The sequence below is a fragment of the Zingiber officinale genome, chromosome 11B, assembly GCF_018446385.1.
Source record: "Zingiber officinale cultivar Zhangliang chromosome 11B, Zo_v1.1, whole genome shotgun sequence".
In the NCBI taxonomy this organism is placed as follows: Eukaryota; Viridiplantae; Streptophyta; class Magnoliopsida; order Zingiberales; family Zingiberaceae; genus Zingiber; species Zingiber officinale.
The window spans coordinates 42827102-42899190 of NC_056007.1; the positions used below are offsets into that span (position 1 = coordinate 42827102).

Here is a 72089-nt window from a genome sequence, read left to right on the forward strand (position 1 = left end):
GTCACGAAGTGCATGGTGAATCGATCATTCACCCTAAACCCAATCTATCAAGTGAGTGATCAATTGGAAGCTGGTTTTTCACAAAGCACAATGCATTGCACTGTGCGTAATCGATTGGGAAGAATTCCAATCGATTGAGGATATCACAAGAGGCTTAATTGATTGGCTAATCGATTAAGCTTGGTCGCGAGCGAACAAAGATCTTCTGAATCGATCAGGTGATCGATTAAAACTGCTTGATTGATTGGGTAATCGATTGGGAAAGTTCGCAAGCGAACAGAAGGCTTCGTAATTGATTGGTAATCGATTAATCGATTAAGTGACGAAGAAAAGAGTCATTGTGAGGTTTGGACGGCTGGATGCGCTCGGATCTGACGTGGCAATAGGGTAAAGCTAATCGATTGGGAACCTTAATCCGCGGGATATAAAGGTATCGACGAAGATTTAAACGCAACACTTCTGCTCCGCTCTTCAACGCTAGTTCTAGGGAGTTCTTGGAGCTTAGCGTTGTTGCATTTTCATCTACCAAGAGGCATATTCAAGTAATAAGAAGAGAGCAAGCTAAGATTTCATTGTTGTAATCTCGTGCAAGATTTCATTGTAGCTTAGTGTTGTTGCATTTTCATCCATTAAGAGGCAGATTCAAATAACAACAAGAGAACAAGCTAAGATTTCATTGTTGTAATCTCATGTAAGATTTCGTTGTATTTATTCTTGCTCTTCTGGTTGTATTTCGTGTTGTGAGCTTGAAAGAGGCTTTTCCGCCTCCGGATTATTTCCGAGAAGGAACTCTTTCATAGTATATGTGTGAGAGAGGGTCGGATCCTTGGATTAGTCACCTCGTTGAGATGGATACCAAAAAACTCCTTGTGTTAGCATTGGAGAGTTCACTTCAAGTATTCTGTTGCAAATCATCTTATTAGAAGCGAGCGAGCTATTCAACCCTCCTAGCTCTCCTTGGTCCTCATAGAACAATGGTTGAGCACTCAACGAGGATACAATGATCTGATGGATAATGTGTCTGGTGTGCTCATCGACCCAGAAAAATGAAACTCGGAAGAGAAGAAGAAGGCACACATAGAGTTCAAAGTTGTAAACACTCTTCAATGCGAGTTGATGAAGGAAGAACTCAACCGAATCGGACCATTTGAGAACGCCAAATAACTCTAGGACAAGCTGATCGAGCTGCACTAACACGACCTACTTTTAAATAGTTTATTTAACATGAAAATGCAGGATGGAAAAATGGCAAGTTAACTTCACGCTAGGATAAAAGACATCCTCAACGGACTTCACCTGATCGGCCACCAGCTGAAAAACCGAGACGTCATAAGGTATACACTGAATTCTTTTCCTCGAAAAGCACTGTAGGCATCTGTAATAGATGCCTATAAAGTTTCAAAAAAATTAAATAAATTAAAATTAGATGAATTATTCTGTGAACTTGAATTAGATGAACAAACTAACTCCCAAAAGATCGAGAAAGGTGTAGCTTTCTTTGCAAGTTCTACAAGACTAAACCTGAGCCAGAATCTAAATCTGACTCAGACTCAAATAAGAGCAACTTGTGAAGAACGATGTTCACCAGAAAGAAAAAGGGTTTCAGCAAGAAGGATCTTTAGAATATGATCAAGTCAAACTCCAACAAATCATCACCTTCTCCGAGTGCAACAAAAATGGGCACTACAAGCATGAGTGCAACAAAAAGGGCACCTTCTTCGGGTGGCAAGAAGAAGAAGGCCCTCAAGATTGTTATGATCGACGGTCGCGGCTAGAGAGGGGGGGTGTGAATAGCCGACCCCAAATCTTCGTTTCTTTCTATAAGTTGACGTTAGCGCAGCGGAGAATAAAACAAAGAAACAAAGACAAGAAGATCAAACCTCAACACGCAGCGATGTAACGAGGTTCGGAGATAAACTCCTACTCCTCGGCGTGTCCGTAAGGTGGACGAAGCCTACCAATCCGTCGGTGGATGAGACCCCGGAGAACCGGCTAATGAACACTCCTTCTGGGTGGAGAAACCTCGCTACAAACTTTGCAACAACAAGCAGAAGTACAAGTACAGCAAGAAGCTAAGAACATAAATGTAACAACACTAGCTTGCCTTCTTCTCTTCGACTGGATGAAGCAGCAGCTTCACAAGACGCCTACAACAGCAGGAACCAGCCGATGAAGCTCACACGAAGCTTCAAGCAGAAGCGAGCTCAGCACAGCTCAAATCACAGCAGTGAAGAAGAAGAAGCAGAAGCTTCGGAGAAGAAGAGTATCTGTAGCGCCCTCGATCTCCTTTATATAGCCGAATCGAATGCACTGCAAGCGAGCGGTGAAGAAGGCGGAGATACCGTTGAATCTCAACGGATATACCTGAACCGATCGGGACATATCACGATCGGTCCAGAAGACCACGATCGATCACGGGACCGATCGAGCTTCCGATCGGTCCAGGACCGATTAGCATGCATGTCCCTTCCTTTCTCCCTTCGATCGTTGTTTCACGATCGGTGCGGACCGATCAAATAACACTCGATGAGCTCTTGTTTGGTTCTTGATCGGTCACGGATCGATCCGGATACCGATGTATCCGGATCGATCCACTGATCGATCCAGAGCTTGATTTTTGCCCAAACTAAGTCCCAAGCCTTCCAAACCAACATCCGGTCAACCTTGACCTGTTGGTACATCATGCTTAGCATCCGGTCACTCCCTTGACCTGCTAAGACTCCCCACCAAGTGTCCGGTCAATCCCTTTGACCCACTTGGTCTTTCCAACACCAGATGTCCGATCACCCTTGATCCATCTGGATTTTTCCCTTGCCCGGCTTCACTCACCAGGACTTTCACCTAGTTTCACTCACTAGGACTTTTACCTGGCTTCACTCACCAGGGTTTTCCATCTGCCCGGCTTCACTCACCAGGACTTCCAAACTGCCTAGCTTCACTCACTAGGACTTTTACCTGGCTTCACTCACCAGGGTTTCCCATCTGCCTAGCTTCACTCACCAGGACTTCCAAACTGCCTAGCTTCACTCACTAGGACTTTCCCTTGCCTGGCTTCACTCACTAGGACTTTCACCTGGCTTCACTCACCAGGATTTTCCGAATCAGGTCGACTCACCTCGGGTCAACCAGGTCAACCTTGACCAAAGATTGCACTCACAATCTCCCAAGTTTGTATTCTGTCAAACATCATAATACAACTTTTCTACTCTCGTCAAACATCAGAATAGAGCTTTTCTATTCTCGTCAAACATCATAATAGAACTTTTCTATTCTCGTCAAACATCAAAATACAACTCGAGTCAGGTCAACCAGGTCAACCTTGAACTAAGGTTGCACCAACAATCTCCCCCTTTTTGATGTTTGACAAAAACCATAATCAAGTTAGGTTAACCCGATAACCTAACTTAGGTTTTCCAATGTTCTTCCTTGAACATTCTCCCCAAACTCTAATATTCTTCCTTGAACATTCTTTGGACATTCTCTCATTCTCCCCCTTTTTGACACACATCAAAAAGAGTGAATCAAGGTCAAGAGTTTCCTCCTAATGAAAGTCTCATACCTTTCATTGAAACCCTTAATTTCCCCCTTGATACTAAAGACAACAATCAACTTAGTGATAATCCTATATCACTAGTAAAAACTCCCCCTAAAAGGCAACTCCCCCTAAAGTCAACTCCCCCTTGACCATTGCACCAACAATGTCTTGGAGAGTTTCAAACCTTTAGAAATCTAAACCACCAACTTTCATAGCTGAAATTTCAATCAACAGTCGAAAAATCAGCATTTGGCACGCTCTGATCGGTCACCAGACCGATCAGCCTTCACTGGATCGGTCACCAGACCGATCCACACTCTCCTGGATCGGTCCTAGTGACCGATCCACACTTTCTTGGACCGATCAGAATCCTCTCTGATCGGTCCACAAGTCTGATATCAGAATTTCTGATTTTCCTCCCGAAATTTAGAAACTCCTAGAAAATTCCAGAAAATTCCAAAAATTGTAAAACTTTGAGGATACATTCCTCATAACATATATTATCAAGAAAAAATAATTTTCTATGAAAATAACTTCCATTTTCAAATCTTGATACAAAGTTCAAAAGATTTTGAAATAACTCAAAGTTAATCAATCTTTATATCAACTTACTCAATGATGAATGCTACCACTAGAAAAGCTTCATCAAGATTTTTCAAATCAACTTTGAAATGATTTTAAACCATTTAATTTAGGACCACAATCTTAGGGCTAAATGTACATGACTTGTACACAAGCTTTCCCTATGATCCTCCATTTTGAATTAGGCTCATCTAGGTACAAGAACTATGCACCTTGATCCTAACTCATGATCCTAATATCTCACACACATCTAAGGTGTATCAAACACATCCAAGTCAATTTTGATGTGAGATATGGGTTTAGGTCATCTTAAGCTAAGTTCTCATGCATTTTCTAAACAACAATTTGATTTCCATATCAAATTGAGTTTTTTATCCTTAAATCAATTTAATTGATCATAAATGCAAGAGATGATGACATGACATAAAATAATATCATAAGTGAACATATGTGCCAATGTCATGATGTCATGGCATAAAGTATGAAACTTAAATAAGGCATGACATATAACTAACCTAAGCATTATCATGACATTTCAAATGATAGTAAATTAGATATGATGTCATGACATGGCATATGGCAAACAATACATGGCAAATAATATATAAAGGTATAGAAAATACCTAATTCTAGCCTTAGTTGTCATTTTTGATAATTTTGATCATTTTGTCATAGGTTCTATATTCCTAAGTGTAATAGACCTAAAATCATATACCAAATATTTTTGGTTAATTATGTGCCAATTAGATTGACTCTAGGAAGCTTCTCAAATGTGATTGACACATCCTAATCACCTTAGGAATAATTTTCTATTTCATTTTCAAGGCTTGATTACACCTTGAAAATTCCTAAAGTGCCACCTTTTGCCATGATTAGGTTAACTACCTATTCAAGTGAGGTTGGCATACCTTAAACCATCTAGCGTGATGGAATCACGCTCCTAGGAACCCAATACCTATTGGAACTCATTGGGTTCACTAAATATTCACTAGGGATGACTTCCCTAGCAACCCTCCTAATGACCCTCCTAGGCTTTAAAGCCTTGGTCATTTGGGACTCATCAAGATCAACTCTAGGGGTGACTCCCCTTGTGACCTTGGTGATGGTCTTCCTAGCCCTAGATTTTATTCCATAATCGAATGGAACATTGTGATAAGTGGGCTTGACCACTTGGGACTTAGGTTTGTGACCCAAACCTTTCATGTCCTTGGACTTGGGTTTTTGACCCTTAGACCCTAGAGTTGACTTCTCTAAATTTTTAAGGGTCTTTTCTAAAGTGTCAAGTCTTGACCTCAAGACTTGATTCTCCTTTTCTAATACCTCAAGTTTTAATTTGTCATTTTTCTTTGAGGTATTCCTAGGCATATGTCTAGATGATTTGAGATTTCTACCTAGATTTTCCTTAGCCTTAGATGGGTTAATTCTAGGGTTGACATTTCTAGTATTATCCTTATCTAGGTTAACATGTTTGGCTCCTAAGCTCATGTATTGGTTCCTAAAGTTAACATGCTTATCATTATTAACAATTGTAACAAAACTACTAGCATGTGTCTTATTGTAAGAATGAGACTTAAATGTTACCTTAGGGTTTGCCTTAGCTCCCCCTATTGACGTGCTCGGTCTCTTGTCCTTGTGAGGTTGCCTCCCCCTCGGACATTGACTTCTATAGTGTCCCTTTCGCTTGCATTGGAAGCACACCACGTGCTCCTTGCCTTTGCGTGTCGGGACTCCGGCTTCCTTGACCTTTGGCGCCGGTGGAGTCTTCCTAACCCTCTTTGGACACTTACTCTTGTAATGCCCAAATTCCCTACACTCAAAGCACATTATGTGTAATTTATTTGAAATTAAATGACTTGAGTTACCTAGGGTTGAGGATGGATGTGAGCTCTCTTCTTCATCCCTTCCGGAGATAGAAGCTTCTTCTTCTTGCTCCGATCTTGAAGAGGAACTCTCCTCCTCTTCTTCCTTAGATGTTGAGTAGCCCTCAACCTCTAAATCCATGCCTCCATGATGTGAGCTACTTGGCTCACTTGACTCCTCTTCATGACTTGAAGTGGAGTTCTCCTCATGGAACTTTGTCAAGTTATTCCACAACTCCTTGGCATCGTTATATCCACCTATCCTACACAAAACATCATTAGGTAAAGAAAATTCAATGATTTTCGTTACCTCATCATTGATGGTTGATTGGTGGATTTGCTCCTTCGTCCACTTCTTCTTCTCCAAAAGTTCTCCTTTATCCAATGGAGGAGTAAAACCTAATTGCACACACCTCCAATTTTCTAGGTTAGTCATAAGAAAGTACTTCATTCTTACCTTCCAAAACGCGAAGTCGTCGCGATCGTAGAAAGGTGGAATTGTGACGTCTTCTCCAAATAACTCCATACTCTAGCTTGTGCTCCCTTGGGTGTTAATCCGACGAAGAGCAACCTTGTTCTGATACCACTTGTTAGGAACGACGGTCGCGGCTAGAGAGGGGGGGTGTGAATAGCCGACCCCAAATCTTCGTTTCTTTCTACAAGTTGATGTTAGCGCAGCGGAAATTAAAACAAAGAAACAAAGACAAGAAGATCAAACCTCAACACGCAGCGATGTAACGAGGTTCGGAGATAAACTCCTACTCCTCGGCGTGTCCGTAAGGTGGACGAAGCCTACCAATCCATCGGTGGATGAGACCCCGGAGAACCGGCTAATGAACACTCCTTCTGGGTGGAGAAACCTCGCTACAAACTTTGCAACAGCAAGCAGAAGTACAAGTACAGTAAGAAGCTAAGAACATAAATGTAACAACACTAGCTTGCCTTCTTCTCTTCGACTGGATGAAGCAGCAGCTTCACAAGACGCCTACAACAGCAGGAACCAGCCGATGAAGCTCACACGAAGCTTGCGCAAGCTCAAGACTCAAATCACGGTGAAGAAGAAGAAGCGAAGCTTGGACCAAAAGAAGAGTATCCTGTAGCGACCTCGATCTCCTTTATATACCGAAGCTGCAGCGCACTGCAGCGGCAATGAAGAAGACGGAGATACGTTGAATCTCAGATATACAGGACCGATCGGACATATCACGATCGGTCCAGAAGACCGATCGGTCACGGGACCGATCGAGCTCCTCGATCGGTCCGGGACCGATCGGCATCATCCTTCCTTTCTCCCTTCCGATCGTTGTTTCCGATCGGTGCGGTGATTAAATAATACTCGATGAGCTCTGTTTGGTTCTTGATCGATCATCGGTCGATCCGGATACCGGTGTATCCTGGATCGATCATCGATCGATCCAGCTTGATTTTGCCCAAACCAAGTCCCAAGCCTTCCAAACCAACATCCGGTCAACCTTGACCTGTTGGTACATCATGCTTAGCATCCGGTCACTCCCTTGACCTGCTAAGACTCCCCACCAAGTGTCCGGTCAATCCCTTTGACCCACTTGGTCTTTCCAACACCAGATGTCCGATCACCCTTGATCCATCTGGATTTTTCCCTTGCCCGGCTTCACTCACCAGGACTTTCACCTAGCTTCACTCACTAGGACTTTTACCTGGCTTCACTCACCAGGGTTTTCCATCTGCCCGACTTCACTCACCAGGACTTCCAAACTGGCTAGCTTCACTCACTAGGACTTTTACCTGGCTTCACTCACTAGGGTTTCCCATCTGCCTGGCTTCACTCACCAGGACTTCCAAACTGCCTAACTTCACTCACCAGGATTTTCCGAATCAGGTCGACTCACCTCGGGTCAACCAGGTCAACCTTGACCAAAGATTGCACTCACAATCTCCCAAGTTTGTATTCTGTCAAACATCATAATACAACTTTTCTACTCTCGTCAAACATCAGAATAGAGCTTTTCTATTCTCGTCAAACATCATAATAGAACTTTTCTATTCTCGTCAAACATCAAAATACAACTCGAGTCAGGTCAACTCGAGTCAGGTCAACCAGGTCAACCTTGACCTAAGGTTACACCAACAAAGATGACTTAGGACAAGTCGTCTTCGGAAGAATCGGACTATATAACGAACTAATGCAGAACATATTTAAGATATGCATAGAGTCAATTTAAATTTATAAACTACAATTCACAATAATATTAGATGAAGGACCAACATATTTAAGATATAAAATTATAAAATATGATTTTCTTCATTAAGGTCCTTTAAATAGAGAATTGGAATTAATCCTGATTAGTACTAAATAAACCTAGCAACATATTCAAGATATATGACCATGGAGTATGATATTCTTGATCATTTATTTTTTTAACAAGAGTAAGTTGAAATTAATCCTGAAGTTGCATTATGAAGGAAAACTTTAAATATAACTTAAGAAAAGTAAACTAAATAGATGAAACCCATGGGAGTAGTTGCGATAATGGACAAAACTTCCTCGTTAGGAAAATTTTAATAGTTTTTTATTATAATTACCCAATAAGATGAAGTTGAAAAGGTACAATTGTTGATCGAATAAAATATGTAAACTGATGAAGGGGTTACAGACAGCTTTTATGTGATCATCATGCACGCCATATAGGTCAGATTTTTACAATATAGTTATTGGGCAACTATAGTTTATCAATAAAAATGTTGGTCGGAAATAATAATATATGAAATTTAACACAAGGAGATGAATTATGTGGTGATGGACATGGTAAGCAATAATAGTTTTTGTTCATAAATAATTAAGTACAACTAAACATGAGAGAAACTAGGCTGAAACAATATATGCAAGTTCCCAAGGAATCATTAATGTTGTGATTACACAAAAGGAAAGAATGTTTAACTTAATTCCAACTTGGTCAAAATAATCAATCATTAAATCTAACCATGTATAAAGAATGCGTTCCAACAATTTCTGAATTTGAGCATGTTGGAAGAAAGTAACATCTTGGGCAGTCAAGATCTATTAATAAAGAATATGCAAATTTAGAATATGATTGCAAACAGCATGATAACCATATCCTAAAACATCAAATCAAATTGAATTGGCGAAGCATGTTGATCTCATCATCCAACTGTTCAGAGCTAGGAATGTCATGATATTGTACGACACATTCTGTTGGTCCCGGTGCTGTCGATAAGAGAGGGGTGAATTACATGCAAGTTAAAATTTGACACTTTAATTGTTTTTCAGCTTAGCAATGAACACACATTAGCTAATTCAAAAATAATAACATAAAAAAAGAGAAACAGAATTTTACTTGATCTGCAACCAAGAAAGTTGCTAATCCTAAAGCAATGGAAGCTCACTAAGATTCTCCTTACAAGCGTTGAAAGTCCAGAAATTAAAGACAGTTCGTAATTAAACTACAAAGTGTGTTTTGTTGAAACTAGATGACATGGCAGACTTCAGGGCGCCTGGATGGTGATTCGGGCACCTCCAGCGAGGCAAACTTCATCTTCACACAACGGCTGGAAGATGAAATTTTTCCATGTCCGAGCGCCCGGATCGTTATTGACATGGACCCAAAAGTGATCCACAGCAACGACCCTACGACGAGGCGCCTGTCAGGCACCTTGGTGGTCTGGGCACCCGGATCAGTCAGCCACGTGCTGACCGTATGACGCCTTCTCCAGTCTTTGGCTTCTTCTCCGGTCGCTTGGGTGATCCTCTAGCTTTCCAGAGTTGAGCTCACTCGAACCTAACTCCGACATTCTCCTCGAGCAATCTTCCGCTCCGGTTTTTCGTCCCTCGGAAGCATGTGCACGTCCTTCTCGCTCCATCGGTGTACTCATCTGTAGCTTCTCGTCCCTCGAATGCACGGAGCTCATCGACTCGATTCCCGCGTCATCCTTCTCGTCCATCGCGTCTTCCGCTCGACTTCTTGCATTCCTAAGTCTCTGCACACTCAAACTCAAGATATCAAATACACAGTCATTTAATTGACCACATCAAAACCAACACAGGATACTTACACATTCAATATACTCAAAGGATTAACAGGAAGTGCACCATAAGGAATGTTGATTTTAACAATAGAGTTTAGTCACTTTCTATCACAAGAGCAACGTACGAGTCATGATACATAACACACGGAATAGAACAATCTTTTTAAATGTTCCAAAAATTCTAATATGTTGAAATAGAAACTAAAAAAAAAATGTATTCCCTCAATAAATAAAGATTCTATTAATAAGCAAAGCTATGATAAAACTTGAAAAAGTTGAAGAGTTACAGGAAGAAGTCTCCATATATTAGTTCGCATATATGGTGGTACACTGCTCCAAGATAACTCAAGTAGCTTTTTTGCATATATGCAATAACTTTATAATTTCATACACTCAAGAGTAATGCTTACTGCTAAATGACTTCGGAGTTGCACTAATGTAATCAATTTATCTGACACCTAATACAATTCCATCTTTCTTCTTCATTTTAAGTTCATATATTAATACTTCAAATTAAAGCAAATGGATGTATCTTAAATACATCTAAGCAAAACCTCAAGCATACAAGTTCTGCCACACTAAATGTAGCTACGAGTGAAATTTATTTATAAGAACTAACCACAAAATTAAAAGTAAAAATGTTCTGCCTACGACAAGGAAAACACTACCTTAATGAACAATTGGCTAACCATACCCTCAACAAAGTTAATCACATAGCAAGCTCAAAAGCTGTCAGTTTCATGACAGCGTGAGTCATAAACCAGTAGAAATATGTCTTACCAAGATCAAAGTACTGCAATGGAGAAAGTATGCAGGTAGCCAACATAGTGTATGGTGTCTATGTAACATGGGTTAAAAAAAACACCATTACCTAGTAAATAAATAAATAATCAAGGTAAATAAAGAATGCATATATTAAAGCCAAAATAGCAAATGATCTATAAGGCCCAGCCCATCCAAACCAACAAACACACAATGGCCAGGAATTTTAAAAAAAAAAATGAAATATTTTTCATGTTAGAGAAGAGAAGGGAAGGAGAAGGAGAAATTTATAACTGAAACAAATCCTAGAAAACAAATGCTAGATAGAGAAAGACTATTAAGAAACACTTTCAAGTGTACAAATATGTATTCTATTGCTAGAGAAAGGAACTTAGATTATTTCTATAGCTACAATGCTAGCGATTCTGGCCTCTTATGAGGAAAACTACTGGCCACATGGTAATTTTATTATAATACTCCCAAACCACATAACATAGAGAATTAGGACTTAGGAACCGTCGTCAAATGTTGTTTTGTTGTACAAGACTCAAAAACACTAAAGTTTCAGCATTCTTACCATGGAATAGTGCTCATAACAAATTTACCAACATAGATAACTTGCTACTAGTACAAGACCAACCATCTTGCACATACACGCTTGCCAATAAGAGAGTGGAGCACACACTGGTCAATACCAGTCAGACCAATTATATTTTGCAATTCTGATTTTGTTGTGCATTACAACCACAATTCTCTTACTTAACCCATACAAACACAGACACAACACTCAATACAGCCAGCTGCAAACCAGTACCAATCATAAACAAGCAAGGTCTAAAATTTTGATTTACAGTATTGATTTCTATAAAAACTGAAACAGGCACCATTTTCATGTCAAACCATTCTGAAACTGTGTATGGATTAGATGCTGCCAACCTTGTTTTAGATTAATAAACCACATTTAGGGTAAAATTTAGACCAGCCTGACTTTAATTAAAACATAATTAGAACAGCAGTGGATATTATGATTATGTGGAGAGTTGGTTTGATTCAAACCAAAACCAAACTAAAGTTGAAGAGTTATTTTGCAAGTACAAATTAGCTGAATCAGATTATATATATTATAGGTATATGATTTTCCTATTAATTAATGTTTGTTCAATCATGCTGGAGTTCCTTAAGTGTGTTCGTTTGCATGATCATTGCTTCCTAATTGTTGTTGCAAATTTCCTCCACTATCAATCTCAAAAGACCAAGTGAACCCAATCACTCGCCTCATACAGAAATGCATTGTTGGTAACCAAATGATAAAATCTAAACAAGTAATTTTCTTCATCCTGACCTCATCTCAAATTTGATGCCCAAGCAGAATAATGTTTCATTCATGACAACCGACACAAATAAGAGATGAAACCATGCAAATATATATTTGATTCCTTGAATAGTTGTAACAAGAATAGGTTGCAAAATGCTTTGTTGGGCATTAAAATACACCAACTCATAGGCACACTTGATATCCTTATGAGATGATGAGAATATCTTCCAGCTTGCAGCATCACATGTTTGTTTTCCAAATTCTTGAAAGAAAATGAGTGCAAGGATCCACGACCTAGATCCTCAAGGAAACTAGAATCCTAGATTGTATCTCTTACTATAGTTCAGAACTCAGAATATGAATGCATGGGAAAGGGGGTAACAGAAGTGACAGGCCTTATGCATCAAAGGAAATGTAAAAGAAAGCTACAAAAACAATCAGCCACAAAATGATACCAGCAAGTTGAGTACTCATGTAATTTAATAGGAAAAGTTGTAGATATAGCCATATATAGGAAACTGATGTAACAAAAAGGTACAAGGTAGCACTTGAATTTAGTTATATGATATCAGATACATAAGGTTTATAAAAACATAACCTTATGCTACTACTGGGTTGACACTAGGCAGCTTGCGGCCATGACAAACAAAATATGGATTCGACCATGGATGAGCACCGGAAACTCTCTAGCAAGAGATAATATTTCGTGAGCCATTATTGGTTTCTTCAATAAAAGAAAACTAAATAATAAATTGAACATATAAGCAGAAATACCTGGATTTCAATCACGAAATTTCGTGAGCCATCAAGGATAACTGCTACTGCAAGGCCAGCTAATACTTCAGAGTCAGAAATGTTCGCTCAGGAATATTTCACTTGGATTTGAGACAGCTTGCAAACCAAACTGTCATTTCAAACACCCCAAGCTGACAAAAACTAAGTTATTTGCATTGAATTTTTAACAATTACAACCACTCAAAAACATATTAAGATTCATCAAGTGCTAGGATTTGTCTACTGTATACAAAAAGTTAATACTGCTTTGGATAAAATGGCAGCTATACCAACTAGTAACAACATAACTTTTAGATAACATATAATGCACTGAAAAATAAAAGATGCATGAAATCTGTAATTTTAGTGTCATTTCAGAGCTTGATATTGCATGAATATACCACAAGATCAGTTATCTAACTGTATGTCTCTTGATAGCCTTTTGAGCTACAAAATTTGCATGTCAAAAAATTAATATAAAACAACACAATCAGATCAATAATTCTTCCTATTTGGTCAAAACAAGGAAAATATTATATAACTTGGTACAGTCAAGATATACCACATTTAGAAAGAATTAAACAGCAAAAATGTACATCTATTTAGCTCTCTTCTATCTCATTATTGAGTACTTAATATGTATGCATGCTTTTATATTTACAATGCCTGCCAATAGCACTTGAACTGTTGGCTCCAGAGAATAGTAAATGTGACTCGGATTCAAGTTTCAACAAGTACTGATGACTATGATTCCTGATAAAAGTTGACAGATAGAAGATGGCAACTCCTCTCTTATACAACAGATAAGAGGGAGAGAAATAGAAGAAGCTTAAAAGTTCACTCCAACACAACTACCCAAAATACCCTTGTGATGTTTAGTGAAATTTCTTGCAGAACAGTCACACACAAAGTGTAAAATACGGCACTCGAATAATAATTAATAATAAGGTTATTTGACAGATAATCTTATTGGATTTTTCAAGAATTTTTAGAAATTTTCTAAGAATTTTTCGGAACCTATTTGGTATATTTTAAGGGGATTAATTATTAAATTGTAGGAGAGTCAGTTTGGATATTCCAATTAAGTGAGAGTTGATTGAAGAGTTAACTTAGGTTTTAATGAATTTAAACCTAAGTACAAATTCCCGATTCTTTTCTTTTCTTCTCCCTCACTACCGCACGCCTTCTCACCCGATCCCCTTTCTCATCTTCTTCACCCGTGCGCTAACCTCCATCTCTTCTCACCGGCGTCGACTGCCTAAGCCTCAATCCGGCCGTTGTTCTTTCATCCCTGGCCGTGAACACTCGCCAGAAACCAAGCACACGAGCTACCTCTTCACCGTGCCCTAGCCGTCACTCTTCCTCTCCTCTCCCGATCTTTTTCTTTTCCTCTTCGCATCGATGCCCTTCTCACGCGATCTCACCCGATCGCCGATTGGTGTTTCCGTTGCCTCGTCGAGGGCTAGCATCGATCGATCGTCGGCTCGTAGCGTCTTCGATCCACCGCCGGTTGAGCTATTTTCTCCTCCTTTGATCACCAATTTCGTCCGACCGTTGCCCCTTCGAGTCGCTGCCGTGTGGGTGGATTTCCGGCCAAGAAGGGAGGTCCTAGCCATAGCCTCGACCTCCCTGTTGCCGCGCGTCTGCACAGGATGAAGATTTTGATCAGAATCTCCTAAATCGCAACCATTAGAGGAGTTTCTTGGTTCACAAAGGGTACAGTGAGTTTCTTTATCCCTACCCTTCCTTTTGTTTAATTGTTGGTCGCTGATGTGTTATCTGACCATCAAATTTTGGTTGCAGAATTTATAGCTATGTAGATTTGGGTGTTCTACCAGATTTCCGGCCAAATTTGTTCAATGGGTGGCCGTTGGAATTGTGGGGGATTGTTGGAGAAGCTTGGCTATAGGGTAAGTAGGTGATTTCAAGCTTTCGGTTTGGATCTATAGCTTGTTTAAAAATTCAGATTTGGGTCAATTGATTAGTAAGAATTGGTTAGCTGGATTTGGAGTAGAATATGTGATGGTAATGGAATGCATTGATTTATGGGTTGAAGATGAAATAGATTAGTTAGGTTGATTTACTCCATGGATTTAATAATGGGTTAATTGAAGTTACACTAGCTTAACTCTAGGTTAAGTGGTGAATTGTGTTGTAAGACCTAAACATTAATTTAGGATTAATCAAAGATCGTGTTTGATTAGAGTTACCCTAGTTCGTTTAGGGATTTTATTTAACTATTTAATTCATATGAATTTAGTTGAATAAAATATATATATTAATTGATGCAGGACTATAGTACGGGACGAGCATCACAGCGTGGGATGTATTTTAGCACGATCGACAAATTAAGGCGGGTACTTCTTGCTTTATCTCTTTAGTATTTTGACCCTAATGCATGAGCTTTATATTCAGATAGATACTGTGTTTATCTTGACTTCACTCTTATTTTTCCTGTGTTTGATACTTCCACTCAATCTTTGAGCTACTCGTTTCTATGTTGATACAATCTCTCGTTACTATCTATATGATATTTAGCAGATATCAGACATCAGATACTAGATATTAGATATTGGATATATAGATACCAGATACTGAATATTAGATATTGGATATGGACACCTGATACCATGTTTACTTGCTTTGACGGCTATTGATACATGTTTCTTATTGAGCATGCAGCATACCTAATTTCTGTTTATATATATATATGACGACTGCTGCATTTTACGCATCATGTCATTGCATGCATGTCGACGACAATCGGATAATTTTGTGTCAAAGATTTGGTGCTTGACTAGAATCAAGAATCAAATTTAATTTCATGTCAATCTACACAAGCAAAAACTTTGATTTGACCCACCAATCAGCAAGCGAAAAGGCATGAGATACATACCACGAGAACCATGAGTCGCCTACGTCCTCCATGAACAACAAAACAAAGAAGCAACAAAGTAGAACAAGGTTCCACTATGATACTCAAGAAAGTCATATTCCTCCCCCTCTTCATCTACCGCATTATCCGCCCCTTTATCCTCTACCTCATCCACTTCCTCCTACTGTTCTTTATCAACCTCCTCTTATCTCCTCCTTGGAATGACCAACACCCAATCGAAAAGAAACAATACCATTCCAAAATAGTATTGTTTCAGCATCTAAGCAAAACTCTGAATCAGGACAACTTTAAAACTTGGCTAGAACGACACAACTTTTCACTATCCAGTGTCAACAATTGGCATGCTTCAACATAGGTTGAAGCATGTTGAAATGATTTAATAGTAATTCAATTTCTTTAATCTCTTTCAGTATAGCTTGTTTTGTATTCCAAAAATAAGCAGTGAACTTATATAGCTAATTTAAATGACAAAGAATATAATTCATATAACTAACTATAAATTCTAAATTCAACTTAATATTAAAATTAAAGATAGTTAATATATAATGATATCTAAATAAGTTTAACTATACATTAACTAAGTAGTATTATAAACTAAATAATTATTAAGTTGATGGCATTGTCCTAGCTTATAAACCCTATCAAAATTAATATTAAATTTAAGGTAAAAAAAAAGGGCAGCCCGGTACACGAAGCTCCCGCCATGCGAGTCTTGGGGAAGGATTCATTGTACGCAGTATTACCATGCTTTTTTGCAAGAGGCTGTTTTCAGGATTCGAACCCGTAACCTTTTGGTCACATGGCAACAACTTTACCGTTGTGCCAAGGCTCCCCTTCTAAAAACATAATTAAATATTTAATAATTATTAATATATAATTAATCTAAAGTCGTAACTTAACTATTTTGTGAACACAGACACACAATTCCAAAGTTAAGCATCGAATCCCGTCAAAATTTCGAAGTTAAGCGTGTTTAAATGAGAGCAGTACTAGGATGGATGACCCCTAGGAAGTACTCGTGTTGCACTTTTTGGAAGGAGAGCCTTAGTGCAATGGTAAAATTGTTGCTTTGTAACTAAAGGTCACGAATTCGAATCCCGAAAATAACATCTTGCAAAAAAATAGAATAAAGCTGCGTACAATGGATCATTCCCCGAGACCCCGCATGACAGGAATTTCGTGCACCAAACTACCCTATATATATATATATATATAAAGCCAAACATTATAAACCTTAATTAATTATAACATTTAATTAACATTAAATTAAAGCCAACATTATATTATTAATCTATATAAGTTGCACCTAGGAGCGAGAATAAAGGGCATCTTGACAAGTGCAGTGCGCATGGAACTTGATTCTGATATCATGAAGTTAATGGAAAAAATTTATTAAAGTTGTTCTTGGCTTAGGTAGTCCCCTCATTGATGAACATAAGGGCTCAAACTCTATGATGACTACTTATAGCTATTTTGCACTTGCTATAATAATAAATAATAACAATAATAATCAAGTCTTTTTCCATTAGGTGGGGTCGGCTGCATGAATCCTTTTACGCTATTGAGCTCTATCTCCTATTATATCATCATCTATATTTAAATAAATTTTATCTTATTTTATTATTACTAATCAAGTCTTTTTTTTATTTTCCTCTTCCTCGTTTGATATACATATTTATCATAGTTTCACATCGCCTAACTGGAGTATTTATTAATCGTCTATTTTACATTTGCTAGTGTTATCTAATTCTTTATCAAACTCTATGATGACTATTATCTAGAAAGATAACTCGATGGCATTTCTTTGTATAATGTTTCCTATTAGCAACAAAAATATGCAATTTTCTAATACATATTAAAAATTGGCTAAGTGAGTAATTTCCATGATTCATGTGTGCTCTGTCAGACTGGATTTGTTATACTGATTGGTGCAACACCTTGCACGTGCTATTATGGATTATATTAAACGAAAATCATTTTATTGAAATCAGTTCAATATGCAAATGGAAACAGCTCGTATTTACTAAAGGAATCACCTCTCCTTTTGTGCTTTGATTTGAATGTAACATGAGAACGAATTTTGAATGAATGTACCATGACAACAAAGTAGGTTTGCAATGTGAATTGGCACAAACACAACTCTATGAATGCACTGTGGCAACAAGGTTTGTTCTAATGTAAATCGATTCTTTGGATCACCAAATGAGATCAAAGAATTCGAGTCATACGTGCATGTGAAATCTGAAATGTCCATAATGTCCTTTTGACCTGTTTCTCAGCATAATTACATTTAGAGTAAAATTGACATTGAGGGAGAATTCCAAAGTCTTAGCTCAGTTTGAGCATCAAAAGCAATACGTACGTTTTATCTTGCTAAATTAAAAAAAATAATTCTGTTTTAAGGTATTCTTGTCCTCTACAACCAAGGAGACCATGTACTAATAGTTATTATTAGAGTGTAACGGAGCTCTTTTTTTTTGTTAATACCTACGGAGCTATGCCTGCATCCTCTTTGATCAATGAGGAGCTACAAGTAAACACCCCTATCACATGATGTTAAGCATAAAGTTATGTTTATAAATATATGAGCTACATGATGTTAAAGCATGTCTATATGCTTGAGAATTATTTTAATCACAAATGAAGGACGATAGATCAACTACAACTGATCCTCTAAGATAAAATACAAGGTACATACCTTCTTCTAAAAGGTCTCCAAATCTTTCCTAAGATACAAAACATTATAAACATCACCCATAGCTAAAACTTGAAGAATAAATTTGACAATTGATAACACAACCAAAAATAAATTTGAAACATAAATCAGCAAAAAGAAGAATACACAAATAAAACACTTAAAAGCAGAAAAATACTAATACTAGGATATTTTTTAAGCTACAGAAATTTCTAAGAGTCACAAGTACATCCAAGTCCTACCACAAAATTATATAACCAACAAAGCATATTGTTTTATGCCGCCAAGAAGAAACTAATATCTAGTCTACATGACATGATTTGGCTACACTACGATTTACCACATTATATTCGATCCTAAAAGATCAATTGAAAGTAGTCATGGAAGAAACATTAATCTCGAATCTTACAACCATGAAAAAATAAAAAACAATTGAAAAATGTACCTAAGAAAATACAAAATGAAGAAACACAATTTAAACATCCCTTGCACCTCACAACATGCTAGGAAAATATAAAATAAAGAAACACAAACCGTAGCACCTCCTCGTGAAATATAACTAATGAAGTACAGTGTAGACCTGTAGTTGCCAATTCCAACCATTGTTCATTCACAATGAAATATTTCTTTTTGAAAAGGAAGATCAAAGATTTAGTGCTTGATAAGACATACTACACAAACAGTGCATAATGTGAACAAAAGCCTGTATAAAAAGATACCAAGTAGTCTAATATGAATCCACTGTAGTAGTGTTCTTGAGGCAACATTGTTATAATTGTGACAAAAAATTCAATTGATGTCGATTGTATTATACAAAATTAAAAGCAAAACTCCTTAAGTAACGTGATAAAGATAAGCATTAAAGCAACAATATTATGACAATAATAGATTTGAAGATGCAAAACCCTAACGATAAGAAGAGTTAACATAAGGCCTCAACGAAGATAGCATTAATCTCATTTTGATGCAAAGCTCTAATTTTTATAATTTATAATTCCAGTTAAAAAATTTACACCGCTCACGTATTTTAAAACTTTTCAAATTTTTTACCACATTTGTTTTCTTTATTTCACCCTTATATATTTTTCATAGAAAACTACACTTTGCAATTCCTTGATAATTTAATTCCATATGTTTTATTTATAAATTATTTAATAATAAAGGCATTTTTATTTATAAGGATATTTATCCACTTAATATAATTTATTATATCATAAATCTATTAATTGCTTGGATATAATTTTAACGTGTAATTTATTGATATATGCATAATAATAAATAGGACAAGATTTTCAATTACTAAAATTATTTTTATTAAGAAAATGCTTCGAATCAAACATATTTGAATTTTTTTCCCTTAAAAAAATATAAAAATTGGGAGTTTATTTTCCAAACAAGATTTATAATTTTCATCTCTTTCAGAACATTCTGATTAAGATATGCCCAGAATAGATTTAATTTTAAAAAGAAATTTTTTCATCTCAAAGTTTTTAATTACTTGAAGTAGAATTTCCTCTGGAATAGAAAACATAAAGATTATGATTAGTTGATGACTTAAACAACGCAAATCAGAAGTTAATATAAATCAACATAAAAATTAACCAAATTTACTCAAACGACTATTTCAAATTAAAGAATTTCGAAAACTTTTAGTATACAAGCTACTGCAAATGTTTCATGATTTGGGGAAACTACCAAATGCAAATATACATGATGTGTCTATGCACTACATCTATACAAGTTCCAAATTGAAAAAATTGGGCAATCTGTGCAAATATCTCTTCATATAAAAAGTAGAAAAATATAGGTCATACCAACAAGAAAGACATTTAGTAAATTTACAAGGATGTACATATGCACTAAAAATCAATAACCAAAGATTTCCTACCCTCAATTATAACAAGGAAAAATAAGATAATTGTCAAAACTAGGTTGTTGTGCAACTATTAATCACACGTGAATGGTGTGGTGAGCTATAAAAAAAGACAGTCCGGTACACAAAGCTCTCACTATGCGGGTCTCAGGATCCATTGTACGTAGTCTTATCCTATTTTTTGCAAGAGGTTGTTTCCAGGATTTGAACTCGTGACCTTTTTGTCACAAAGTAACAACTTTACCGTTGCGCCTAGGCTCCCCTTCTGTGGTGAGCTATCATATATATATATATATATGAGATAAACTTGTGTTTAATTGGATAGAAGGAAACAAAAATTATCAATTTCTCATTTTTACTTCGACAGAAGTAGAGACAAGGAGATTCATCCAATCACTACTTTATTTTTACCCAAAAGACAAGGAGTACAAATGAAGACTCATCCTGACAACCAACATTCTCAAATCTACTACCTATTAAGGAGAAAAATTTTCAACACTACACCTCAACTGAGTCTCGAACTCTAGATCCTCGATCTATCACTAGAGGGTCTAACCATGACATCCTGCCCTCAGCGGCCTCAATTGTTAACTCAATGATATATTACAATATTTTCTAACAATCATTAATTTTTCACTAAATTGACAAATCAAAAACAAAGATCTCAGGATGATTTCTTCTCTCCAGAAATGTCCTTACAACATAGTTAGATTGTCATACCAATTCAAATAAATAGCAGTTGGAGTATAACATCCACCTCCATTATCCAAGCAAGCACAAATTGTTATAGACATTAGCAAACTTAACTAGAAATATTTACTATGATCTACTAGGATTAGTAGCCTTATGTCCAATTCATGGTTTAAAGTGTCGTGCCGAAACAATCAAAACAGGCGAAACGTCTCGTTCCGCTCGACGACCGGCACCAGCACGACCCAGGCACCAAACCCACGACAGGTGCAACGTGTTGCACGACCCCGTGGTCACAGCGGAGGGGTCGCTCGACCCTGCAACAGTAGCGGAGGGGTCGCATAACCCTTCCGTTGCCTCCGCGGAGGCATCGTGCGACCCTGCTGTCACTGTAGAGGGGTTGCGCGGCCAACGTGGTCGCGCCGACGGAGTCACGCAATCCCAAGGCCATGGCTGGTCGCGCAATCCCGCGACAGTGCCGAAGTCGTGCGGGCTCGCGAGTGGTGTCGGATTTCAAATTTTTTTTAATGTTAATTATTTTAATCAACTCCTAGCTATGATAGAGATAATCTAAAGAGACTTTATTAAACCCTAATAAAATTATCTAATTAATTTTATATTTCATTTATTTTAATTTAAAAATTATAATAAAATTTTTATTTATTTATTTATCTATTTTCATATCTTTTCCTTTTTTAAAAGATTATTTTTTATCTTGTTTATTTTTTAAATATTTATGTTAAATATTTTAGTTTTTAATTAATATATTTTATATTTAAAAAATATCGAAACTATATCGGCATGGCACAATACGGTACCGAAACCGTATCGTTCCAGTCCAGAATCAAAACCTCAACACGAGTCAAAATTTTAAACTTTGATCCAATTATCCAAGTAAGAACCTCCATTGCAGATAGTGGATGATAAATATGTTGTGAATGAACTACAACAGTTATCTAATCATGTATCTCTAATAAAAAATGCATGAGAGAAGAATACTTTAGCTTCCTCTATATATATATATATAATTTAAGTCAAACATTTAACATGGACAAATAGGATACATGACATGAGAAAAAAAGAAATTACCATGAAAATCTTGTCAGAGTGAAAAATATGTATTTTGTTCACAACCTCACTGATGTGATAATTATCTCTGATAATGATAGGGTAGCATTAGAAAAATAAACAATCTTAGGAAATCAGATATCCAAAAAGGAAAAGCAAACATAAGAAGTTAAGAGATTGTACATATCCAGAAAACCATATACTACAGATTGAAATGCAAAAAGCACAGTATCTCTCATAAAGTATGACAATTCTAGATCAACAAAGTGACAAAAGGAAGTTGACAATTGTCAGTTGTCAATTTGGAAGAGGAATATCAAGAAAAGACCAATAAATTCAAGTGGAAAGATACTCCCAAGATAGAGGAGAAAGTTAGTCTTAGAATGACAGACAGTGAAAAAGGTCTAGAAACCATAAAACAAAAGCTCATGCAAAAAAGATTAAACATACTTAGATGTGACCTAAAATTTAACCAGCTCCAATAAGAAACAAAAGCATAACTTAGCACTTAATTAAAGAAAACCAAGAAAATTCAAGAATATAATCATCCCCATATCATATAATAAGAAGCAAAAAAAAATGGCTTTTTACCGAACTACGCAGGTAAGTTTCTGAAATTACCAAATCATGTAGGGTAGTTTCAAAATTATCAAATCACATACTCATTTTCTATTTTACCCTTATTAGTCGACTGATGTTCGATTTCGCTCAGTATCAAAAAATCAAAATTTTGAGCAAATTGATATGCTTTTTTTTCAAAGTCAATTTTAGATAAAATTGGTTGATGGACCAAATGATCTCGGATTGACATGAAACTAGTTTCTATATGTTCGGTTATCTCTCCTGATTATATCCATACTCTCAAAGGTCAATTTGACGTTTGGTACATCAGCCAATTTAGTCCAACATCGGCTGATGGACCAAATGACCTCGGATTGATATGAAACTAATTCTTATGTATTCGTCTACCTCTCCTGATTATATCTATACCCTCAAACGTCAATTTGACTCAATATATTGAGAGCAACAATTTTTTAAACACAAATATATTTAAAAAATTCAATTCGTGTTCAAAAAATCATTGCTATTAATATATTGGGTCAAATTGATGTTTGAATGTATAGATATAATCATGAGAACTAGCCGAACACATAGAATATAGTTTCATGTAAGCTAAATTCGTTTGGTCCATCAACCAAATTTTTATACATAAAAATAATAGTATTAGTATGACAAAATGAGAAAAGAACAGTTGCCATGTTTGTCTTAATAAGTTCATATCTCTCAACCTCATAAATTTTGCCAAACTGCAAAATTAAACTGTTGAGGGGCAGCCCCGCAATTTCGTTGTCAGATCTCATACTACAATACACAGGAATGGTGATGCAAAAATTGGCACAAAGTATTCCTTTACAAGATCAGATAGAAGATGCAGAGAAACCTGCATTAAAAAGACTAGAACTTATCGAATTGGCATGTTCTTGGGTGTTGAATCAATGCACAACAACATAAATGTAATAAATGAGTGCTAGAAAACTATATCATTTCTTCTAAAGATGCAAAAATTGGTTAAATGCAAAAAATTTAGATCTATCAATGCCATCAACTAAGATTCATGATGCAAAAATATTTGATGGCTGGAAAATTTTCTTATCATATAAAAAAATGCTAATGGTAAAAATGGAGAAAGTTGAATGATGTTTGTTTTAGATAAATAGAGAACATAAAGATAACAAACAACCAAGGTTTGAAGTATCGAGCTGTGCCGCCAGAAACAGTTGAAATTTACTGTTCCGGTGACGAACTGAAACCTGCACAGTAGGAGAACAAATTTCGCTGCCACTAGAAGCGTTGCAGGACTCTTCCAGTGGCAGTGGAGGCGTCGCGCGACGCTTCCGTGGCCAGAAGCGTCGTGTGACGCTTCCCGCGACTGCGGAAGCGTCGCCCGACGCCTCCGCCGACGCCGGAAGCGTCGCGTGACGCCTCCACCGACGCCGGAAGCATCGCGCGGTGCCTCCTCCGGAACCGGAAGCTTTGTGCGATGCCTCCACCGTCGACGGAGGCGTCGCGCTCCGCAGCGCGCGATCGCGAGATCGGGCACTGTTACAAACGAAATTTTTTTAATTAATTAAACAATTCCTAAGTGTGATATTTTGAATAGGCTTTTATAAACCCTAATTAAATTATCCCTATAAAATATATTTAAAATTTAAAAAAAAATAAAAATTAATTGATATTAAAAAAAATCTTTTTACTGTTTTAAATTTATTTAAATTTTTTTTTAAAAAAAATAAAAAATTCTAATAAATCATATTTATATTCTAATAATTTATTATTATTATTTTTTGCTGTTTAATTTATATTTTAATTTTTTTTACCATTTTAAATATATAAGATTTAAATTAATAATTAATTAAATGAATAAACAATTAATTTATATAATTATGATGTATCAATTTTAATTCGAGTAATTAATACATCTTTAAAGAAAATTATATTTAATTATTTTTTTTAACCATATTAAGTTGTTCAAGCAACTTATATAAAATCAATATACAATTTATTTTAAAATTATATACAATAAACATATCTATCTAATAATTACTATATATTAATAAAAAAATATCAAAACTGTATCGGCACGGTATGATACCGAAACCGTATCGTTCCGGTCTAAAACCGAAATCTCGGCACGGGTCGAAATTTTAAACCTTACAAACAACTAAAGAAAATCATTACTGTTCAATAGTAGAACCACAACAGAGCTTTTATTTGAAGGAAAAGTTTGATAAATAGATAGCATTATGGAAAACCATGAAACGGCATGCTATGATCTAGAATATTATTAGATGAGAAATATTTTAATTAAGATTTCTATGGACCTTAAATTTCAATTACAAATTGACTCCGAGACAGCAAAATCGAATTCACGCTACATGAAGGATTAAAACATTTTTTCTTGTTTCATGAATTATATAACTCCCCAAAGAGTTGGGACTAACAAGACTTGATGTGAATGGAGGATCATATCAAACATAAAAAAATGGTCTCGGGTTATAATAATTATTGTCTAACCTCATAGAAATTATTGTCTAACCCCATAGGGTTTATGATTCGGTTGGGCTCCTTAATTAGTAATAATTGGTACAAGGGATGGGATTTTTCAAACTTTGACAAACAAACAAAACATAGAATTGCAAGAGCATTCAAACTTATGTTTTTCTTACACTATTTTCAACTATAAAGGGTCACTAATTTTCCTGTGTCTTTTAAGTATGGGATTAAAATATCTTTGTCCTGTGTCTTTTAAGTATGGGATTCAACTATCTTTTCTTACACTATTTTCAACTATAAAGGGTCACTAATTCAAACAGAGAATGGGATTAAAATATTTTTATCCTGTGTGAGATGTTTTGTTATATAAAGGGTCACTAATTTTCCCAATGTCTTTTAAGTATGGTCTTGCGTAATTGAGTAATCCTAAGTAAGATCTAAGTGTTTTAATGTCTTCCATTTTATCAGGAAAATTTAAAATTTTACTTGAGATATGTGCTTGAAGTGTTATTTTTCCTTGACCAATAAGACTACCTAAAAATTCAATATAAGGGACAGCAAGTTTCATTTTTCTACGAGAAATGATTAATCCATGTTTTTCAAATAGATTAAAAATCATATGTAAGTGTGCATAATGTTCTTTTTTGGTTTTAGAGAAAACTAGAACATCATCTATATAAACACAAGTAAAGTCGTTTACTGGTCTAAAAATATCATCCATTTTTCTTTGAAAGATTTAAGGGGCTACTTTCAAACCAAAAAGTATAACTAGCCATTCAAAATGACCCTCAGGACAAGAAAAAATTGTCTAGGGAATAGAGCCAGGGTGCATTTTAACTTGCCAAAACCCTGATTTCATGTCAAATTTCGAATACCATTTTGATTTTTGTATTTTGTTAATTAGCTTATCCTTATCAGGTATTTTGTATCCATCTTCATGACAATTGTCATTAAGTCGTTTATAATTAAATATCATTCTAGACTGTCCTCGTTTTTGTTCGGCTCCTTTATTAACAATAAAAGCAGGGCTCCTATGTCTAGAATCAGACATTTGTATGGCTTGTAAAGCTAAGAGTTGAGTAATATGCATTTTACATTCCTCTATTTCCCAGTTAGAATATTTCAAGTCGTGTGATTTAATAGTTAAGTCGGGATTAATAATATTAAGTTTACAATAGACTTTATCTTTTCTCAATATTTAGTAGGATTTTCTCCTATAATTTCAAGTTTTTCTAACCTAGAAATAATATCATCTAGAGTAGCTTGTTTACTTAATAATGCATTTAAATAAGAAGGTTTCACACAATCTTGATAGTAAGTTTCTGGCTTAGAGTCATCAGGGCTCCAAGAGCCAAATATTTCTAATTTTCCTGTAAGGAAAGCGTTACTTTCGGGTTCTTAGGTGTACATGGACAAAGTGAAGAAGAAGAGGTTGGATTGCAAGATTCAGCAGGAGGGGTTCCACTATGGATCCCAGCGTGAACCTCTGAGGGATAAGCAGAAAGAATAGAAGAAATAATAGGGGTAGAAAGAAAGATGGCGTAATCCTTAGTGAGTAAGAGAGCACGATCAAGAGAAATTAGAAATTTTAAACCAAGAATAAGAGGAATAGATTTATGAGGCATAGGTCGTGTCCATAATTGAGGTAATGTTAAAGGAGGACTAAAAATACCACAGTTGGTAAAGAAACAAAGATGAACAATTTTAACAAATTTGTCACAACTTAATTGTTAGGAGAGGAGTATTAGTAGTTTTAATAAGAGAAGAGGGCAGAAAGGAAAGAAGTAAAGTTTCATCAATAGTAGAGGTAGTGGCTCCACTATCTAAGAAAACATGAAGAGTAAGTTCATGGCCTTGAATATTAAGGGTACATTATACACGAATATCCAGAGTAAGCCCAGTATTACAAATACTATATGTTTGATAAACACAAATTCAAGATTAGGAGCTTCCTCAACAAGGGGACTCTTACCTTTATCCAAGTAAGGATCCTGCAGATAGGATGACGGACTGGGTTCTTCAGGTGGATAACATCCTTCCTTTAGGAGGGCAAGTTCAGTTTCTAATAGATTAAGACAAGTTTCTAAAATAGAAACTCTGGATTCTAATAGAGTATTACGTGTACTTTTTCGGACAGGTTGTGTCTGTGGAATAGTTATCTGAAAGAGAGTGTTAAGACATAAGTTACAACATTGTTTAAGGAGAGGGGGGGGGGGCTAATTTGCTAATAACCAACTAATTAACACATGGGCTCGGCCCAATTGGTGAGGACTAGACCTAACCCTAGGGTTTAGTTCTTATAAGAGGGGCGGTGAAGAGGAAAGGAAAAGAGAGAGAGAGAGAGAGGAAAGAGGGCTCTCAGCAGAAGAAAAGAAAAGGAGGGAGAAGTCTCGACGGGAGAAAAGAAAGGGGGAGGGAGAGCTCTTGGCTTCAACCTTGGAAGGAAGAACGAGGCCAAAGGGACGCGCACTACTGCTCCTCGTCGTCACCTGCGCCAACACCAAGCCTCCGAGCAAGGCACCTCTTAAACCCTTTCCTTTCTACACCTTGAATCTGTACATGTAGTAGGTTTTCCTCCTATACCTTCAAATCTGTAAACGCGCCAGGTTTTCGACTTCTCTCCCTATGTCTTTGAACATGTATACACAGCAGGTTTTCAAGGGGGATGAAGGGCTTCAAGTTGTAGGTTTTGTGGGATATTTGGATCATTTACAGCAGGTTTTCAAGGTGGATTTGAAGGCTAAGAGTAGCAGATTTCTAGAAAGTTGTTCAAGATCGTGTGCAGTAGATTTCGAGGGATGCTTGAGGGAGGTACGTAGCAAATTTCTGGAAGGTTGTTCGAGGTCGTGTGTCGCAGAATTCGAGAGGTCCTTGAGGGAGGTACATAGCAGATTTCTGGAAGTTGTTCGAGGTCGTGCGTAGCAGTCTTTGAGGGGTGCTTGAGGGTGGTATGTAGCAGATATTTTTTAGGATTGTTTGAGATCGTGGGCAGCATATTTCGAGGGGAGTTCAAGGGTAGTATGTAGCAGATTTTCGAATGGTTGTTGGGAAGAGTGAACAACAGGTCTGATGAATAATTAGGCACCTTTTTGTCCGAGGAAGATAGGTGTCGTGGCATCGCTATGAGTAATCACAACACAATAAAATAAACGAGTACTGTAGATGATTGTCTAGACTTCTTGGTAGATTTATGATATGCAGGTTTATGGGCTTTACATAAATTAATGTTATACCTGTTTACTAGTCTCTTGTAGATTAATGCCAAGCATGTTTAATAGGCTTTACATAAATTTAACGTTATACATGTTTACTAGACTTTTGAAGGGGAGCCTTGGCGCAACGGTAAAGTTGTTGCTTTGTAACCAAAAAAAGTCACTGGTTCAAATCTTGGAAACAGTCTCTTGCAAAAAACAGGGTAAGGCTGCGTACAATGGATCCTTCCCGAGGACCCCACATAGCGGGAGCTTCGTGCACCGGGCTACCTTTTTTACATGTTTACTAGACTTTTTAGAGTAATGACAAGCATGTTTATTAGGCTTTACATAAATTTAATGGTTTACATGTTTATTAGACATTTGTAGATTAATGACATCCATGTTTAATGGCTTTACGTAGATTAATGTTGTATATGTTTATAAGATTTTTCTTGTAGATTAATGATGTGCATGTTTTTTTTTATGATGCAAAGTTTAATGATATGTATGTTTATTAGACTTTACGTAGTCTAATAGGATGTGCTAGAGTTATGATGCTTGATTACCTTAATGGAAAGGATATGTATGTATATAAATCATAATGAGAAGGATTAAAGGAAATTCTGCGAGGGCCAAGGTCCCAGAGGGACCCCGTTTACGGGACAAGGCCCCAGAGGAACCCTAACATCAGATTTCCATATTTGGCCACTGCCACGAGAGTTGCTAGCACCCCGCCACCTGGTACCAAGGTTAAACAGATTGATCAATCAAACAAAGGATAAATGATGACTAATGCATCTCCACCTAAGAATGATATACAATAAACGCTAAAGGAAAATGCTCCATAATGTAATGATTAAAGGATACTCAAAAATAATGTTGTGTGATACTCATAGTTTAATGATCTATGAAAAAATGCTTATATGCTTGTTTACTTGTATGTTTGAAAACAAATTCCAAGTAAAGATAGATTTAATGATGCATGCGATTAGTTAAGGAAATTTTGCTGCTATAGTTTGGAGGTGCTGAGTTAAACTTACTAGATTTGGTTTGTGGCAGGTGTGGAAACAAACGACATTGGAGGCTTCGACCCTTGACCAAACTGGGCTAGACAGTATACTCCCAAGGACCTTCCGATTCCGCATAAAGAATAAATAAACATCATTTATGATTTAGGGAGAATAAAGTAGTTTTTAATTTAGATCCCCAGGATGTATGACTGATTTATTGATTACAAACAGTTTCTTATTTATTGGATTGTTATATGAGACATGAAAAAAAAAAACTTAGGGTCGTTTCAAAATATGCATTGGAAGTGCTAATACATACAGTTTGCAATGTTTTACCAGCTACATTTTCAATTATTTGACTTGTTACACTTGATGCCTTGACACGACCTACTAAAGAGGAGCCAAATATATAAGTGGAAGGACACAAAAAGTACAAGAATATTACATGTCCGCATATTTTATTATTGTAACTGAGAATAACTTGCAGGGAGAAGTGTTATGTTACTGCACATGAAAATGTTTTATTTTATATTTGGCATCATAAATGCAGCCTCCAGTTAAGGGGGCAGCCCAGCACTATATTGCAACTTAATATAGAATTTATATTGGTAATAACCTTTTTTTTCACACATGGACAACTAAATCAATGTTTTACAACCACCGTTGACATATTTTTCAAGGAAAGAAAACAAATAGCAAAGCTTTAGGGTTCACATTTAAAAAAAAAATAAGGAAAGACTAAATCCAAGTTGGACCAAATTGAAATCCCGCATATGCAGTTGTGGGAGAGGGCCGAACTCAGTTGGAGGGCTCGACCGATAGGGAGAAAATATCCCTAATTGTAGATAGGCTTGACCGCATGCAAGAGGGTACCGTAAGATAGGCTCGATCGGAGAGTGAATGGCTTTGGGCCATTCACGGCCGGTGCTGGTAGAGGGCCTAATATCATAAAAGGAAAGAAACTCAGGCTTTTTATGCCAATTTATCCCATCCAACTGGCTGTCATTTGAGGAAAGTCTGATCCAACAAAATTTATTAACAACAGTGCAAATTTGTACTTGCAAAATGATTGGATGATAGACAGAAACTTTAAATATGTAATAAAGACCTTCCTAGCTTCTTGGTACAATAGCATTTGTCTCATCTACCTTAATTCTTTGTAGCTAGTCTCCACCCAAGGGATCCTCATAAAAACAAACTTTCACCTCCTAGTTTTAAAAGAACTAAGGGTTAGTAACATTGCTTGTCTTCTTTTGCAACAAAAACACAACTCTCATCATTAAAAGGAAGTTTTCCCTTTCTTCCAAGGTCTATCCTTTTTGTAAAATCTGCCCTAGATATTAATTATTGTCAAAATGCACCTTGAGTTTGAAAATTGGCATTCTCAGTTTTAGTTTTAAATGCTCTTTAAATTTTTAGCTTTTTTTGGCAAAATGCCTTAGAGTAGGTTTTTATTGACATAATCATCTTTACCCCACCTTTACTAGGGTTTTATGAAGTACCAGAAGGGAAATTTTGTGAACCAAGGCAAATTCTGGAGGCACTTGCAATCAAAGGTAACACTCTAGGTGGCATTTTTGCAAAAGGGGGAGAAAGATTTAGGAGAATAGTTTGCATTAATTAGACCAAGTGGGATGATGAAATTCTCCCTAGAGGAGAAAAATTCACAAGGTCTGGAGTAGCGTCTCATACTTGTGCTAAGGAGCCCAAAGATGAAATGTCACATATTCAATGCCAAAAGTAGCAACAAGAGGCCCAGTTATGTAGAAATGTCATCAAGGACACCATGTATGAAGGCCAGTAGCATTCACGTATTTTCCATCAACTATAAAACAGAAATGGAATAGCCAAAGTGAAAACTAATCATGTAAATAACATCAAAATAGAAAGATTAATTTAGTAAATGAAATGTCTGCATTGTATAAGGATTTGGATGTGTAACAAAGGAATGAGGGTCACATTAGTCTTTCCATTTGAATTTGAATCACTTTTTCCTAAATCAGAATTTGAAGGGGTGCATTGGCACAACGGTAAAGTTATTGCTTTGTGACCAAAAGGTCACGGGTTCGAATCCTGCCTCTTGCGAAAAACAGGGTAAGGTTACGTACAATGGATCCTTCCCCGGAACCCCGCATAACGGGAACTTCGTGCACTAGGCTGTCCTTTTTTTTTTTTTGTAGAATCAGTGATACCTGCCTACACCCGCTCAGAAGAGCTTTAGAACAAATCAAGTTCTGAATCAACTTTAGAACAAATTCAATATTTGACCAACTTTTTTCATCTTACGAAAATGTCCGAGACTGGCTCATACCAACTTCCACATTAAACACCGTATATTATTTTCCTCCATTAAATACTCATCTTGGATACCTATCATAAATAAAGTATGAGACTCCAGGCAATGTAAGGTCTGGGGAGGGCCAATGGACACCATTTTGTCATTGCATGTGAAAAATGAAACTTCTAATTGAGCAACATATTGCATCAAAGAATGGTTCTCTAATAGATCTTAAGGGGCACCCCGGTGCACAAAACACCAACCAATGTGGGGTTCTGGGGAGAATATATTGTACATAGCATTACCCTTGACCTCCAGGTTATAAGATAACTTTACCATTGCGCCAAGTCTCTTCTGGCCCATTAGCTCTTCCAGCAAATAAATAAAATCTTAAATAATATCTAGTAATTTGTGGATGTGACTTGTGTACCTTTTGTGTGTCCTATGAACAACATATTGAAGCAACTGCTAACTGGCATTAAGAAGGCTTTCAACATCTAAAGAAGTTGGTAATTTAAATGCTTTATAGGTTGCAGTATGTGGAAATTTTTGAATGACCTGAAACATGGACAATAAAATTCATATCAATAAAAAATGATAGCTTCAAAAGAATGTTAACACTTTTCATATTTCATAAGAATGCAATATTTTAAAGAAAATTGTGTAGCTTAAAAAAAATAGAAATTGATAGACTTTTTGTTTTTGACATGGTGTTAGTGCATATATTTCTGAAGTTTTGATGTCAGGAGCAGAGAAGCTTAAAGATGTATTCATTATTCTCGATGAAATGGAATCAATCTTTGTCTGTTTGCAAACATTAAAAAGTAGATAGACAAATAAGTTAATTTTGTCATACATTTGTCAGTAGCCCATAACACTCGGATTCAAGCTGAATTTTCACATCATATCTTGCAATGAGATAATAGAATATGATATAAAAATTGCCATGACCATGAGTGTTCATGTTGTGCCACCAATAAAGTTCATTCTCAAATGAACAAATTAAAGAGCATTTGAACTTTAATCAACAAGAATGGTGCATTTATAATATATGAGGAAGACTATATCAAGTCATCACTCGAGCATTAGTTATGGTCAGTTATGGTCTTTCCGCTAGAATTTAAATTCTAATATGATGTATCAATAATTTAGAACATCAATTAAACATTTAGGGTATAAAACATAACAAAACTTTCAAAGCCAACTTACTAATTGATCTTGGGAAGCTAAGTTATTTTCCTTGTGCACTCATAAAATTTCGCTACAGTATGAAAGGATATAAAAGAAGATGAAATCAATGCACTAAGAATCTGAGACAAATGAATCATTTTGCAACATTATACTTAAGTCAAATGTACAAAACCATATATGCTTAATAATCAGTCGTGAAGGGTGGAGTCGTGCATTGATGCCAGCATATCAAATTTTATTGACATGGATCTACACCCATCAAATCTCTTGGGAATATTAAGAAAACAATATGCTTAAAAGAATCTTGTAATGCAGATAATTAAGGTTCAATGGAAAATTTGTTAAGGATTCTAATCATCATGTATGGATCTCAAATTCTGCAGGAGGATCATATCTAAAATTTAAAACATCAAAAATAGCTTAATTTAGCAAGATGAATGACAGGAAGGAGCCAATTGTCAAAAATAAATAAAAAGGTAACAAAATATGAGTGAAAAAGAAAGAATAATAGTATAAGCTGCGGTAATGATATAAAAATAATTGTATTATTTAAAATCATGGAAATTAAAAAAAGAAATACAAATGAAAAGTAGAAAACAAGGGGCAAAAGTGAACTTAAAAGAACCTAAAGCAACAAATAAAAATAAAAAGAGAGTGATAAATGAAAAAAGGAACATAATGAAAAAGTGATGAGTAGAAAAATAATGGATGTGGGTAACAAACCACTGATTTCAACTTTGTATGTCAGTCCCTCTCCTCCTCAACCGCCACACCACCCCCTTCTAAACCATAGCAACCACTTTCTCCAAACCTCTTCAAAGAAAAGAACTTTTCCTCTCCTTCCTTGCAATTTTGCTTGCTTCCATCTCCTATCTTCCTTAAAGCACTTCGTATTCTTCAAACATGCTCCTACCCTCCTCCCCTTGCCTTATATGTTTGTCACTTCAATCCCCCTTTAGTCCTCTCACTTTCTTGACCATCAAATCATTAATCTACTCATTTCCTTTTTCTGATTACTTAATTCCTTCTACGTCATCCTCTACCAACAATCATTTATCAACTTTTCCTACCTATTCCTGTTCTTAACATACCTAGGCTGAATAAGAGCAACATTTTCTATAAGCACTCATGTTTCTAATTCTTATTAGCAACATATTTCAAGTTAAAGGTCATTTTATTATGAGCTTAAAAGGCTAGAAAAGTTTCTGTTAGGAAAAATTGACAAGGACTTCATAAATAAATAATAAGGATTAAAAATGACCAAGCACAACTTGGCTCATCTTACTTTAACACCACATAAGCAACATTGTGTTTAGTTTTATTTCATAAGAAGTTGTATCAACCATGCCTCTTTCCTTGGGGTATACTATACTAGTAAAAGAAAATTTGAAAATGAAGCATTTTTAACTCTTCAGAGCTTTCATCTATTGAAGTGCTAAGAAGTCAAAAGTCAAGCACTTAAGTGTCAGTAAAAGAGCAAGCTCCCTGAGCACATTAGAAACTGTAGCAAATGAAGCATGTAACTAGGGTATGTACCAATTATAAACATAAAGAAAGTAAGATAGAACATGACAAAGAAAAAAGAGGCAGAAAGCTTATGGCGGGAAGAAAACCTTGAATATTTGTGTCACTTTTTTGCTGATGCAATAATGTTAAGAGATATTTGAAACGTCTGGAGAAGTGAGAAGTGATTGACCTCCGAAACAGCAGGCAATCTTCCGCTGTTGTCCAAAGACAACCCTATATTTGTCTGGAAAGATGAACGAATAACATTATAATCCTATGCAATAATGTTCAAACACAAGGCAAAGCATTGCATCTCGAGTAGACTCAACCATATCATTATAATCCTATGTTGTAAAACCCTAGAGGATCCAATATCTGCTCAAGGTAGTTCAACCTAGCATGCAAGAGTATGATATGATTACTGTAATGAACATGGAATAGACATTGGAAATGTTGAAGTTGAAAAACCCAGCAAACTATAGACAATAAAAATGAATATCAGGAAAGAAACTTACATCAACTTGGTGTAGTAAACCAAAATAACTGAGAAATGTCAAGCGTTGGATAAATAACACTAAGACAAGCAAACAGACCAAAACAGAGCCTAGGCTTTTTGACCTCCCAACAAAGCTGAAGCCTAAAAAGAAATTGATGTGGTCTTGCATTGGGGATGTCAGAGAAAAGAGAGTTCCAATTACTAAACAAGAATCGCCTAGTGGCAGAAAAAGAACCTGAAGAATGTGCAGCAAGATTGAAGGGTAGGGCTTCCCATCTCGCTGCAATATTCATAAAAAAAACACCTGAAAAACTCACCTAGCAAAGCTTACCCGCTCAGAGAAGACGATGAGAGCGACCTAAGCATCGTACATAAAAGATCGTTCGTCTTCTTGAAAAGGCTGCAGCGTCTTCTCCTTCCCACCTCACTCCCGCTCGCTCAAGAAACCAAAAAATAAGACAAAGGAAGGGTTTTGGGATGCGAGGAAGGGTTTCCCATCTCGCAGAAATATTCATAAAAAATCACCTGGAAAACTCACCTAGCAAAGCTTACCTGCTCGGAGAAAACGAAGAGAGCAGTCAATCTAAGGCTCTAAGCGTCGCACATAAAAGATCGCTCGTCTTCTTTGAAAAGCCGCAGCATCTTTTCCGAAACCAAAAATAAGACAAAGGAACTTTAAGCACGGTTTGGGCAGCAGGGTTCTCCTAGTCCACAAATTGCGGATCAGGAGATGGTCCACTGATCTGGACCTTTGATTTGAATGGACCCTATCTTAAATAAGTGAGGTTTATTCAAATCAAAGGTCCACATGTAGTGGACTATCCCCTGGTCCGCAATTTGTGGACCATCCCCTGGTCCGCAATTTGCGGACCAGGAGATCTGCTCCCCGGTTTGGGAGGGAGTGAGAAAAGGGGAGCAAAAAGGTAAAGAAGGAGAAGGGAAATTTGAAATCATATTTGAAAGGAAGTGAGTTAAGTAAAGGAAAGGTTCTTTACCATTTCTTATACTTGGGTGTAAGAAAAGCCAAGGGAAGTTAAAAAAATTTATATTTTAATTTTATCTCTATTTTATTGTATTAATTCTAAAAATTATTATCTTTGATATTCTTTACATCATGATGAAAAATATTCGTACCGTCCAACGCTCGCACTCTATCGACGTCGATGCCGAAGCCGACTTTGATGCCAACTTCGATGTCGACTCGATGCCTACGCTGATGTCGACATCGACTTTGACATCGACACCAACTTAGACGTTGACGCCGACCTTAATAAATGAGCTACAAATGTTTGAATGTGTAAGTTTTAACCAATAAATGTATGCAAGATGCATTAGATTCTTGAACGCGTAAGTTTTTAACAAAAGTGAGGGTAATTTTATAACTTTATATATTTAACTTTCATTACCCTCACTTTCCTCCCAAACACGATAACATATGTTCGTTAATGAACCTTCTCTCTCTCTCTCAAACAATGAGAATATAAATATTTTACTTCCCCTTCTATTAATGAATCTTCGCTCACCCCATCTAAACAGAGGGTTATGCTATGTTATTTGGGAGGATGCATTCAAAAATCAAGGAAAGGAAAATTTTCCGTCATTTATTTGATGAAAAAGGATATATTGTTAATCCTTTCTATTGTTTATTTGTGGCAAAGTAACTAATAGACGAATAGATTTAGGAGGTGTTTGATTTAGGGGAATAGGAATAGGGAATGAGAATGAGAATCATTAATTGTCATTGTTAATGTTTGAATTATAGGAATAGGAATACAAATAAGGGAATGAATCCTTGAAATTAGGTAATAACTCATTCCCATGTACTTCCCCTTCGATGAGTCATTACCCTATTTTTATCAATCAAAATATTCCCTTATTCCAAAAATATCCTTGACCTAAAACTAAAATTTTCTCCCTTAATATCAAAATATATTTATTTATTTTTCTTTCATATCACTTCTCTCTCCTTGTTCTCTCTCATCATATTTTCTCTCTCATCATTTTATCACACAATTTCTCTCCTCAATATCTCCTATCACACTCTTTTTTTTTTTTTTCTTATTACACTTTCTCTCTCATCATACTTTCTCTCTCCTCAATATCTTCCATCGCACTCTCTTCCTTTTTTTTTCTAATTATACTTTCTCTCTCCTTAATCTCTCCCATCACACTCACTGTTCACATTTTTTCTCATTACACTTTCACTCTCATCACATTTTCTCTCTCTTCAATCTCTTTTATCACACTCCCATCATACTTTCTCCCTCATCATACTTTCTCTCTCCTCAATCTCTCACTGTTCTCTTTTTTTCTCATCACACTTTCTCTCTCATCATATTTTCTCTCTCACTATACTTTCTCTCTCCTCAATCTCTCTCCTCATTTTTCCTCATTATATTTTCTCTCTCTTCATCCTCTCCCATCATACTTTCTCTCACATCATATTTTCTCTCTCATCATGCTCTCTTCTATCACACTCTCTTTTCTCATTTTCTCTCATCACACTTTCTCTCTCTTCATTCTCTCTCATCATATTTTCTCTTTCATCATATTTTTCTCTCACATTCATCTTTCTCTCACATCTAATTTTTTCTCTTATTTTCCTTTAAGGGTAAAAAAGAAAATTTTGATTTATTTCGATAGAAAATATGCAACTAACCAAACATTACTTTTAAGAGTGATATTCATACTCATACTCATTTCCATTCCACAATACAATGATTTCCATTCCGATTCTTATTCTTAGGAAAGAACCAAACACCCCATTATAAATTTATCCATTGTCTAATTTATGAACCTATTTTTGTCCATCCAAAATCAGACAGAGTGCCACTTTCCATCCTTCCTTCCTCATCATTCGTTGCCCTCAACTAATTGGTCCTACATGACTGCTTCACTTGACAGTTTGATGGTAGCCTCACACTTGTCGCCCACCTCACACTCGTTGCAAACAGCGGGCGACCTTGCAGGATCGGCTCGTGCTCGCTAAGGCTGCCTTGTGCTCATCGCGAGAAGTGGCCGCAGCCCTACAAGGCCTCCTCGTTCTTGCACTCATTGCAAGTAGCAGGGGTGCCCCTGCAAGGCCACCTCGCACTCGTCGATCGCCTTACGTCTATATGATTGAAATCACTTCACATCTATATGATCGAAAGCATTATAGAAAATGAAAAAGAATGTTTTTTTTCAACAATTGCACGCACAAGATTCACCACCTGGAGTGGAGAAGACTAGTACAATCGAGCTACAATAGATATGCAAAGGATAAAAGTTTAATTTATGTTCATCTTCACCTAGGGGCATTGCCCTATATCTCTTTTCTCCATCTGCTTGAAGCTTATTTAGACCTTCGGTGCTTCTTCCACCGAAGTTTTCCTATACAACTTCTCCTCCAAATTTCTAAGGAACTTGAAGGTTGGCGGTGGAGATGAAGAAGCCTCGGGCTACGAGTGGAGCATGATTTTCTTTTGACAAGCCATTGGAGTCAGAGCAAGGAGGAAAGAGGAGTTGTAGTGGGAGTTTCATTACACTAAAGCAAGTCCCTCAATTTCTTCCTCATGGGGCCTTTCTTGCTCCCCCAAGACTCCAAGTCCCCCTATGTCTCCTCTTCGATGGTGAAGAGAGACCTTTGGTAACCTACAAGGTTCATCAGCTTTATGCCATCTTCTAATGGCTTTGGCTGGCCATGGCCTTCGTCGAAATGATCTGCTCCAATGCAAATCCTTCAGAATTGGGAGTCGTGGGGATTAGAAAACTAGGCTTCTTCCAATAAAAGAGGTAGGGGAGCTCCTTCCTTGGGATGGAGAAGCTTCGCCCAATGTCCACATTACTTCTTCTCTTCTTCCACTAGAAGAAATAGTACAACCTTGCAAGGCCACCTCGTGGCTCATCAACCGCCTCGCGGCTCGCCAATTTTTATTGTCATTGATCATGGAGGGGTTTTCATTAAGGTGGGCATATCAACCCAGCGATAACACTCAAGCTATTCCCGGACCAGAAGGTGTTGTTCTTTTTTTCTTATTTGTCTCGTTTTTTTTCTTTCTTCCCTCTTCCTTCCGTAGGCTTGCCACAGGATTCATTTCTCTCCTTTTCTTTCTCTTTTCCTTTCTCTTCCTTCGTTCTAAAGATTTATTTTCCCTAGGTATTCCTTTCCCTCCTTGATCCACACCTCGAAGGAAACATAGAATAAAGAATGAAGTACGCAGGATTAGGGTTAGGTTTTCTGGATACGAGTGTCTTCTGCTTCTCCTCTCTCTCCCTCTCTTTAACCAAAACCAAATACGATCAAGGTTATTCAATCGAGGTGTGACCGGACTAGCACGGGTTCATGGCCTTTCGGGTCTTGGATAATTTTTTGCCCAATTTAAATCGATTTGGAGTCTAATTAAAATTTAATATAAAAAATCAAACTTAAAATATGTGAAAGTATAAGTTATTTAAAATGTTTTTTATTAAATTTTATTATGTAATATTTAATGTTAATTTTTATATAAAAGTAAAAGAAGTTGAATTGGGCCTAATAATCCTAAATTTTAAGATTAGCATGAACTCACATTAAGAACAAAGCTAAGAGTATTTATATAGTTTCTCTATAATATCTCTAAAATTTAAGATAAATCATCACTTTATTAAATTTAGATAATCACTTTTCACTATACATAATATCAGCTACCATAAAATTTCTATTATATTTATTTTTTATTATTTTATTCTCTCTCTTATATTTTTTTATTATTTTTTATCTCTCCCTATATAATATCTAGTTTTCATTACCTAATTCATTCTCTTTATTTTTTTTCCCAAATTAAATGATATTTTAATATTTAGGGAATGGATTTCATTTCCTAAATTTAAAGAGGTACTATTTATAAATTCTAAATTTATGGAATGGATAGGATAGCTGATGTAAAGAGTTTTTTATGTAAAATGTAAAATTTAAGATAAATTATATGTTTAGGGAAGTTGATGTCGATGTTAACACATGCAATCCTAATTTTGGCGGTAAAAGATATTTTTTTAGTTGACCTATCAAATAAATCCAGAGGATAACATATGCACACTAGAGTGAGATTCAAACTTAGACCCTCCTATTCCCTTGAATGTTTCAACACTATATCACACCCATGGTGGTTGCAATCTTTTTTTTTTTTATTTTATTTTCACTAGCTGAATATGACCCTTCAAAAATAGAGATTAAAGTGAAAAAAAAACAATTGTAAATCACCACTATGTCTCTAGATGATCTCCACCTACTCCTTTGGTAGTCGAAATCTCTTGGCTCCTTGGAAGATGACTCTCTCCTAGGGTTTATTAGCATGCGAACACGATTGATGCTTGAACTGGTGCCCCCTAGTTCTTTTATAGCTGCAAATGTTTTCAAAATATAACAGACTTTCCTAAACTTTCAAGGGCGCCACCATCATAATCTAGTGATCCATGACTGTGGCAAGCACCATGGGCTGGTCGTTGATCATGCTAAAAAATGTCACGTCAAGAGTCAAGATAGAACACGGCTGTGGCAAGCACCACGGGTTGGCCATATTCCTTGTTAGAAGTCCCGATTGATGCTCTAATGCTCATTCTATTTCCAAGGATGTGCACGATCATTGCAGGTGCCACGGATAAGATATGTGATCCTGTCCGAGTGATGAGTGGATGGACGCTGGGAACGTGGCGCTCTCCGCTGTCTCCGGCTGATGATGTGGATCTCCGCCGCTACCTGCAAAGAAGTCGGGCCGGGAGGAGTTTCCCGGCGACGACCCTCCGACGCTCAAGTCAGGCAAGAGGCAAGCGTAAAAGTGGCTCCCAAGATGATAGATTGCGTACCTCCGGTGAAGTTTGTGGGCTCTTATATAGAGCTCTAGAGAGGCTTGTGCACACCTGTCGAGGCGTACACGTGTCCTTTACCATACCTCAGTATGGGCTTACCAGAGGAGCATGCCTGACACCATACTGCTACAGTCCGAGCACCTCTCTGATGGGACAACAGAATCTTCCGTCGTATGATTCCGCGTATAACTTGGTCGTCGAACATGCCTGTTGTCAGAAGATGTTCCCCAATGTCCCCTTGTCCTTGTCTCTTTTTTCCCCGAGCCGAGCGTCCATCCGCTCGGCAGGCATCAGTCCGACCGGGCGTAGGTATCGGTCCGACTGGGAAGATTTCACTCCATCGCATGCTCGGCTGAGACTGTTCATTCACAGCATTGCTACTTTACGCCTCGGGCGAGCGGGCTACCCGCTCGGCCCGGCGACCCTGTTCACCATGAGCGTCGGAAACCCGACTCCCCGTCGGGTTGTCTTTGATTCCGCCCGGACCCGTTCGGCCGGTTGACCCGACCCTTCTCCGATCGGATGGACCTTATGCTGACCCTTTTGACTTCTGACCTCCACGTGTCATTGGCTCCCCACAAAGGGGGTCCCCCGTCCTTACTGCCAGATCACTTGCCTCCCCTTCAAGTCTAGTCGAAGGAGGCGATTAGTCCGACTGACTGGATCGCCAGTCACACCGAGCGGCGTCTCTGTGAAACTATCCTCCGCTCGATCCCCACGGAGGTAGCTATGACCTTAGTCAACGCCAACATTCCTCGGATCTCTTCGAAATTTACGCCAATCTTCGATATTAAGGCCGGGCATGCGCTCTGTGCCTCGTGAAGGCGCTCATTAAATTCACTCCAGTGGCCGAATGCCACGTGGCGCTGCTGCCGTCATCGTACGGCGGCGGCGTCGCGGGCGACGAGACCGAGGCAGTTTGAAATGGACGACCCGATAGCGTCCTTGGTTTTTACGACCTATATCCAACGGCTGGGGCCGTTCGGGCCCAACCCTATAAAGCTTTCGCCTTCTTCCTCCGCCGCATTCTTGCTTTCGCGTGCCCAGAAGCTTTCCCTGCCGTTTTTGCTCCGGTGATCCTGCTGCTGCTTCTTCCGGCGACCTCTCACATTCTTCCTTCGATCTTCGTCTGCTTCCGTAAGGTCCTTCTGCCATCTTCTTTTCATTTCCTGTTTTTCCTCGTGCTTTCTTCTTCTCTTTGCATTCTCGTCTTCTGGTTACTATTTGGTCCCCTCTTTTAAGCTTTTTGCCCTTTCGTCCATCTCTTGCTCCTTTTCCCGCTCGGCTTATGGCCAGCTCTTCTCAACCTCAAGACTCAGCCCTCGGCCCGTGGTATACCACCATGGAGTCGCGCTTCGATCGGCGCGACGCCGATATTCTGATGGACAATTTTGACATCCCCTCTGACTTTGAACTTATCTTACCCTCACCCTTTGCTTGGCCGCACAAACCGCCGCGCGGAGCTATCTGTTTTTTCCGCGACCAGTTCATAGCCGGTCTGCGCTTTCCACCCCATCCCTTTATCGTAGAAGTCTGTAACTTTTTCGGCATTCCGCTCGGAAGCTTAGTCCCTAACACCATCCGCCTTCTATGTGGCGTTGTTGTCTTGTTCAGAATCCACAACATTTCCCTTCGACCGGAGGTCTTCTACTATTTTTTTATCCTAAACAGTCCGAGCTGGGTACTTACATGTTCCAGGCTCGGCCCGATTTAGTCTTCTTTAATAAACTGCCCTCTTCCAATAAACATTGGAAAGAGTACTACTTCTATCTTCGTCTTCCCGAACGGGCCCTTTTCCGAACCCAATGGCAGGTCGGACCGCCAACCTCCCCTGAGCTAAAGAGGTTCAAGACCCGACCGGACTATCTTCACGCTGCCAACATGCTAGCCGGTCTAAAGTTCGACATCAATAAGTTCTTACCTGAGGGGGTGATATACATATTTGGTCTGAGTCCGATCCGGACTCCCCTCCCGAGCAGCTTTGGTAAGAATTTTACTTATGCATTCGCCTTGATTGCTAACTGATTTCCTCCTTTTTCCTTTGCAGCGGACATTGTCATGAAGTTCGTGATGGCCAGGATTTTGAAGAGGAAAGCGGCGGCGCTCGAGGCCGCAGCTGCCAAGGAGATGGAGCAACTGGGCATCACCCCGGTCGGCTCTAACGAAGGAGAGAGCGAAACGAATGCGGGGGAGTCGGCCGCTCAGGCTTCTCTCCCGGAGCCGGCGGTTGGCATAACTTCTAGCCGAGGGCCTTCCGTCCGGGAGGAAGGCTCCGCTCAGGAGGAAGAGCGCCCTCTCTGACAAAAGAGGCGCCGAACGGAGACACCACTTCGATCGGCCACTTCCACGGTCTAGCCGTCTGAACGGACCACCGCCGATTCTCGCGGCAAAGCCCCAGAGGTGGAGGCGATCTCGTCCGATTGGACCCCATCCCAACTGGACGCGTCCGCGGGCCCCCTCGAGGCCATACTTGTCAGCGCCCTTCCGCCCTCTCCCCGCCGAGTCCAACGCTCGCCCATTTTGTGTTAACTTTCTACACGGGCCTCTGATCCTTCCCCAGCTTCCGCTCAGACGACTTCCGGTCGGCGCCGTACCATTAGGGTCTCCCTACATCTCCCCACCGAAGAGTTGATGCCCGAGTCCGATCGGCCAACCGCGCCTGAGCACATGATCACCATGAAGGGGCCCTTAGCCGAGATGTGGGCCGACACTCAGGCACGTGTCGCGATGATTCCACTCGGCAATCTGGCCAACAGCCATATGTAGCAGGCCACTGGGGTAAGTGTGTTTTCTTCCGAAGTTTTTTATGCCGTAATTTTGATCGGTTATTAATATTCCTATTCATGCCAGAGATGGGTAGAGGAGATCGCTGTCTCCAATCGTCTGGCCATGGTGGACGAAGAGTTAAAGAGGCTAAGGAGTTCAGGCGGTGCGCCCTCCCAGGGTCCTTCATACGCCGAGCTGCAGAAAGAGCTCAAGAAGACCCAAGATCTGTTGGCGGCTGAGCAAAAGAAGACGGCCGACCAGGCCCATACTCTGGCTGAACTCGAACGACAGGTTAAATCACGGGACCGCAAAATAAGCCTGGCAATCGATCGGAAGAACACGGCTATCGCCGATCTAGAGAAGAAAAATGTCGAGGCCCGGGGACTGGAGCAAAGAGTCAAAGAGCTGATGGAGCAGTTGGACGGCGAGAAGGCGAGCCGCTCGGCCGAGGTGATTAAACATAAGGATGAACTGAAGATTTTGCAGGAATCTCTCGAAGCTTCCCAAGCCGCCTTCAAGGAATATCAAGAGGAGGAACCCGGCCGAGTCGCAGCCCTGAGGCTGAAGCACATCCACTCGACCAAATTTTCAGAAAAAGTGTGCGAGCGGATGTATGCTGCCTTTGAGCTTGCCATCACCGCCACGACGGACTATCTGAAGTCCAAGGGTCAGCTCCCTAACTCCGCCAGTATCCCGACCCAAGACTATGCAGCGCTCCTTAGCACCATCCCTAAGGACCTTTATGATTTTCTGGAATAGAAGTCTTTATGTTATTCGGCTGTTCGGCCAAAAACTTCCCTTTTTGTAATTCGGTCACTCGACCTTTATTCCTCTAATTTCAATGAAAAATTTATTTGTGTTGTGCAACTTCGTTTTTACTTTGCATGCTTGTGGGTGATTGGTCGGGGCCTATGATATACAACTCGGCCAGCTAGGCCTCCCGAGCGGGCGTAGGTGCATACGACTAGTGGCATACGACTTGTCACTACTTTCCCTTGTCGCTTATCTTCAAGCGTCTTTCGCTCCGGCCGGAGGGTTTATAGTCGCCGGTCCGACTCTCGATATTTAACGTCGGAGCTCGACGGTCTTCCGGCCGGGGGGTTTATAGTCGTCGGTCCGACTCTCGATATTTATCGTCGGAGCTCGACGGTCTTTCGGCCGGGGGGTTTATAGTCGCCGGTCCGACTCTCGATATGTAACGCCCGCCCTTCTGCTCCTGCCTAGCGAGGATGGGGTTACTTTCTTTCTACTTTACATAGCGTACGTACAAATAGTTTTCTTTTTCATTTTTTCTTTTCAAAACAGCGGAAGTATTTAAATCATAACTAATCATACCAATATGCTCAGCATGGTTATAAACTTAAGGAATCATAATCATCCATTCCTAACATAAGCGTAAGTAAAAATAGTCATTCAAGTCATCAACATAAAATAAGCATAAGCAGGTCATTTATTTCTTTTAGCCAAGCCACCACCACACACATCTTTTGCCCCTCCTGCTGCTCCTTTAGTTTATCCATCCTTTACCTTTATCTATGGTACAAGAAAAGTAAGCTATGAGCACACAAGGCTCAGTAAGATCCTTTCCTACTCACAAAAACCGTACATATCATGTAAAAGTAATCATATCAATATCATAGCATGAATGAAACTCATATCATGACATAAATAGAAATCATAGCATGACATAAATAACAATCATATCATGGCATAAGGTGAGCATCATATCTTGGCATAAACTTATCATATCAAGCATAGAGTAAACATCATATCATGACCTAAACTTATCATGGCATAAATGGCATTCATATCATAATGTAAAGTAAGCATCATAACATATCATGTCATATCGTAAAAAGAATAAGCATCATGACATATCATATCATCGTATGAAGAACATCCTATCATAGCATGTGAGTAAGCAACATATCATATCGTTCCATATCATAACCATATATGCAAGATGTCCTTTAAATCATGGATGATGTCATGTGCAAGATGCTTTTCAAAACATGCTTCATGTCATGTGCCAATGTCTTAAAAATAATATCATATAGTACTTAAAAATAATCTCAACATGAGGGGGCCCGGCTTAGTACCACATACATACATAAATGCGCGCATCCTAAGTAGACCCAAGGTAGCTAGTCTTGAACCTACTAGGAAATTAGGCTCGTAGCTTGACCTAGGGGCACGTAAGGAGCCCACCCTTTACTAGGCCCGTTTCTTAGTCCATCGACCTAGGGGCGTATAAGGAGCCCACCCTTTTGGTACAAGTCATACAAAGTAAATATTATGTCATATACATATCATATCATAGCATATCATGTTCATGTCATTCATAGCATATCATATACATGTCATTCATAACATATCATATTCATGTCATTCATACATATCATGTACATGTCATTCATAGCATATCATATTCATGTCATTCATATATATCATGTACATGTCATTCATAACTTTTCATAACATGGAGAGTGCTCTTAGTCCCACTTGATAGGGAAGCAACTCTTAGGCCTTTCACTTAGCTTGTCATAAAGAGTGCTCTTAGTCCCAACAAATAGGGAAGCATCTCTTAGGCCTTTTATTTTCATTTCATAAAGCATACATACTTGAACATTTTACATATCATAGAAGACATTTTCATGCATGATTCATAAGCATACATAAATAAGCATTGAACATAACATGAAAAACATAAGAATGCATGGAACATAAGTTAGCATCCCTAATTCATATCATGGCAAAGTGAAGCACATAGAGAGACAAAAATTGGGTCTCAACATCAACCTACTAAAGGTGGCCGAAACATGTAAGGGTCCACCTAGGTTGCAAGCAATCATAATAGCATATAAACCCTAAATCCATTTCATAGCATTTATCCTAAGGAACATCATAAGCATATTAAATTTTTGGTTCTAAGCTTCCTAGGTCTAAACTTCATAATGTGGCCGAAACATGCAAGGCCTAGATTTAGGTTACAAATAGCATATAAACATGTGAACCCTAAACAATTTTCATAACATTTATTCTAAGCAACAACATGAGCATATTGAATTTAGGTTTCAAGTTTCCTAGGTCTACAAACCATAAGTGGCCGAATGTCCTAAATGTGAAGCTAGGTTCTCAACCAAACACAAGCATAAGAACATCATGTTAATTTCATATCATATCATGGGGAAAAACATAAGCATGTTAGAGTTGAGTTTGAGCTTGCCTAAGCCTTAAATTCTAGCTTGGCCGAAAGTTTCCAAGGTGGAAACCTAGTTCTAAACAACATGAAATCTTAAGTACATCAAGTTATCTTCATACTATATCATGAGGAAGATCATAAGCAACCTAGAATTGAGTTTGAGCCTCATTAGGGTTTTCAATCCTTTCATGGCCGAAACTCTTAAGATAAGATTCACCTAGTTCCAAACAACATACAAGCATGCAACATCAAGAAAACATTCATAACATATAATGAGAAAGATTATAAGCATGTTAGTTTGAGTTTTAAGCTTCTCTAGGGTTTTTATTCCTTTCATGGCTGAAACTCTTAAGTAATTTTCACCTAGTTCCAAACACCATCCAAGCATGAAACATCAAAGAAACATTCATAACATATCATGAGAAAAATCATAAGCATGCTAGTTTGAGTTTTAAGAGTCTCTAGGGTTCTTATTCCTTTCATGGCCGAAACTCTTAAGGTAAGGTTCACCTAGTTCCAACAACATACAAACATGGAACCTCAAAGAAACATTCATAACATATCATGGGAAAGATCATAAGAATGTTAGTTTTGAGGTTGAGCTTTCCTAGGGTTTTTTAATTTCTTCATGGCCGAACCCTAAGGTGAGGATTCACTTAGTTCTAAGCAACAAACAATCATGAAATATCAAGGAATTATTCATACCATATCATGAGAGAAACCCTAAGCATGTTGGTTTTGGTTTTAAGCTTTCATAAGTCTTACAACTCATCATGGCCGAAAGTTTCAAGGGAAACCCTAGGTTTTTAAGCCATCTATACTTGAAAAAAAAACCACTTAACAACTTGTACCACAGGTGAGGGGATACATACATCCTCTTGCTTGGTCTTTTCTTAAGATAAAGATACACTTGAGAAGAAGAAGAAGAGAGCTCCTCCTTCTAGTATTTCCTTCGCTTCTCTTACTTGTAAGAAGTAGGTCTTGAGGCTTTCTTCTTGAGGTTTAGTTTTCCTTAGGGAGAAAACTAAGATTGGATCTCGAAAATTTGGGAGAGGGAAGGCTCTAGGTTCGTCAATGGTGAGGAAAGGAAGAAGAAAATAAAATTCCTTTCTCTTTTTCTCTCTTATGCTAAGTGGGAGGAAGAAACAAAGATAAGTTTTGCTTTCCCTTCCTTATTAACTCATTTCTTATTTTCTTAATGATGAAGTATGTCCCCATTCATCCCCTTAATTCCTCTCATCTCATTCCTTCATGCATCTCCACGAAAATGGAAGAGAAGGAAGAAGGGAAAGACAACTTGTCTTTTGCTAGCTTTCTTCTTAATCATGAGAAGGAGGAAGAAAGCTACTTGATGTTTTCTTACTTCCTTCTCTTAATCATATTTTTACCTTTATCTACAACTTCCATTCTCTATTCTACAATAATTTATGATGACCTAGTGGTCAATCCATAATCCTTAGCTTAAAGAGGTTCAAGGTTCAATCCTTGACCAATTCCTTTTCTTTTATATATATTTTTAGCTCTATCTTTTCTTTTTATTCTAAGAGAAAATCTTCACATACTTAGCTTAAGAAATTCATGGGTGTTACACGATATTTAACGTCGGAGCTCGACGGTCTTCCGGCCGGGGGGTTTATAGTCGCCGGTCCGACTCTCGATATTTAACGTCAGAGCTCGACGGTCTTCCGGCCTGGAGGTTTTTAGTCGCCGGTCCGACTCTCGATATTTAACGTCGGAGCTCGACGGTCTTCCGATTCGGCTGACGATGCCCTATACTTGTGTTAATTTCCGATTTTTTACTCTTGCATTTCAAGTATACAGCCGAACGGAAAGTATACAGAATACATTACATTGGCGCACCTTTCACCCCGCCCGGTAAGGTTGGAGGTGGTTCCCGCTCCATGGTCGATCCAGCTGCCGTCCGTCTTCATCCTCCAAATATAGGCACTCGAGCGGAGTTTTTCGATGACTTTGAAGGGGCCTGCCCAAGGAGCCTCCAGCTTGCCAATGTCCCCGACCAACTTTACTTTCTTCCACACTAGGTCGCTGACCTGGAATGCTCTAGGGATCACGCGCCAGTTGTAGTTCTGCTTCATTCTTTGCCGGTAGGCCATCAGCCGGACGGACGCCTTGGCTCGCTCTTCGTCGATCAAGTCCAACTCCATCTTCCTCCGCTCGGCATTGTCATCATCATAGTTCTGGATCCGGATGGACTCTACACCGACTTCAACTGGGATAACTGCTTCGCCGCCGTACACTAAATGGAATGGCGTCACACCCGTTCCTTCCTTTGGGGTTGTGCGGATAGCCCATAGGATGCCCGACAGCTCATCCACCCAGCTTCCTCCTATGTGGTTAAGTCGAGCCCGAAGAATTCTGAGGATTTCTCGGTTGGTTACTTCAGCTTGGTCGTTACTCTGGGGATACACTACGGAAGTAAAGTGTTGTTCCATGCCATAACTTTTGCACCATTCTTTAAGCTGCTTCCCAACGAACTGTCGCCCATTATCAGATATGAGCCGGCGAGGAATGCCAAACCGACAGATTATATGCTGCCAGATAAACCTTTTGACCATCTGCTCGGTGATCTTGGCTAGTGGCTCGACCTCCACCCATTTGGAAAAGTAGTCGACCGGCACTAGTAGAAACTTCCGCTGACTGGTCGCCATAGGGAACGGACCTACGATATCCATTCCCCACTGATCGAACGGACAAGACACTGTAGATGCTTTCATTTCCTCCGCCGGTCGGTGGGAGACGTTGTGGTACTTCTGGCAGGAGAGGCACGTCGCGAAGGTCCGAGCGGCGTCTGCTTGCAGGGTTGGCCAGAAGTACCCGGACAGCAGGATCTTCCTAGCCAACGATCGCCCGCCCGGATGTCCTCCACACGATCCTTGGTGCACTTCTTGGAGGATGTACTCCGCGTCCTCCGAGCTCACACATTTCAAAAGTGGGCGGGAGAAAGCCTTCTTGTAGAGTTGGTCTCCAACGAGTGTGAACCGGCCGACTCTCCTCCTCAATAGCTGGGCTTCCTCCCGATCGGACGGTGCCACACCTGAGCACAGAAACTCCATGATGGCTGTCCTCCAATCGCTCGGGAATGCGAGGCCCTCCATCCGGTCAATGTGCGCCACCAAGGATACTTGCTCAATTGGCTACTGGATGATGACCGGTGATATTGAACTTGCGAGCTTGGCTAACTCGTCTGCCGCCTGGTTCTCTGCTCGGGGTATTTTCTGGATAATGACTTCTCTGAAGTGGGTCTTGAGCTTTTTGAAGGCCTCAGCGTAGAGCTTGAGCTGAGCGTTGTTAATCTCAAAAGTGCCCGAGAGCTGCTGGGCGACCAGCTGAGAGTCTGAATGGATTGTCACCCAACCAGCCCCTACATGTGGGGCTGCCTGCAAGGCGGCTATGAGGGCCTATACTCCTCTTCATTATTTGTGGCTTTGTAGTCCAGCCGGACGGATAGGTGCATCCGTTCTTCTTGGGGAGAGAGTAATATCACACCAATCACGCTGCCGAGCCGAGTGGACGATCCATCCACAAATATTTTCCACATAGCTTCGGGTTCGGGATTTTGCACTTCGGTAACAAAATCTGCTAAGGATTGCGCCTTTATCGCCGATCGGGGTTGATACTAATTGTCAAATTCACTCAACTCCGTTGTCCATTTGATGAACCGTCTGGACGCTTCTGGGTTCAGCAGCACTCTTCCCAATGGGCTATTTGTCCGGACGATGATTGTATGTGCTAGGAAATAAGGACGAAGTCTCCGAGCGGCGAGGACCAAAGTAAAAGCCAGCTTCTCGAGCCAGTGTAGCGAGACTCAGCATCTTTTAGAATATGGCTGAAGAAGTACACGGGTTGTTCTTCACCGCTTGTCCTCACTAATGCCGAGCCTACTGCTTGCTCGGTTGAAGATAAATAAATACAGAGCGGCTCACCTACAGCTGGCTTGGCTAGCACGGGCAAGGAGTTCAGGTATGTCTTCAGCTCCTCAAACGCCCGATCGCATTCCTCGTCCCAATGAAACTTAATAGCTTTGCGTAGGATCTTGAAAAAAGGGAGACTCCGGTCGACAGTCTTAGAGATGAATCTTGACAATGCAGTTATCCGCCCGGTCAGACGCTGTACTTCCCTCAGATTTCCTGGGGGTGGCATATCTTGCAACGCTTTTACCTTGCTGGGATTTGCCTCTATGCCCCGCTCGGTCACTATATAGCCCAAGAAACGCCCGCCTTTTGCTCCGAACAAACATTTCTGAGGGTTCAGCTTGACTCCATACTTCCTCAGCGTTTGGAAGGTCTCCTCCATGTCCGTAAAAAGATCAGCCACTCGGACGAACTTGATGAGAATATCATCAACGTACACTTCTAAATTGCGTCCGATCTGCTCCTTGAATACTTTGTTCATTAAGCGCTGATAGGTTGCTCCCGCGTTCTTCAGTCCGAATGGCATTACATTGTAACAGTAAGTGCCGTCGGCTGTGACGAAGCTGACCTTCTCTTGATCTTCTCGGGTGAGCGGTACCTAATGGTAGCCCTGATAGGAGTCTAGCATGCATATCAGCTCGCACCCCGCTGTGGAGTCCACCAGTTGATCAATACAGGGCAGAGGGTAGAAATCCTTTGGGCATGCTTTGTTGAGATCCTGGAAATCGATGCAAACCCTCCACTTATTGCCCGGCTTGGAGACTAGCACTACATTTGCGAGCCAGCTCGGGAACTGGACCTCCCTTATATGGCCGGCCTCTAGGAGCTTCTCGACCTCCGCTCGGATAATGGCGTTTTGTTCGGCGCTAAAGTCCCTCTTCCTTTGCTTCATTGGCCGAGAGTCCGATCGGACGTGAAGCTCATGCTGTGCTATACTTGGCGAAATTCCCAGCAGCTCATGCGTCGACCAAACGAAGACGTCGCAATTTCTCTGGAGACATTTGATCACCTCCTTTTTCTGGCCTGCCTCTAGATCGGCCGCAATGAATGTGGTGGCTTCCGATCGGGTCGGGTGGATCTGTACTTTCTCTTTTTCTTCATAAACCAAAGAGGGTGGTTTTTCGGTTATGGCGTTCACCTCGATCCGTGGCATCTTCTGCGCGGAATTAGCTTCGGCTCGGACCATTTCGACGTAGCTTCGCCGAGCCGCCAGCTGGTCTCCTCGCACTTCTCCAACTTTATTTTCAACCGGGAACTTAATTTTCTGGTAGAAGGTGGAGACGGCCGCTCGGAACTCATTGAGCGCTGGTCGCCCCAGGATAACATTGTATACTGAGGGAGAGTTGACCACGACGAAGTTGGTAGTCCGCGTCCTTCTGAGCGGCTCTTCTCCCAGTGAAATAGCCAGTCGGACCTGTCCGACCGGTAGAACTTCGTTTCCCGTAAACCCATAGAGCGGGGTTGTCATGGGCATCAACTCAGCTCGATCAATTTGCAGTTGGTCGAAAGCCATTTTGAATATGATGTTTACCGAACTGGCTGTATCAATGAAAATGCGGTGAATAGTGTAGTTAGCTATTACCGCTTTGATGATGAGGGCGTCGTCATGTGGTACTTCGACTCCCTCAAGGTCCCTAGGCCCGAAGCTGATTTCGGGCCCGCTCGCCCGTTCTTGACTGTAGCCGACCGCATGGATCTTGAGTTGCCTGACACTCGCCTTCCTCGCTCTGTTGGAGTCACCTCCGGTCGGTCCGCCAGCGATGATTTTGATTTCACCCCGGGACGTGTTGCTTCTATTTTCTTCCTCCCGTGCGGACGGCATAGGCCGCTCCTTAGATGCCCGGGGATTGTCCTCGTGCCCCTGAGGATGATACCGCTCGGGAGACTTTCTGGATATCCGCCGACCGGCTTCATGGTGTCGCTGTCGCCTGTCTGATGATGGTGATCGACGGCGGCCACCCAGGGGAGCGGGGTGGGCGATCAGGGGAAGGCTTCGGCAATCTCGTGTGTTATGCGTGTCGATCCAGTGGAACGAGCAAAACATGGGGGTCCATACCTTCTTTTTTGGTTTGGGCCGCTCGGCGACTACCTCTTGGATGGCGTGGGACCTTGCTTGATGGGGGTGGACTGCTTCAGTTCGCAGTCCTTTGGGCGGCTGGTGGCCAGTGAGCGGCTTCCGCTCGACATGGGCTAGCCGCTCAGTTGGAGCTTCTTTTCTTCGGGCTGCCTGTGCTTCCTCCACATTAATGTACTCATTGGCCCGGTGTAACATATGATCATAGTCTCAGGGCGGCTTTCAAATAAGTGAACGGAAGAAGTCACCGTCCACGAGGCCTTGCGTGAACGCATTCATCATTGTTTCTGAGGTCGCCGTTGGAATATCCATGGCCACCCAGTTGAATCGTTGGATGTAAGCTCGAAGTGACTCCCTGGGCTCTTGCTTAATGGCAAATAGACTTACACTGGTCTTCTGGTAATGCCGACTGCTCGCAAAATGATGGAGAAAATCGATGCGAAACTCTTTAAAGCTGGTGATGGGTCCGTCCGGCAGCCTCCGGAACCATCGTTGCGCCGATCCCGAGAGGGTGGGAAGGAACACCCGACATTTCACTCCATCTGTGTATTGATGTAGGGTAGCTGTGTTATCGAACTTACCCAGATGGTCGTCCGGGTTGGTGGTTCCGTTGTATTCCCCGATCGCCGGGGGCACATAATGCTTTGCCAGAGGGTCCCGCAGGATGACCTCTGAAAACTGCCGGTTGATCCGCTCAAGTGAGGCGTCCGTTATGAGAGCCTTGCCTTTTCTGTAGTCTCGCCTGGGTGCCTCGTCGGATGAAGATCCTCGATCATGGTTAGCTGGTGCGACTTCAAGAGGCATACGGAATAGGGCCCGATGAAATGGAATCGGGGCAGGTGGTGCTTCTCCTTGGGTGCCGATCGGACCCTTATCTCGGCCTCCTGACGCTGACGTCGCTTGTTGCTCTAGTCGCTCGGCTTGCGCCTTCTGTTTCTGTTGCTCCACGAGCTTAGCTGCACTTGCCTCGATTAGAGCGTCGAGCTCCTCCTGGGAGAGCATCACGGTGTGAGGTCGTCCAGTTTCGTCCATCTCTTCCGCTCGGATGCAGGTGAGTTCCCACAGACGACGCCAATTTGATCTTGTCCGAGTGATGAGTGGATGGATGCTGGGAACGTGGCGCTCTCCGCTGTCTCCGGCTGATGATGTGGATCTCCGCCGCTACCTGCAAAGAAGTCGGGCCGGGAGGAGTTTCCCGGCGACGACCCTCCGACGTTCAAGTCAGGCAAGAGGCAAGCGTAAAAGTGGCTTCCAAGATGATAGATTGCGTACCTCCGATGAAGTTTGTGGGCTCTTATATAGAGCTCTAGGGAGGCTTGTGCACACCTGTCGAGGCGTACACGTGTCCTTTACCATACCTCAGTATGGGCTTACCAGAGGAGCATGCCTGACACCATACTGCTACAGTCCGAGCACCTCTCTGATGTGACAGCAGAACCTTCCGTCGTATGATTCCGCGTATGGCTTGGTCGTCGAACATGCTTGTTGTCAGAAGATGTTCCCCAATGTCCCCTTGTCCTTGTCTCTTTTTTCCCCGAGCCGAGCGTCCATCCGCTCGGCGGGCATCGGTCCGACCGGGCGCAGGTATCGGTCCGATCGGGAAGATTTCACTCCATCGCGTGCTCGGCTGAGACTGTTCATTCATAACATTGCTACTTTACACCTCGGCCGAGCGGGCTACCCGCTCGGCCCGGCGACCCTGTTCACCATGAGCGTCGGAAACCCGACTCCCCGTCGGGTTGTCTTTGATTCCGCCCGGACCCGTTCGGCGGTTTAACCCGACCCTTCTCCGATCGGATGGACCTTATGCTGACCCTTTTGACTTCTGACCTCCACGTGTCATTGGCTCCCCACAAAGGGGGTCCCCCGTCCTTACTGCCGGATCAACATGTATCATGTTGAATGTGTGTTCCTTAGGCTTTTCTATTGATGCAAGAAGGATCCGATGATCGAACCCGAGTTTTGATAATGGCAATGGGTTCAAAGTTAAGATTAGTTGTTGTCTAACGTACTTGAATAAGTGTTTTAGGAAAGTTGTAACTGCGGTTAGGTAGGTGAAAATCCTAAGGGGTGGTAACCTTAGGTCCTAGGGGGTGGTAACATTAGGTGAAGGAAAACCTTAGGGGGTACTAACTCTAGGTCCAAGGGGGTGGTAACCCTAGGTCCTAGGGGGTGGTAACCCTAGGTGGAGGAAAACCCTAAGGGGTGGCAACCTTAGGTCCTTGGGGGTGATAACCCTAGGTGAAGGAAAATACTAAGGAGGGGTAACCTTAGGTCCTAGGGGGTGGTAACCCTAGGTGGAGAAAAAACCCTAGGGTGAGGTAACCCTATGTCCTAGGGGGTGGTTGTTAGTTAGAGCCCTAGAGCCAATCATTTGATGATTGTTGTATGGACTCATTGTATCATATTCTTGTATATAAATAAAGGCATTTGTTTTTGGTTATTATACTTACTTGTATTGGTGCCAAATAACTAAGTATAATAGCGTCCTTGAGTAGAAAGTTCTTACCTATATCAATCGATTGGTTGAATCGATAGTGAGATGATATAGGGAACACTACTCTTAATCATTCTTAGTCGAGTATTAACATTCAGGGACAATGTTAATACGACGAGATTAGCATGTAGGTCAACTCGATGACTTGATCTCACAAGTCATGGATATAGAGATATCAAGTTGACACATGGGTATGCATTGGAGAATGTATACTGAATGACCCGCCATGAGAAAGTATCATGGATCGTTATGAGTGTCATATACTTTCTTATGTGGCTATTAGTATGACTACTAGTCCTTGGACCTGAAGTCACCATGGTTCCCTACATAAGGAGTTATGTACTTTAGCTTCGTTAAACATCACCCGTAACTGGGTGGACTATAAAGGCGATTACTGGGTATGTAACAAATTATGCGGAGGGATGTGAGTGATGTAGATGGGATCTATCCCTCCTATATGACGGGAGTGACATCGATATTCTTGATTGAGTGAGTCTACTTGGAGTTCAAGATTTTGATTGATTAGAGGATGACACGGTCTATGCCTCACATTGATCAATCTAGGTGTCAAGGATAGAAGGACACTTGTCATATATTGTGAAGAGTCACAATTAGTAGTCACAAGGTGATGTTGGATCTCAACATTCTTGTAACTTGGGTAGTAATGATGTGTTGCTAGATACCGCTCATTACTTATGCTTCTAAATGGGTTTAGGAGCATTGTCAATGTTACAAGAACGTATAGGGTCACACACAAAGGGCAATTAGATGGAGATTAGGTTCATTTGATGAACCTAAAGGATTAGGATCATGTGATGAACCAAATTGGATTAAGAGTAATCCAAATTGAGCTAATTGAGTTGGACTCAATTTGGTTCATGTGTTAAGTGAGTCTAATTTGGACTTAGACTCATTTAATTAATTTAATTCAATGAATAGAGATTCATTAAATTAAAATTGACTTAAACCAATGGTTAGATTAGATCAACCAAGGGAGAGAAGTGGTCAAGTTTGACTTGACTTGAGAGGAAGATGAAGGGTCAAGTTTGACTTGACCATTTGCCACCTCATTGGTGAGTTGGCATTAAGTGAGCTTATGATGATGTGTCACATCATTAAGACCACTTCATGGTGTGCCACCTCATGAGGGAGATCAAGAGTTTTTGACTCTTGAAATTCCATGGAGTATATAACCACTCACTTGAAGGTGGCCGACCATTTTTGTGGAGTTACAAGCTTGAATTGATTTTTCATTCAAGTCATCTTCTTCCTCAAGCTCTTCTTTTCTATCCCTCTCCTCCCTTGGCCGAACCCTAAAAAGGTTTTAGCACACCTTTTGTTTGATCTCTCCATCCCTTGCTTGTGTGGATACACATAGAGGAGTGTTTACTTTGACACTCTCGAGATCCGGCGAACTTTGGATGAGCGGGATTAAGCAAAGGGCTTCGCATCAAGGGTAAAGCTCTTCTCCTTTGTAGATCTAGTTTAGATCTAGGTTAGAAAACTCATACTTGAAGTTTTACCAAATTTAATCTTCGCACGGATCCGTGGCATGGGAATTTCGGGGTTTCCGCAACGCAAAAAATAGTTTTTGCGGCCCGAAAAACCCAACAGTGGTATCAGAGCCACGTGCGAAGCGAGTATGAGTTTTAATTTGTATTTTTATGAAAATTACAGATATGTAACTTTCTGTGAATTGTTGATTTTTGGTATTTTTATGGGTATTTTTCTCGTAGAAGCGAAGCACAAGTGTTTAGACACTTGTAGGCTTCGACTACCGAGAAAATATTTCCGAAACGGCAAGGTTTCACCCCAAATTCTTTTGGGACAGCGGACTAAGGCATTGTAAGATCGCTTAGGAACACTCGCAATGGTTATATCACGGGTAGGGGTGCTGCCCCTGACCCCGCAAGGGGATTCGTTCCTCGATTGCGCCTGAAAATCGCTAAACTGGACCACTGGAAATTTTTACTCATAAAAATTGTAAAAATTGTAAGAAAAATTATAGAAATTTATAGAAATTACATAATTTAGAATTATGTATTATTTTGTGATGGTCATGGCCCAAAAGACCCAATTAGATTAGAAATTTGTGTTTTAATTCATATTATGGCCTGCGTGTCATTTTCTGTGATGTGCGTGTTGTATATAATACGCGACTTGCGCGTCATGCCTTTCCTATTTTTATATTCCTGTTGTAAATAGTTTAAACTCGAATGTAACTCGAGTTTCACCTTTGTAATGTATAAATTGGAGCGGTGGAAGATCCACTTGAGACGGAGTTATGAGGAGGGCGCGAGGAACACAAGGTGGTCAAAGGAAGGAGCTTGAGAAGTTGTTGACCTTAGGTTGACCATCCGATCTTCTCATTGGCTTGAGAAGATCGTAGTAGGGCCATGACTAATCACAAAATATTTAATTAATTGCTTGTGTGTGTATATATGATGCATGTTAGAATAGTAATTAATTAGCGCCTTAACGATTAGATTAGATCTAAATCGTGTACATGATGCGCCCTAATGATTAGATTAGATCTAAATCGCGTATATGATACACCTCGTTGATTAGATTAGATCTTAATCGCGTCAACTCGTAATGCCTACCATGCCGTGATACCTATCACTACCTCGATCACATGTTGTTGTTGAATCTGTCAAAGCAGAGCAACACATATTATCTTGGTAGGGTACGGATGTAACACCCACTAAGCTTTTAAGATAAATAAGAGAATGATGAATTTGCCTTAGAAAAATATTAGTAGAATGTTGAACCAAAAAGAAATAAAAAGAAATAAAAATAGGGAATGGTCAAGGATTGAACCTTGAACCTCTCATGATATAAATGATAGGATTAATGGGTAATAATCAGTTGGGATAGGAATAATATATTGATAGCAAAGGAGGGAAACTCATGATAAGGGTGAGAGTAAAAGCTAGCCAAAAGAAAACAAGAAAAGAGCAAGAGAAAGGCAACTTGCCTTCCTTCTTTTCTCTCCCTCTCCTTCTTCTTTTGCCGTGACTTAAAGAGGGGAATTAAGGGGATTCATTCCCCCTTATTTCATCATGAATGATGAGAACAAATAAATAAATAAAATAAAAAGAAAAATGGAAAAAGGGGCTAAGGGAGAAGGAAAGCAAAAACCAATTTTGCTACTTCTTCCCCCTTAACATAAAAGAGAGTATGTAAAGAGAAGATTTTATTTTTCTCTCATTTCTCTCATTCTCTCCTCTCCATCACCGAGAACTTCAGTCCCCTCTCCTCCATCTTCGGCCTCAAGCCAAGGTTTTCTCCTAAGAAAGCCTAAGATACAAGGAGGACTTAGCAAGGGAATCAAGGGAAGGGAACTAGAAGAAGAGGCTACTTCTTCCATCACCACACCTTAGATCCACAAGCGAAAAGGATGTAAGCTTCCCCTCACCTGTGGTACAAGGCGTTTTATGTACTTTTCAGATTTTATGAGGATTAGAAAACCTAGAATAGAATTTAAGAAAAATTCGGCCAAAGAAGAGTTTTCAAATCTAGGAAGGTTTAAACAAGTCCTCATTTCATGATATTTTTCTATGCTATGTAGGAAGGTTTTCCTTCATGTTTTTATACCTATATGATGCTTGGTCAGAGGAGTACCTAACCCTAGAATTTCGGCCAAAAATATTTTAAAGAGGTTAGGGAAATTATTGTTTAACCAAACTAGTACAAGATTCCCTCCATGAATTACTAAGGGTCTTTTATTGGTTTTTCTTGCTTGAAAGTTACTTGGAACCAAAAGAAACCCACTCATATGTTTCGGCCAAGAAAATAGCTTAGGGTTAGGAAGATCTTTAAATTTAGGTAACCATGTTTATATGATAGAATATAGAGTTCTCTTAAAGAATTGCATGTCGAATATTGCTAGAAATTCATGAACTCTTCATTAAGATTTTCGATCATGATAAGATGGATAGCTTAGAAAAGCTTAAATAAAATTTTAACATGCTCAAGACCTCTGTGATATTAAGATATGAAAGTTGTTTAATGCTCTCATGCTTAATTAGGGTATAGAGAATTTAGTTACATGATATATGACATGTAAGATCACAAGGGTCCTAGCTTGTTTATGAACCAAATTTGTATATGATGTTCTTAGTAATTTTTGCCATGAAACTTACTTAGGTTTTCCATGCTTTAGGCCACTTAAAACCTAGTTTAGAGATTGGTAAGTTTCGGCCATGAGGAAAAATAAAAGAAAAAGGAAAGAAACCAAGGAAGCCTAAGACACAATTCACATGTATGTTTATTATGCTTGTCTTTATACATGCTATGAAACTTGTATGACTTCCTATGCTTTTAGGCTATTTGAAGCAAATTTAAACACTGATGAGTCTCAGCCAAGTAGGTTTTAAATGACCTAGAGGCCTTAGAATTGAAACCAATTGTGTTAAAAATGCTTCTTATGGAAATATGATAATATGTTGATTGTGTCACATGCTTGTATAATTTTTCCATGACCTAAATGGACCATTGTATGTTTCGGCCATGAAGGGATAGATGCCCTAGAAACCCTAGAACAAAAAGTAAATATGCTCATGTCACTCTACATGAAATATGATAAGTAGAAAGCCAAAGTTCTCATGCTATATGTTGTTTAATGACCTAAAATGAGGCTAGGGTAAGTTTCGGCCATACCCATTGTATGATGCCTTATTATGAATTTATACATGATGTTAGTTCAAGTTCACATGCTTGTATGCTTGCTTTTAGCCCTAATGAATACTTGTTAAATTTCGACCATGGCATATGTTAAGGGCTTGAAGAACTTAGGAACTAGCTCAAATATGCTTACTATGTTACTTGGAAAAAAATGCTATAAATATGGTTTAAGGTTTCCATGCTTTCATGACATTTGGGACCTTATTTCACACCTGATAGGATTCGACCACATGAAGTTTAGGGACTTGGAGAACTTAGAAACCAAGTTAATCATGCTTATAATGCTTCCTATGAAATTGAGGTGATGATAATTTAGGTTCCACATGCTTGGAGGTTATTTTTACCTAAATTGAGATCTAAGGGGGGTTCGGCCATGATAAGAACCCAAGGGATTAGGAAGCTTAGAACCCAAGCTAACTATGTTACCATGTTTCTTATGATAGTATAATCACATGATACACCCTTATGCTTAAACATGTATGCTTGTGATTTATACTTTCCATGATATGATATGTGCTTAGAAATATGCATGCTTTGATGATATGCTATGTGCTTAAAAAAAATACATGCTTTCATGATATGCTATGTGGATAGAAATATGCATGCTTTGATGATATGCTATGTGCTTAAAATATGCATGCTTTCATGATATGCTATGTGGATAGAAATATGCATGCCTTGATGATATGCTATGTGCTTAAAATATGCATGCTTTGATGATATGCTATGTGCCTAAAATATGCATGCTCTCATGATATGCTATGTGGTGAAAATATGCATGCTTTTATGACATGATGTATGACTAAGTGATGAATACTTTTTATGACATGATGTATGCCTAAGTGATGCATACTATTTATGATATGATGTATGCCTAAGTGATGCATACTTTTATGACATAATATATGCCTAAGTGATGCATACTTCTATGATATGCTATGTGACTAAATGATGCATTTTTATACATGCTACTTTACTTTGTAAGGCTTGTACCAAGGGTGGGCTCCTAATCAGCCCCTAGGCCTTTGGCTGTGTGATCCAGGCTAGTAAAAACAAAGGGATGAGCTCCTTAGTACGCTCCTAGGTCTATGGCTGTGTGATCCGGACCTAGTTCCTAGTATGATTCAAGACTTGCTACCTTGGATATACTTAGGAAGCGCGCATATCTACGTGATTGTGGTACAAGCCGGGGCACTGATTATGTTGATATTATGTTCAAGTATATATGTAAGAAGAAATGGTTTTAAAGATCATGAGACATACACATGTTTTTTCGGATACATGTTTTTAAAATCATATTGCATATACCTTATGATGATGTTGTGATGATGCTATGATTTATGATATGCCATGATTAGATATGATTATGTTATGTCTCATGCTATGCTTTAAGAGCTTGATATGCCATGCCACCTTATGATGATACTATGATATGCCATGATTAGATATGATTATGTTATGTTTCATGCTATGCTTTAAGAGCTTGATATGCCATGCCACCTTATGATGATACTATGATATGCCATGATTAGATATGATTATGTTATGTTTCATGCTATGCTTTAAGAGATGATATGCCATGACTAGTTATGATTTTGTTATGTTGCATGATATGCTTAAAGAGTATGATATGTTATGCCATGACTAGTTGAGATCATGTTATGTTGAGACATTCTTTGATCATGTGATGATTTTCGGTTTTAGTGAGTAGGAAAGGAACTTACTGAGCCATGAGTGCTCATAGCTTACTTTCCTTGTACCACAGATAAAGGAAAAAGCTGGATGAGCTAAAGGAGCAGCAGGAGAGGCCAGGAGATGTGTGTGGCAGTGGCTAGGCAACCAAATAAGAACCTGCTTTAAAAACTTTTAAAGAACTATGCTTTGGTATCATGAATTGTAGTACCGTATGTGTGACTTGATGTTATGTTTCTACTAATTTTGATATCATGTTATTGATGCCGTGATAGTGTAGTTCGGATTTGATGAAAAGAAAAACAAAAGAAAAGTTTTTATTAAACTAAGAAAATTATTTTAAGTCTTCCGCTGTTTTAAAAAGAAAAATTTGTACATGGAGTATCGTAGCCCCGCCCCTTAGGGTTAGCAGGGAGGGCGGGCCAAGTTTTTGCCAGCTCACTACAAACACATCAAGCCTCTGACCTGCCGCTCCAAGTAAGAATGTTTATGCTTAATTTTCTTGTTATATGCTTATGCTTAGTTTCACGTGATATGACTTATGCTTTATTTTTCTTCCTTGTTATATTGCCTATGTTTTATTTTTTTTGCTATATTGCTTATGCTTTATTTCCTTATGTCATATTGTTTGTTACTCTATTCTTTATTTTTCCTTATGTTGCTCATGCTTTATTTCTTTATGTTATATTGCTTGTCACTCTATTCTTTATTTTTCCTTATGATGCTTATGCTTTAGTTTCATGTTCTGCTTGCTTATGTTTGATGCTTTATTCTATGCTTTTAGTTATAATTTAGATTAGGATTACATATTAGTAGGTTAGGAATAATACCAGAACAAATAGATAGAAACAAAACAGTACGTTAGATTAGCTAAAAATGATAACCACTTACACTAGTCTATTTGTCATTATTTAGATCAACATGGTTAGGACACGCAATGCCCGAACCGAGGGGACAGTGACTCCACCAGACCTGACACAGGTAGTCGCAGACCTCCAGCATCAGATTACAGAACAACAGCAACCGGTTATACCTACAGTCGCACCAGTGCCCCCGGCAGCCCCTACTCCGATGGTCCGACAAGAGGCCTATCTGATTCAGTGGCAAAGGCTTAAGCCGGAAGCATTCTCGGGAAACTGCGAACCATGGGATGCACAAGCCTGGCTCAAGACCGTGGAGAGCATAATGGAACTACTGGACTGGCCTGAACACGAGAAGGTCAAATGCGCGTCGTTCTGCCTTACCGGAGATGCCCGGATGTGGTGGGACCGAGTAAAGGCGAAAAGACAAATAAACCAGATGCAGTGGACGGATTTTGAGACAGAGTTCTTAGAAGAATTCTTCCATATGCAAGTGACCAACAAGCACTATGACGAGTTCACTGAGTTCCGGCAAGGTGATCTGTCAGTTAACGAAGCCGTCAAGAAGTTCAACCGCCTAGCACGTCTGTGCCCAGAACTGATCAGTACTGAAAAAGAAAGGGTCCGGTTAATGTTAAAGATGCTCCGACCCGAGATAGCTCTGAACATAGAGGAGCTACTACCAGAAAGCAATGAACAAGGGCAAGAACCAAGCACTGACCGGAGGACAAAAATCGCACAATACCAGAACCGACTGGAAAGGAAACTCAGGTGGAAAGAGGAAACAGTGGAACAACACAAAAGGTGGTCCGGCCAATAAGCAAACCAAGTACCCTCAGTGTGCCACATGTGGAAAGATGCATTCCGGAGTATGCCTCCTAAGCACCAGGAAGTGCTATAGCTGTGGAAAGGAAGGTCATCTAGAAATTGCCCAACTCACCCTCGGGCACCACCGAACTCTAACTGTCCGTAATGGCCACAAGGACCACGGCTGCCAGCGTAAAGGACTTGATCGGGAAGATTGAAGCCCCTCCCCCTTAGAACGCCAGTCTACTCTCTTACCAAGGAAGATGTGGCGAATGCCTCACTGTTTGTCACCATTATCTTATCAAGATGTCAGAGTATTATTGACGGGCAACACACTCGCTCGTCCTCAACACTTTTGTGAAGCTAGATATACCACTCCGAACTCTAGAGGACACATTCTTAACAACCTTACCATCCGGGAGATTATGCCATCGGACCATATGTTGCAAGCGGTACTCATTCGGATCGCAAACAGAGAACTCTACTGCAATCTGATAGTACTTGATATGCAGGATTATGACATAATATTGGGCATGGATTTCCTTAGCAAATACGACGCTCAATCGAGTGCCGGAAAAGTGATTTTCCGACCCGAAAATGAACCGAGTTTGAGTTTTACGGGAATCGAAAGGAACGAGAAGTTATTGTCATCTATTAAAGCACAAAGGATGTTAGATAAAGGATGTATGGGGTTTCTAGCGCACGTGGTTGATACCAATCAAGTCAAAGACCCGAAGCTAGAGGATGTCGAGTAGTATGCAACTATCCAAAAGTATTTCCTGATGAACTACCGGGGTTGGCCCCTGATAGAGAGATAGAATTCGAGATCAAATTGATTCTAGTACTTCTCGATCTCAAAGGCTCCGGCTGAATTAAAGGAGCTTCAGGAACAGTTATCCGAATTACTCGACAAGGGACTTATTCGTCCTAGTCACTCTCCATGGGGAGCTCCAGTGCTGTTCGTAAAGAAGAAGGATGGGTCTATGTGAATGTGTATAGACTACCGAGCGCTGAATAATGTGACGATCAAGAACCGGTACCCACTCCCACGGATCGATGACCTGTTCGATCAACTGAAGGGTGCGACCGTTTTCTCAAAGATAGATCAACCAGATGATATACCAAAAACAGCATTTCGAACCCGATATGGACACTATGAGTTCATAGTTATGCCTTTCGGAGTAACCAACGCTCTTGCAATATTTATGGACCTGATGAATCGAGTATTTACGGCATATCTTGATAAATTTGTAATCGTCTTCATTGATGATATACTTATCTACTCGAGAACCCCGGAAGAACATGCCAAACACCTGAGAGAAACAACTATATGCAAAATTCTCCAAATGCGAGTTTGGCTTGACCGAGTAATATTCCTAGGTCATGTCATCTCCAAAGATGGAGTTATGGTGGATCAAGCAAAATCAAGTTGTAAATAATCGAACAGGCCAAGGAATGCCGGAGTAGGAGTTTTCTAGCTAGTTATTACGAGAAATTAGAGAATTTCTCCAAAATCGCAGCCCTATGACAACCCTCACCAAGAAAAATAAAGTGAATGGATGAGAAGCTTGCGAAGAGTTTCATGGAATTAAAAAGTGGATTATTCCGAGGTTCTTACTTCCTAAAAACAGAGGCTGAGTATGACAATGATGCTTCCATCGGGACTTGGAGTCTATACTCATGCAAGATGGCAAAGTCATTGCCTACGCGCTTCTAGACAACTTAAAGAGTATGAGAAATATCCCATTCACGACTTAGAACTAGCAAGTGTTCGCTCTCAAAATATGGAGACATTATTTATATGGAGCTCTAAGATTTATACACCATCGATCCTGAAATATTTCTTCACGCAAATAGACCTGAATATGAGGCAAGATGTCTCGAAGCTAGTTAAAGATGTCGAGATTCTTTATCACCAGAAAAAGCGAACAAAGTGCCGTGCACCTCAAAGTTGCCCTGATGTAACTATTTTAAAGTTCGAGGACGAACTTTTTATGACACGGTTCTTGTAACACCCACTAAGATTTTAAGATAAATAAGAGAATGATGAATTTTCCTTAGAAAAATATTAGTAGAATGTTGAACCAAAAAGAAATAAAAAGAAATAAAAATAGGGAATGGTCAAGGATTAAACCTTGAACCTCTCATGATGTAAATGATAGGATTAATGGGTAATAACCAGTTGGGATAGGAATAATATATTGATAGCAAAGGAGGGAAACTCATGATAAGGGTGAGCGTAAAAGCTAGCCAAAAGAAAACAAGAAAAGAGCAAGAGAAAGGCAACTTGACTTCCTTCTTTTCTCTCCCTCTCCTTCTTCTTTTGCCGTGACTTAAAGAGGGGAATTAAGGGGATTCATTCCCCCTTGTTTCATCATGAATGATGAGAACAAATAAATAAATAAAATAAAAAGAAAAATGGAAAAAAGGGGCTAAGGGAGAAGGAAAGCAAAAACCAATTTTGCTACCTCTTCCCCCTTAACATAAAAGAGAGTATGTAAAGAGAAGATTTTATTTTTCTCTCATTTCTCTCATTCTCTCCTCTCCATCACCGAGAACCTCAGTCCCCTCTCCTCCATCTTCGGCCTCAAGCCAAGGTTTTCTCCTAAGAAAGCCTAAGATACAAGGAGGACTTAGAAAGGGAATCAAGGGAAGGGAACTAGAAGAAGAGGCTACTTCTTCCATCACCACACCTTAGATCCACAAGCGAAAAGGATGTAAGCTTCCCCTCACCTGTGGTACAAGGCGTTTTATGTACTTTTCGGATTTTATGAGGATTAGAAAACCTAGAATAGAATTTAAGAAAACATTCGGCCAAAGAAGAGTTTTCAAATCTAGGAAGGTTTAAACAAGTCCTCATTTCATGATATTTTTCTATGCTATGTAGGAAGGTTTTCCTTCATGTTTTTATACCTATATGATGCTTGGTCAGAGGAGTACCTAACCCTAGAATTTCGGCCAAAAATATTTTAAAGAGGTTAGGGAAATCATTGTTTAACCAAACTAGTACAAGATTCCCTCCATGAATTACTAAGGGTCTTTTATTGGTTTTTCTTGCTTGAAAGTTACTTGGAACCAAAAGAAAGCCACTCATATATTTCGGCCAAGAAAAGAGCTTAGGGTTAGGAAGATCTTTAAATTTAGGTAACCATGTTTATATGATAGAATATAGAGTTCTCTTAAAGAATTGCATGTCGAATATTGCTAGAAATTCATGAACTCTTCATTAAGATTTTCGGCCATGATAAGATGGATAGCTTAGAAAAGCTTAAACAAAATTTTAACATGCTCAAGACCTCTGTGATATTAAGATATGAAAGTTGTTTAATGCTCTCATGCTTAATTAGGGTATAGAGAATTTAGTTACATGATATATGACATGTAAGATCACAAGGGTCCTAGCTTGTTTATGAACCAAATTTGTATATGATGTTCTTAGTAATTTTTGCCATGAAACTTACTTAGGTTTTCCATGCTTTAGGACACTTAAAACCTAGTTTAGAGATTGGTAAGTTTCGGCCATGAGGAAAAATAAAAGAAAAAGGAAAGAAACCTAGGAAGCCTAAGACACAATTCACATGTATGTTTATTATGCTTGTCTTTATACTTGCTATGAAACTTGTATGACTTCCTATGCTTTTAGGCTATTTGAAGAAAATTTAAACACTGATGAGTCTCGGCCAAGTAGGGTTTAAATGACCTAGAGGCCTTAGAATTGAAACCAATTGTGTTAAAAATGCTTCTTATGGAAATATGATAATATGTTGATTGTGTCACATGCTTGTATAATTTTTCCATGACCTAAATGGACCATTGTATGTTTCGGCCATGAAGGGATAGATGCCCTAGAAACCCTAGAACAAAAATTAAATATGCTCATGTCACTCTACATGAAATATGATAAGTAGAAAGCCAAAGTTCTCATGCTATATGTTGTTTAATGACCTAAAATGAGACTAGGGTAAGTTTCGGCCATACCCATTGTATGATGCCTTATTATGAATTTATACATGATGTTAGTTCAAGTTCACATGCTTGTATGCTTGCTTTTAGCCCTAATGAATACTTGTTAAATTTCGACCATGGCATATGTTAAGGGCTTGAAGAACTTAGGAACTAGCTCAAATATGCTTACTATGTTACTTGGAAAAAAATGCTATAAATATGGTTTAAGATTTCCATGCTTTCATGACATTTGGGACCTTATTTCACACCTGATAGGGTTCGACCACATGAAGTTTAGGGACTTGGAGAACTTAGAAACCAAGTTAATCATGCTTATAATGCTTCCTATGAAATTGAGGTGATGATAATTTAGGTTCCACATGCTTGGAGGTTATTTTTACCTAAATTGAGATCTAAGGGGGGTTCGGCCATGATAAGAACCCAAGGGATTAGGAAGCTTAGAACCCAAGCTAACTATGTTACCATGTTTCTTATGATAGTATAATCACATGATACACCCTTATGCTTAAACATGTATGCTTGTGATTTATACTTTCCATGATATGATATGTGCTTAGAAATATGCATGCTTTGATGATATGCTATGTGCTTAAAAAAAATACATGCTTTCATGATATGCTATGTGGATAGAAATATGCATGCTTTGATGATATGCTATGTGCTTAAAATATGCATGCTTTCATGATATGCTATGTGGATAGAAATATGCATGCCTTGATGATATGCTATGTGCTTAAAATATGCATGCTTTTATGATATGCTATGTGGATAGAAATATGCATGCTTTGATGATATGCTATGTGCCTAAAATATGCATGCTCTCATGATATGCTATGTGGTGAAAATATGCATGCTTTTATGACATGATGTATGCCTAAGTGATGCATACTTTTATGACATAATGTATGCCTAAGTGATGCATACTTCTATGATATGCTATGTGAATAAATGATGCATTTTTATACATGCTACTTTACTTTGTAAGGCTTGTACCAAGGGTGGGCTCCTAATCAGCCCCTAGGCCTTTGGCTGTGTGATCCAGGCTAGTAAAAACAAAGGGATGAGCTCCTTAGTACGCCCCTAGGTCTATGGCTGTGTGATCCGGACCTAGTTCCTAATATGATTCAAGACTTGCTACCTTGGATATACTTAGGAAGCGCGCATATCTACGTGATTTATCTATGTGTGGTACAAGCCGGGGCCCTGATTATGTTGATATTATGTTCAAGTATATATGTAAGAAGAAATGGTTTTAAAGATCATGAGACATACACATGTTTTTTCGGATACATGTTTTTAAAATCATATTGCATATACCTTATGATCATGTTGTGATGATGCTATGATTTATGATATGCCATGATTAGATATGATTATGTTATGTCTCATGCTATGCTTTAAGAGCTTGATATGCCATGCCACCTTATGATGATACTATGATATGCCATGATTAGATATGATTATGTTATGTTTCATGCTATGCTTTAAGAGCTTGATATGCCATGCCACCTTATGATGATACTATGATATGCCATGATTAGATATGATTATGTTATGTTTCATGCTATGCTTTAAGAGATGATATGCCATGACTAGTAATGATTTTGTTATGTTGCATGATATGCTTAAAGAGTATGATATGTTATGCCATGACTAGTTGAGATCATGTTATGTTGAGACATTCTTTGATCATGTGATGATTTTCGTTTTTAGTGAGTAGGAAAGGAACTTACTGAGCCATGAGTGCTCATAGCTTACTTTCCTTGTACCACAGATAAAGGAAAAAGCTGGATGAGCTAAAGGAGCAGCAGGAGAGGCCAGGAGATGTGTGTGGCAGTGGCTAGGTAACCAAATAAGAACCTGCTTTAAAAACTTTTAAAGAGCTATGCTTTGGTATCATGAATTGTAGTACCGTATGTGTGACTTGATGTTATGTTTCTACTAATTTTGATATCATGTTATTGATGCCGTGATAGTGTAGTTCGGATTTGATGAAAATAAAAACAAAAGAAAAGTTTTTATTAAACTAAGAAAATTATTTTAAGTCTTCGCTGTTTTAAAAAGAAAAATCTGTACATGGAGTATCGTAGCCCCGTTCCTTAGGGTTAGCAGGGAGGGCGGGCGTTACAGGCAAGTTTTGCCAGCTCACTACAAACACATCAAGCCTCTGACCTGCCGCTCCAAGTAAGAATGTTTATGCTTAATTTTCTTGTTATATGCTTATGCTTAGTTTCACGTGATATGACTTATGCTTTATTTTTCTTCCTTGTTATATTGCCTATGTTTTATTTTTTTTGCTATATTGCTTATGCTTTATTTCCTTATGTCATATTGTTTGTTACTCTATTCTTTATTTTTCCTTATGTTGCTCATGCTTTATTTCTTTATGTTATATTGCTTGTCACTCTATTCTTTATTTTTCCTTATGATGCTTATGCTTTAGTTTCATGTTCTGCTTGCTTATGTTTGATGCTTTATTCTATGCTTTTAGTTATAATTTAGATTAGGATTACATATTAGTAGGTTAGGAATAATACCAGAACAAATAGATAGAAACAAAACAGTACGTTAGATTAGCTAAAAACGATAACCACTTACACTAGTCTATTTGTCATTATTTAGATCAACATGGTTAGGACACGCAATGCCCGAACCGAGGGGACAGTGACTCCACCAGACCTGACACAGGTAGTCGCAGACCTCCAGCATCAGATCACAGAACAACAGCAGCTGATCACTACCTTAATGGGTCAGCAAGGCAACCCGGTTACCCCACCGGCAAATCAGAATACACTACCGGTTATACCTACAGCCGCGCCAGTACCCCCGGCAGCCCCTACTCCGATGGTCCGACAAGAGGCCTATCTGATTCAGTGGCAAAGGCTTAAGCCGGAAGCATTCTCGGGAAACTGCGAACCATGGGATGCACAAGCCTGGCTTAAGACCGTGGAGAGCATAATGGAACTACTGGACTGGCCTGAACACGAGAAGGTCAAATGCGCGTCGTTCTGCCTTACCGGAGATGCCCGGATGTGGTGGGACCGAGTAAAAGCGAAAAGACAAATAAACCAGATGCAGTGGACAGATTTTGAGACAGAGTTCTTAGAAGAATTCTTCCATATGCAAGTGACCAACAAGCACTATGACGAGTTCACTGAGTTCCGGCAAGGTGATCTGTCAGTTAACGAAGCCGTCAAGAAGTTCAACCGCCTAGCACGTCTGTGCCCAGAACTGATCCGTACCGAAAAAGAAAGGGTCCGATTAATGTTAAAGATACTCGCAGACTGCAGAGGAGCTAGTCAGCAGTGCCCTGATTACCGAGCACTACCAGAAAGCAATGAACAAGGGCAAGAACCAAGCACTGACCGGAGGACAAAAATCGCACAATACCAGAACCGACTGGAAAGGAAACTCAGGTGGAAAGAGGAAACAGTGGAACAACACAAAAGGTGGTCCGGCCAATAAGCAAACCAAGTACCCTCAGTGTGCCACATGTGGAAAGATGCATTCCGGAGTATGCCTCCTAAGCACCAGGAAGTGCTATAGCTGTGGAAAGGAAGGTCATCTAGCGAGAAATTGCCCAACTCAGCCTCAGGCACCACCTCCGCAGAACTTTCAGAACAGGAGTGCCCCCGCACAGCTTCACCAGATGCAAGCTGCCATAGAAGGGACTTCAATCAGCCAAGGAAGATTGGAAGCCCCTCCCCTTATGACGAACGCCAGAGTCTACTCTCTTACCAAGGAAGATGTGGCGAATGCCTCTACTGTTGTCACAGGTCAGCTACTTATTTACAATCAGTATGCTGTAGTATTATTTGATACCGGGGCAACACACTCGTTCGTCTCAACACCTTTTATGAAGAAGCTAGATATACCACTCTGAACTCTAGAGGACACATTCTTAACAACCTTACCATCCGGGGAGATTATGCCATCGGACCATATGCTGCAAGCAGTACTCATTCGGATCGCAAACAGAGAACTCTACTGCAATCTGATAGTACTTGATATGCAGGATTATGACATAATATTGGGCATGGATTTCCTTAGCAAATACGACGCTTCAATCGAGTGCCGCAAAAGGAAAGTGATTTTCCGACCTGAAAATGAACCAGAGTTTGAGTTTTACGGGGAATCGAAAGGAACAGAGAAGTTATTGTCATCTATTAAAGCACAAAGGATGTTAGATAAAGGATGTATGGGGTTTCTAGCGCACGTGGTTGATACCAATCAAGTCAAAGACCCGAAGCTAGAGGATGTCAGAGTAGTATGCAACTATCCAAAAGTATTTCCTGATGAACTACCAGGGTTGGCCCCTGATAGAGAGATAGAATTCGAGATCAAATTGATTCCTGGTACTCAGCCGATCTCAAAGGCACCTTATCGTATGGCTCCGGCTGAATTAAAGGAGCTTCAGGAACAGTTATCCGAATTACTCGACAAGGGACTTATTCGTCCTAGACACTCTCCATGGGGAGCTCCAGTGCTGTTCGTAAAGAAGAAGGATGGGTCTATGTGAATGTGTATAGACTAATGTGACGATCAAGAACCGGTACCCACTCCCAAGGATCGATGACCTGTTCGATCAACTGAAGGGTGCGACCGTTTTCTCAAAGATAGACCTACGATCCGGTTATCATCAAGTGAAGGTGAAACCAGATGATATACCAAAAACAACATTTCGAACCCGATATGGACACTATGAGTTCATAGTTATGCCTTTCGGAGTAACCAACGCTCTTGCAGTATTTATGGACCTGATGAATCGAGTATTTACGGCATATCTTGATAAATTTGTAATCGTCTTCATTGATGATATACTTATCTACTCGAGAACCCCAGAAGAACATGCTGAATACCGGAATACTGTACTACAGATCCTTCAAGAGAAACAACTATATGCAAAATTCTCCAAATGCGAGTTTTGGCTTGACCGGGTAATATTCCTAGGTCATGTCATCTCCAAAGATGGAGTTATGG

The 72089-nt window shown here is 39.5% G+C and overlaps 1 long non-coding RNA gene across 4 annotated transcripts; it reads right to left on the reverse strand.

Annotated features, from left to right (window-relative positions):
* Nucleotides 1-9267: 9267 nt before the first annotated feature.
* Nucleotides 9268-35444, reverse strand: LOC122034749. 4 transcript variants are annotated; one of them, XR_006126774.1, is made up of 6 exons: nt 35133-35444; nt 34413-34549; nt 32039-32166; nt 12851-13002; nt 12675-12762; nt 9268-9951 (listed from the first exon to the last, which is right to left on the reverse strand). It is a non-coding gene; the product is annotated as an uncharacterized LOC122034749 (long non-coding RNA). The 4 variants fall into 4 exon arrangements; XR_006126775.1 differs by having other exon boundaries at nt 12851-12980; nt 35119-35444; XR_006126773.1 differs by having other exon boundaries at nt 35119-35444.
* Between the last annotated feature and the right edge of the window lie 36645 nt (nt 35445-72089).